The sequence below is a fragment of the Zeus faber genome (genome assembly GCF_960531495.2).
Source record: "Zeus faber genome assembly, chromosome: 4".
In the NCBI taxonomy this organism is placed as follows: Eukaryota; Metazoa; Chordata; class Actinopteri; order Zeiformes; family Zeidae; genus Zeus; species Zeus faber.
In genome coordinates, this window is record NC_137191.1 from 36,930,817 (window position 1) to 37,002,776 (window position 71,960).

The following is a 71,960-nucleotide window of genomic DNA, read 5'->3' on the forward strand; positions in this document are numbered from 1 at the left end:
GTGCATGAGTACATGGTAGTATATGAGTCCATGAGTACATGAGTACATGAGTACTTGGTAGTACAACACTTTAGAGTATTTAGTAACAGCTGGAGCTGCTTCACTATTATCATTAGATATTTTATTATATTTATTATATTTATTACAATTAATTATATTTATTATATTTATTATATTTTATTATATTTATTATATTTCCACATTTAAAAATCTTTTAACGTTGAACGTTGTGTTTGTCTCCAAGTGGCCACAAGAAGGCAGAACATAATAGAATAGAATAGAACAGAATACAATAGAACAGTAAAACATAATAGAAAAGATTATAATAGAATAGAATAGACTAGAATATAATAGAACAGAGCAGAACAGAATACAATAGAATAGATGACCCCTAGAAGAAGACAACCTGACCAGTGGCCCCACGGTCATTTGAATGTGAGACCCTTGCCTAGAAGGACCCTCATCTTATTGCACGTCAGGGGTCATTCAATGCCGGTTGAAGTTTATCGGCAGGAAGAGAAACTCTCCTTATGTCAGGTGTAGCGCCTGCCAGAGGGCAACTGGTCAAACATCCTGGTGTCCAGGATGTGAAGGGTCCTTTAATGTGTTTTTGTCTCTGCCGAGGGAGCGGGAGGTGGAGTCGTTTTCCGGGGAGGGAGTTTTGATGACCCTCTGAAGAGCTCTCCTCTCTGCTGCTGTCCACACTGAGGTGTGACGCGCCAGTGTACCCTCGATGGAGGATGCTAGAAGGCCACCGGCAGCTGTTCTCTCAGCCTGGTTTTCCTGAGCTCCCTACGGCAGTGTAGTCGCTTCTGTGCCTTCTCAACAACCTGGTGTTTGCAGACCAGGAGAGGTTCCCGGAGATGTGGGTTCCCAAAAAGTTGGAGGTGGGAACCCTTTCCACATGGTCCTCGTTGATGTAAAATGGGGCAGGGTCTCCTCTGTGCTTCCTGAAGTCCATGATGGGTCCCTTTGTTTTGTGGTGTTCAGCGTCAGGTTGTTTACTCAGCGCCACACTGTCAATTCCTGCACCTCATCCCTGTTGGACGAGTCATCTTTTCCTGAGATAGGTCTGACAACGGTGGTGTCATCCGCAAAACTGATGATGGCGCTGTATAGAGCATAGAGTATTGGACTCACACAGCCTTGTGGAGAGCCGGTGCTGAGTGTGAGGGTGGAGGAGAAGTGGGGGCCAAGTTTAAAAATTTGTGGACGGTTAGTGAAGAAGTCCTTTATCCAGGTGCAGGTGGGAAGGGGGCGGTCTGTCTGAAAAGTCCAGCATGTCTGAAATTACTGTATTGAAGGCTGAGCAAAAGTCCATGAAGAGCATCCTTGCATAGCTCCCCCGGTGCTGTAGGTGTCTCAGTGCGGTGTGAAGAGCGACAGCTATAGCGTCTTCCATCGACCAATTTGCTCTGTGATTTGGGTCGAAGGTGGGAGGGATGTTCTGGCTTTGATGTGCAGTGAGCCCAGTCTCTGACAAGACACATGACCACTGATGTGAGTGCGATTGACATTTCACTGCATATATGTATGAAAGTATGTATATATATGTGACGAATAAACCTCTTGAATCTTGAATCTTGGTCCCAGGATCAGAGTGGCTGCGTACCTGTTGCTCGTTGGTGGGTCTAACGAGCAACGGGTAGAACCCCCATCCCCACACACACTGAGCCCTTATAGTTTTTGATGTGCTGTATTCCCTGCCACACCTGCCGCAGGTATTGTCTGTGAGATGGTCCTCGGCTTTTTCTCTTCTAGGCCTCCTCGGCATCTTTGATGCGTCTCTTCAGGTGGGCCCTAGCAGTGCTGTACTGCGCCCTATCACCTGACCTGAAGGCAGTGTGGCGGTCTCTGAGGAGTGTCTGGAGGCCCCTTGTCTTCCAGGGTTTCTGGTTGAGAAAGACCCGGATACATTTGTCAACAGTGACGTTCTTGGTGTGGAACAGTATAGTTTCAATGAGTTGTGTTAGCATTATGGGGCAGATCACCCTACCACAACCTGAAGAAACAAACACAACACACCACACTACAACACATGCTTGCACACACACACGCACATGCTTTGGATGGTGGCCGGTGAAATGGTTCCTCTGCATTTAACCATCCTGGCCTGTCCTTCCTCCGGGGCCACAGCCAGGAGCAGTGGGCAGCGTACGTGGATGCACCCGGGGACCAGGTGATAAATGTCCATCACTGGTCAGACCATGATGGGTGCATGTTTTTACTGACGTGAGGTGGAGGAAACCCCATGTGAGCACGGGGAGAACATGCAAACTCCACACAGAAAGGCTCCTGTTTGGGAGATAACCCACCGGAGCACAGTGCCAACAGCGCCCCAGGCGGGAATCGAACCCAGGACCTTCTTGCTGTGTGGCAGCAGTGCAATGCACTGCGCCACCGTGAACCGACCTATTCAACCACACACACCTCAGCCACACACACACACACACACACACACACACACACACACACACACACACACACACACACACACACACACACACACACACACACACACACACACACACACACACACACACACACACACACACACACAGTCACAGCGTTCTAATCAACACAATTGGATGCACACATTCAGGTTAGGGAAAAACTTGCATTACTTGAAATAATATATAATCCAGCCACACACCGTTATTTCATTTTAAACACTTTATTATGCAGTAGACAGGGCATTTTCATTTCATTACTTTTTTTGGTCGATCTTTTGGTTTGTAAACAGCTTACAGCAGCTGGCGCTTGCAGGTTGGGGAAAGGACCCAGAGGCAACATAGGCTGTCCTCTCACATGCCTGGGTGAGGGTGGGTGTGCACAGAGCCCATCCCGTTCCAAACCCTGTTAGTTTGTATGTTTCATGTTTTCTTTTGTATAATATAGGTTACTGTATCTATACTTTAATGATTGTATAGTATAATGTATAAAGGTAATGCCTCTCCCTCATTACAGGGACCCAACAAATGAACCTGTTTAATTGGGTGACTTGACATGGGGGGCCTATCCAATATAAGTTTGAGGTTGGCTTTCATTCGGGGTTGTGATTTAGAGACGGCCACATGTGTGTGCAGAGCAACAAAAACCAAGAGCGAGAATCCTCCTTGTACAGTATATACAGTAGATTGTAAACGGTGGGAATAGTTCGGGGGTCACCTGGTAATAAATTGACTCAATTTAAGTTGGTTACATTTTGGCCAATTTTCGTGCGTGCCTTCCGGAAACCTACCCTCACCGGAGGCAGAGGGGGACACATTAGCATGTTGCAGAGCAATGCGAGGGAGCTTGAACCGGAGTGGTTATCGTAACAACTGACTGAGCAGTTTCTGTCCAGACTTCTTTGTCCATCGTTGTTCTTCTGCTCTTTCTCCAGACTCTGCTATGGCTGAAGGAAAGCGTATCCATGGTGATGGCCGGTCGACAGGGCAGGGCTTTGAGTGGTCTAGAGGAGTTTGGGAACCAATCTGAATGCGAGAGCAGTGATGATGTCACGGCAAAGAGCCCCGCCCACCGCCAGTCTGCACAGGTGGTCCTGAAGACCACCTCCCTCCTGTCCCGGGCTGTGGAGCTTGGCATGGACATCCTGGACACAGAGACCAACATGGTGGTCCAATGTGAGTTACGGGACTCCGAAGTGGACACTCTGAAGCAGCAACAGGACAAGCTGGAGGTCAGGAACTGTGTGGGAGCTGTGTCTGTCAGTAGTTCTGTCTGTTGCTGTCTGGACACTAATGTCTGTCTGTCTCTCAGCTGGACTGGGAGATGCTGCGAGAGCAGGTTGAAGAGCTGGAGGGACTGACTTCTGACCTCAAGTGTCCAGGTGGAGCAGTGCATGCTGGGATGCTTCTTCAGACGGGGGAGGACGTGAGGTGCAGCCTGACGGAGAACCGGACGTCGCTCCTCCACCTGGAGCAGATCCAGAACTTCCTGAGGGAATACCAGGACATGATGTGAGTAGTGTAGTACTATGTTAGCAATATGTCAGTACTGTAGTACTACTGTTGGTTGCAGTACTGTTGGTACTGCTGGTAATTTTACATTTAGCAGACACTTTTATCCAAAGCAACTTATAATTGTTCAAACACCGACGGACGCAGCCATCAGGAGCAATGAGGGGTTAAGTGTCTTGCTCAAGGACACTACAGCATGCTAGCAGGAGGAGCCTGGGATCCAACCAGCAACCTTTAGATTACTAGACCACCAGCTCTACCTCCTGAGCTACCATACCCACACATGTTGTACTGTTGGTACTGTTGGTGCTGTTGGTACTGTTGATACTGTTGTACTGTTGGTACTGTTGGTGCTGTTGATACTGTTGTACTGTTGGTACTGTTGGTGCTGTTGGTACTGTTGGTACTGTTGGTACTGTGTCTTCCAGATCCTGGGCTGAAGAGACTCGTGTCTCCATGTTCTCTGAGGTGAACGTCTCAGATCTGGTCCAGAATGTTCAGAAGAAGCAGAAAGATCTGGAAGAACTGGAGGAAGAAGGAGGAAGACTCTTCAGAGGAAGACCTCACTTAGCACTGACTGTGAGTAGGATGGAGAGAGGGATGGAGAGATGGATGGAGGAAGGGAGGGATGGTTGGATGGATGGATGGATGGATGGAGGAAGGGAGGGATGGTTGGATGGATGGATGGATGGATGGAAGGAGGAATGGAGGGAGGGAGAGATGGATGATGGAGGGATGGAATGATAGATGGATGGATGGTGGGATGGATGGATGGATCTATCGCTCCAGTATCTTTCAACATATTTCTTCTCTAGATAAAGGAGTGGACAGAGGAGCTGCAGTGCATTATGGGATGGATGGTGTTCCAGGCTCAGACCGAGGTGGGAAACACACAGAAACATGGAACGAGGAAGAAGCACATCAACCATACATGTTCTGCTGCTTTGTAGAACCAGAACCAGAACCAGGAGGAGAACCAGGTCCAGGAGGAGAACCAGGATCAGCAGGAGAACCAGGACCAGGAGCAGAACCGGGCCACTGCATCTTCGCTGGGAGGAAACATCAGTCTGGTTGTGACCTTTGACCCTGAGTCGCCTGGAGGGTTAGCAAAGAAACTTGTGACCTCAGAGCAGAAACACCGGGTCGGTACCAACCCAACACCACTGAGAGTACTCTCCCGGGCAACCAGCAACCGTGATTGCCAGGTTCTGATTAGACGTGTTTCTCCCACTAAGCACCTTCTCTTGACTCCTCCAGGTGAGCCGGTGTCTCCAGGTCACAGAGGCAGGTGGAGCGAGTCCTGACCCCGACCCGGGGGCTGGTCCGCCTGCAGACATGCCCCCGATCGCCTCCTCCACCACCACCTTCCTCCCCAAAGTCAGCACCATCATCATCCCTGCAGCGTCCCCTGCTGCCTCTGTCTCCACCCTGAAGGTGAAGCCCAGCAGCCGGAGGAGGAGGAGCGTCCACCGCCGCACGGTGACATCCAACCCTCGCAGAGCCACCACCTGGCGGGCGGAGGACCCAACGGGTGCTCCAACAGGTGGTCCAACTGGTGGTCCAACTGGTGGTCCAATTGGTGGTCCAACTGGTGGTCCAACAGGTGGTCCAATGGGTGGTCCAACTGGCAGTCCGACGGGTGGTCCAACAAGTGGTCCAACAGGGGACCCAACGGGTGGTCCAACAGGTGGTCCAATGGGGAGTCCAACTGGTGGTCCAACAGGTGGTCCAATGGGTGGTCCAACTGGGGGTCCAACTGGCAGTCCGACGGGTGGTCCAACAGGAGGTCCAACAGGGGACCCAATGGGTGGTCCAACAGGAGGTCCAAAAGGAGGTTCAACGGGTGGTCCAACAGGGGACCCAACTGGAGGTCCAACAGGAGGTCAAACAGGCGGTCCAACGGGAGGTCTAACAGGAGGTCCAACAGGGGACCCAATGGGAGGTCCGACAGGAGGTCCAACAGGGGACCCAACGGGAGGTCCAATGGGAGGTCCAACGGGAGGTCCAACGGGAGGTCCGACAGGTGGTCCAACAAGAGGTCCAACAGGGAACCCAACGGGTGGTTCAACAGAAGACCCAACGCATGGTCCAACAGGAGGTCCAACAGGATACCCAATGGGTGGTCCAACAGGAGGTCCAACAGGGGACCCAACAGAAGGTCCAAAAGGAGGTTCAACGGGTGGTCCAACAGGGGACCCAACTGGAGGTCCAACAGAAGGTCAAACAGGCGCTCCATCGGGAGGTCGAACAGGGGACCCAACGGGAGGTCCAACAGCAGGTCCAACAGGGGACCCAACGGGAGGTCCTATGAGAGGCCCAACGGGAGGTCCAACGGGAGGTCCAACGGGAGGTCCAATAGGGGACCCAGTGGGTGCTCCAACAGGAGATCCAACAGGAGGTCCAATGGGAGGTCCAACAGGAGGTCACAGATCCGATGAGAAGACACGAAACGTCAACCTGCAGCTTTACGTTCAAGATAACTCAGATGGAAAAAAGACGCGGTGCAGTGTCTCGTTGGTTCCTCAGGGGGCAACGCTGAGCTTGGACCTGCGGAGCCCCTGGGGCGACGCCCTCCAGAGGAAGCGGCTCCGCTCAACAGGAAGTCTCCCAGCAGAGCGGAAGCAGAGCGCCGGCCGTCCAAACCTGAAGCGAATGCATCCAGAGTCTGAGGGTTCGAAGCCCCAGGTGGTTTCAGAGTCAGCTCTGTGTCGCCCCCTGCTGGAGGAGCACAACACTGCTGCTGTGAGGGGGCGGAGTCCAGGTACATTCAACAGCACAGGACAGGAGAGTCCTCCTACACCCGAAAACACCAATCCTACAGCTCAAGTCGCTAATACTACACCCGTAAACACTTATACTACACCTGAAAATATTACACCTGAAAATACTACATCTGAATACAATACCACACCTGAAAAAAACAATACTACAGTGAAAAACAGTACTACTACTACATGCAAAAACACCAATAGGACACCCGAAAACACTAATACTGCACGTGAAATGATTGATACTACTACACCCGAAATCACCAAGACTACAACCAAAATCACCACCAAGACTACACCTGAACACCCTAAAACTACATCCGAAAACCCTAATGCTAAACCTGAGAAGACTATGACTATACCTGAACACACCAATACTACACCTGGAGTCACTAATACTCCACCCAAACACACCAATACTACACCTGGAGTCACTAATACTCCACCCAAACACATCAATACTACACCTGGAGTCACTAATTCTACACCTGAAAACGTTGATACAACTACACCCAAAATCACCAAGACTACACCCGAAATCACCCCCAAGACTACACCTGAACTCACTAATACTACACCTGAAAACACCAATACTACACCAGGAACCACTATTACTACACCTGGAATCACGAATACTCCACCCGAACACACTATTACTACACCCTTACAACATGCCAACAAGCAGCATGATTGTCCGAGTGTTCACACCAGGATCTGTGACCTGAAGGATCATGTGTTTGACCAAACCCTGCCCACTACCACCACCCTAACCCCTGACCCCAGGTCAGACTCCCGGTCAGACCCCAGGTCAGACTCCCGGTCAGACCCCAGGTCAGACTGCCGGTCAGGCCGGGTGTTCATCTGTCCGGAGGGGGGGCGCAGCTCGTGCTGCTTCTGTTCTGGGACCGGCGGCACCCAGAGGCAGGAAACTGGAGGAGCATCAGAGGAACCCAGACGCCTTCACCTGGAGCGCTGGTACTTTGAGGAGGTGGAGGTTGAGCTGGAGGACATCTGGAGCTCGCTGACCCGGCAGAGAGCCCCCTGACCAAGAAGAGAGCCGGGCCTTTTGTGTACCTGTGCTGTCAGCAGGCGGTGTGGGGCAGGGCGGGGTGGGGTGTGGCGGGACAGGGCAGGGCAGTGCGGGGCGGGGTGTGGCGGGGCAGGGCGGGGCGGGGCAGGGCAGGGCGGGGTGTGGGCAGGGCGTGGTTGTGGCCATGGCGGGTGGGGCGTGGGTGGGGCAGGGCGCACTGCATCCAACACAGAGTGGATCTGCTAGTAGAGTTCAAACTGTCATCCTGCAAAGCCGAAGTTGATGAAACAGCAAGAAGCGCTTCCAACAGCGCCTCCTGTGGACGAGCTGATCAATGACAACATCCCCCTTTGCAGCCCGATCTGATCACGTTGGGATCAATAAACAACTGATCATCAATACTTCTCCAAGAGGGAGAATCACCACCTGACAACATGAAGTCGGAATCATAAATGTCAGAAACCTCTTCAACGAGAATCCAACCTGTGTCCAAGAGGATAAAGTCATGGAAGGTCTTTAAAACATGCTCCTCTTCCACCTCCAGGCAGCAGCAGCTTCCAGGTCATTTCTTCTGGGTGTTTTCTTGTACTTCCTGCTTCCGTCCACCAGGGGTCAGCACAGCCGCTCTCTGGATGCTCTCTTTGTGTCGCTGATTCAACCAATAATCGAATTTAATGTTCAAAACGAAAAACCAAACTGAAAGTTACCTTTTTAAATTCTCACATATTGACTGTACAAATGATGATGATGATGATGATGCTGATGATGATGATGTTGATGTTGATGATGATGATGTTGATGATGATGATGATGATGACGATGATGATGATGTTGATGATGATGATGTTGATGTTGATGATGATGATGATGATGATGATGATGATGATGATGATGATGACGTTGATGATGATGACGTTGATGTTGATGATGATGATGTTGATGATGATGATGATGATGCTGCTGATGATGATGATGATGATGATGATGATGATGATGTTGATGTTGATGATGATGCTCATGTTGATGATGATGTTGATGATGTTGATGATGATGTTGATGATGATGATGAAGATGATGATGATGACGTTGATGTTGATGATGATGATGATGATGATGACGTTGATGATGATGACGTTGATGATGATGATGATGATGATGATGATGATGATGACGTTGATGATGATGACGTTGATGTTGATGATGATGATGTTGATGATGATGATGATGATGCTGCTGATGATGATGATGATGATGATGTTGATGATGATGATGTTGATGTTGATGATGATGCTGATGTTGATGATGATGTTGATGATGTTGATGATGATGTTGATGATGATGTTGATGATGATGATGTTGATGATGCTGATGTTGATGATGATGATGATGATGCTGCTGATGTTGATGATGATGATGATGATGATGATGATGATGATGTTGATGATGATGATGATGTTGATGTTGATGATGATGATGATGCTGCTGATGAGGATGATGATGATGATGATGATGATGAGCAGCGTGAAGGCCGTGGGGGGCGGTGCAGGGCCGCAGCTGCCGCTTGGGGGCGGTGCTTCCTCATATTTTCTTCGCTGAATCTGATTCTTTTTCTGCTTTTTTAATAAACGTGTTTTGTCGTTTATTTTGAGGCTTTTTGTCTTTTATTTGTGTTTTATCCAAGCTGACAAAACATATAGAATTGTATTTTTTATTCAACATATCTAGTTTTTACATCTACACGATATTCATTGAAGTGACAGACAATAGATGATTTTAACGTTTGATGCGACAAGGAATCTTAAAGACGTTAAAATAAAAGAGAGAAACGATCCAACAGCGTCAATAGAAACGGATTCACCGAAACGGAACGAAGGAGTCATTTTGAACGGGAACGGAACCGCACCGAACCTGCGGTTCCGTTTCCGCTTCGGCCGAACCCCAAAGCCCCGGAGCTGTTCCCGTCCTCCCCCTTTCCCACTATTTACCTCCTGCTTTCAATTGTATTTTCATTGTTCATTGATGCTACATTCACCATTTGAAGTGGAATCCATGGCATTAGAAACTCTTTCCAAATAAAATTGCATGAATTATGATTTATGATTTATGATTTATGAATTATGATTCACCTTCTAAAAACATAATAATAAATGTAGTAAATTAAACTGCACCAAGTCGAGCGTCCATAGCGGAACGCTGAAAGCAAACAGGAACATGTCAAATAAACAGTCAAGCTCAGTGTGTGTGTGAACAGATATGAAGTAAATCTACGTGTTTGTATATAAATGTATGATTATGAGCATGATGCAGCTTTTCTTCTGCGGACCGTCTGTAATCCCTTCGTCGGCCTCAGTTCGGGACCGCGCACCCCGGCTTGGGAAGCCCCGCTCTCTCGCACGGTACCGTTCAAAAGGAACGAGTCCGCGAAACGCGTCGAAGCGCCCCGCCCCCGTCCGGCGGCAGGGGGCGGGGCCTCCGGAGGGAGCCTTCCGCTCCGAACTGAACCGGGACACAACTGGTCCGGAGCCGGGGCCGAGCAGCGGGACGCTCCGGGGCCGAGCAGCGGGAGCCTCTGGCGGTGAGACGCGAGGTGAGACGCGAGGTGAGACGGGAGCGAACGGATCCCAACTTTAAACTCTGTTCTTCTTCTCCTCTCGGTTCCGTTTTAAAGACCGAAAAAACAGTTGAAAGGATCCGAGAAGTTCAGTCAGCGAACGAACAGCGGAAGCGGTTCCGTTCAACTGGAAAGTTCTGTTGTGGTTCTGTTGTTGTTGTTCTGTTGTTCTGTTGTGGTTCTGTTGTTGTTGTTCTGTTGTTCTGTTGTGGTTCTGTTGTTGTTGTTCTGTTGTTCTGTTGTGGTTCTGTTGTTGTTGTTCTGTTGTTCTGTTGTGGTTCTGTTGTTGTTGTTCTGTTGTTCTGTTGTGGTTCTGTTGTTGTTGTTCTGTTGTTCTGTTGTGGTTCTGTTGTTGTTGTTCTGTTGTTCTGTTGTGGTTCTGTTGTTGTTGTTGTTGTTGTTGTTATTCTGTTGTTGTTCAGTTGTTGTGGTTTTGTTTTGTTCTCTTGTTATGGTTCTGATGTCAGTTCTGACACTAGAACCACATGGTGTGGTGGTACACTGTTCATACTCCTAGCAAACTGGGGTAGTCAGAGTGTTTAGAAGTATTAATGGTAATAGAAGTACTAGAAGTAGTAGTAGTAGTAGTTATTCACGGTTGTTACATCATCACATCATTGATTCTACCATGTTTCCATCTGAATTTAATGTTAGAGCAGAATGTGAATCGGGAAGTAAGTATGTTTATTAAAGACTATTACACATTTTTGAAGTAGTGTGGTAGTAGCAGTGTGGAAGTGGTGGTAGTAGTAGTGTGAATGGGGTAGTAGTAGTGTGGTAGTAGTAGTAGTGTTGAAGTGGTAGTAGTAGTGTGAGTGTGGTAGTAGTAGTGTGGTAGTGGTTGAAGTGGTGGTAGTAGTAGTGTGGTAGTGGTATAAGTGATAGTGCTAGTAGAGGTGTGGAAGTGGAAGTAGTAGTGTGGTTGTGGTAGTGGTATAAGTGGTAGTGCTAGTAGTAGTGTGGTAGTAGTGTGGAAGTGGAAGTAGTAGTGTGGTTGTGGTAGTGGTATAAGTGGTAGTGCTAGTAGTAGTGTGGAAGTGGTAGTAGTAGTAGTGTGGTAGTGATATATTGTGTTCAGTCTAGAACATATTGTATTGACACATTGCATTGACATTTCACTGCATATGCAGTATGTATCAAAGTATGTATATGTATGGAAGTATGTATATGTATGAAAATATGGAATTGTATGGAAGTATGTATATGTATGTGACGAATAAACCTCTTGAATCTTGAATAGGTGGTAGTGCTAGTAGTAGTGTGGTAGTAGTGTGGAAGTGGTGGTAGTAGTAGTAGTAGTGGTAGTGTGGTGGTAGTAGTAGTGTGGAAGTGGTAGTAGTATTGTGGAAGTGGTACTGTAGTGGTGGTAGTAGTGTGATAGTGGTTAGTAGTAATGTGGAAGTGGTGGTAGTAGTGGTGCTAGTAGTGGTAGTAGTAGTGTGGTAGTTACTTGCACTGAATCACAAGGAATTTACTATTTATATCTACTGTATATATACACATGTCTATATGTGTCTATATGTACAGTATGTGTGTATAATCTATATATGTACAGTATATAAGTGTGTGTGTGTGTGTGTGTGTGTGTGTGTATATATATATATATATATATATATATATATATATATATATATATATATATATATAAAAGTATTATCTGATTTTGAGTTCTTTGCCGTCGCTTCTTGCTTCGGGTTAAACACAGTTTTAATTACTTTCATAAGAGCTGGAAACATTAAACTGTATTTGTTTGAAATGTGCTGTTGACAAAAAAACAAAAAAATGGTTAAAAAATGCAAAACATCCCGTGAACGACCTTTAAATCTTTTAGGTTTTTACATAAAAAGCTGGAAAAGTGCATTTAAAGGTCAGATCGTTGAGAGGTTTTAACCTTTAGAGCACCAGCATGAAATGTTATCTTACTATTCATTCTCAGAAGAAGAAAAATAATGTTGTTTCTTCGAGGTGTGGTTCGTTTCAGGTGAAGTGTCTACCAGATGTAGTTTTTACCAGGTGTAGTGTCTTCCATGTGAAGTGTCTTCCATGTGAAGTGTCTTCCATGTGTAGTTTCTACCAGGTGTAGTGTCTTCCAGGTGTAGTGTCTTCCATGTGAAGTGTCTTCCAGGTGTAGTTTCTACCAGGTGTAGTGTCTTCCAGGTGTAGTTTCTTCAATGTGTAGTTAGGGTCGCTGGTTCAATTCCCCCAGCTCCTCCTGGTAGCTTGGTGAAGTGTCCTTGAGCAAGGCACTCCACCACGGATGTGGAACTCCATCTGAGCCCTGATCTATTTGACAAACACTGTGTGGGATGAGTGATTCTCTGTGAGTGACATCACTTCCTGTCCAACATCTTTCTACCCGTGTCGGACGGTCTGCAGCTCCGGGTCCTCGCTGGTTTTGGCCTCTTTCCGTGGCCATCAGGCGCATTTTCTCAAACCTTGAGTTTTGTGCTTTTTTTGTTGTTTTGTAAAATTGTGGGAATTGGCACAAAACATACAAAGAAAGTCCTGGATGAACGGTGTTTGAAGGGTCATGGATCCAGAGCAGATGCTCTTCAGACTGACCCTCGATAAACATCCCAAAAAAAACAGTAGAATTACAAATCTGCTAAATCTTTTGCTCTTCTGCTTTTTTGGGAGTGGTTTGTTGTGGTTCAGTTGGTGTAAAGTGTGGTGAGCGATGAAGGACAAAAAGAGTTTGGAACGGAGTTCTCCCAACAATCACTGAATCAGTCAAAATGCTCCATGGTGGTGAAACGCAGTGTCAATCAGTCACATTCAATCACAACTAACTGGAAGGATTGACTAACTACAACAAACTAGAAGGATTCACTAACTACAACAACAAACTAGAAGGATTCACTAACTACAACAACAAACTAGTAGGATTCACTAACTACAACAACAAACTAGAAGGATTCACTAACTACAACAAACTAGAAGGGTTCACTAACTACAACAACAAACTGGAAGGATTCACTAACTACAACAAACTAGAAGGATTCACTAACTACAACAACAAACTAGAAGGATTCACTAACTACAACAACAAACTAGTAGGATTCACTAACTACAACAACAAACTAGAAGGATTCACTAACTACAACAAACTAGAAGGGTTCACTAACTACAACAACAAACTGGAAGGATTCACTAACTACAACAACAAACTGGAAGGATTCACTAACTACAACAAACTAGAAGGATTCACTAACTACAACAAACTAGAAGGATTCACTAACTACAACAAACTAGAAGGATTCACTAACTACAACAACAAACTGGAAGGATTCACTAACTACAACAAACTGGAAGGATTCACTAACTACAACAAACTAGAAGGATTCACTAACTACAACAACAAACTACTAGGATTCACTAACTACAACAACAAACTAGAAGGATTCACTAACTACAACAAACTAGAAGGATTCACTAACTACAACAACAAACTGGAAGGATTCACTAACTACAACAAACTAGAAGGATTCACTAACTACAACAAACTAGAAGGATTCACTAACTACAACAACAAACTGGAAGGATTCACTAACTACAACAAACTAGAAGGATTCACTAACTACAACAACAAACTAGAAGGATTCACTAACTACAACAACAAACTAGTAGGATTCACTAACTACAACAACAAACTAGAAGGATTCACTAACTACAACAAACTGGAAGGATTCACTAACTACAACAACAAACTGGAAGGATTCACTAACTACAACAAACTAGAAGGATTCACTAACTACAACAAACTAGAAGGATTCACTAACTACAACAACAAACTGGAAGGATTCACTAACTACAACAAACTGGAAGGATTCACTAACTACAACAAACTAGAAGGATTCACTAACTACAACAACAAACTAGTAGGATTCACTAACTACAACAACAAACTGGAAGGATTCACTAACTACAACAACAAACTAGTAGGATTCACTAACTACAACAACAAACTAGAAGGGTTCACTAACTACAACAACAAACTGGAAGGATTCACTAACTACAACAAACTAGAAGGATTCACTAACTACAACAAACTAGAAGGATTCACTAACTACAACAACAAACTGGAAGGATTCACTAACTACAACAAACTAGAAGGATTCACTAACTACAACAAACTAGAAGGATTCACTAACTACAACAACAAACTGGAAGGATTCACTAACTACAACAAACTGGAAGGATTCACTAACTACAACAAACTAGAAGGATTCACTAACTACAACAACAAACTAGTAGGATTCACTAACTACAACAACAAACTAGAAGGATTCACTAACTACAACAAACTAGAAGGGTTCACTAACTACAACAACAAACTGGAAGGATTCACTAACTACAACAAACTAGAAGGATTCACTAACTACAACAAACTAGAAGGATTCACTAACTACAACAAACTAGAAGGATTCACTAACTACAACAACAAACTGGAAGGATTCACTAACTACAACAAACTGGAAGGATTCACTAACTACAACAAACTAGAAGGATTCACTAACTACAACAACAAACTAGTAGGATTCACTAACTACAACAACAAACTGGAAGGATTCACTAACTACAACAACAAACTAGTAGGATTCACAAACTACAACAACAAACTAGAAGGATTCACTAACTACAACAAACTAGAAGGGTTCACTAACTACAACAACAAACTGGAAGGATTCACTAACTACAACAAACTAGAAGGATTCACTAACTACAACAAACTAGAAGGATTCACTAACTACAACAAACTAGAAGGATTCACTAACTACAACAACAAACTGGAAGGATTCACTAACTACAACAAACTAGAAGGGTTCACTAACTACAACAACAAACTGGAAGGATTCACTAACTACAACAAACTAGAAGGATTCACTAACTACAACAAACTAGAAGGATTCACTAACTACAACAAACTAGAAGGATTCACTAACTACAACAACAAACTGGAAGGATTCACTAACTACAACAAACTAGAAGGATTCACTAACTACAACAAACTAGAAGGATTCACTAACTACAACAACAAACTGGAAGGATTCACTAACTACAACAAACTGGAAGGATTCACTAACTACAACAAACTAGAAGGATTCACTAACTACAACAACAAACTAGTAGGATTCACTAACTACAACAACAAACTAGAAGGATTCACTAACTACAACAACAAACTAGAAGGATTCACTAACTACAACAAACTAGAAGGATTCACTAACTACAACAACAAACTGGAAGGATTCACTAACTACAACAAACTAGAAGGATTCACTAACTACAACAAACTAGAAGGATTCACTAACTACAACAAACTAGAAGGATTCACTAACTACAACAACAAACTGGAAGGATTCACTAACTACAACAAACTGGAAGGATTCACTAACTACAACAAACTAGAAGGATTCACTAACTACAACAACAAACTAGTAGGATTCACTAACTACAACAACAAACTAGAAGGATTCACTAACTACAACAAACTAGAAGGGTTCACTAACTACAACAACAAACTGGAAGGATTCACTAACTACAACAAACTAGAAGGATTCACTAACTACAACAAACTAGAAGGATTCACTAACTACAACAACAAACTGGAAGGATTCACTAACTACAACAAACTGGAAGGATTCACTAACTACAACAAACTAGAAGGATTCACTAACTACAACAACAAACTAGTAGGATTCACTAACTACAACAACAAACTGGAAGGATTCACTAACTACAACAACAAACTGGAAGGCTTCACTAACTACAACAACAAACTGGAAGGCTTCACTAGCTACAACAAACTAGAAGGATTCACTAACTACAACAAACTAGAAGGATTCACTAACTACAACAACAAACTGGAAGGATTCACTAACTACAACAAACTGGAAGGATTCACTAACTACAACAAACTAGAAGGATTCACTAACTACAACAACAAACTAGTAGGATTCACTAACTACAACAACAAACTAGAAGGATTCACTAACTACAACAAACTAGAAGGATTCACTAACTACAACAACAAACTTGAAGGATTCACTAACTACAACAAACTAGAAGGATTCACTAACTACAACAAACTAGAAGGATTCACTAACTACAACAAACTAGAAGGATTCACTAACTACAACAAACTAGAAGGATTCACTAACTACAACAAACTAGAAGGATTCACTAACTACAACAACAAACTGGAAGGATTCACTAACTACAACAAACTGGAAGGATTCACTAACTACAACAACAAACTGGAAGGATTCACTAACTACAACAACAAACTGGAAGGATTCACTAACTACAACAAACTGGAAGGATTCACTAACTACAACAACAAACTGGAAGGATTCACTAACTACAACAACAAACTGGAAGGCTTCACTAACTACAACAACAAACTGGAAGGCTTCACTAGCTACAACAAACTAGAAGGATTGACTAACTACAACAACAAACTCGAAGGATTGACTAACTACAACAAACTAACTAGAAGGATTGACTAACTACAACAAACTAACTAGAAGGATTGACTAACTACAACAACAAACTTGAAGTATTTACTAACTACAACAAACTAGAAGGATTGACTAACTACAACAAACTATGACCTCCTCCGTAGGATTGACTCCAGACTCCCCACTCATTTAAAAGATTTATTCATTGCACTGAACGGTATCAAACTGAGTGATTCAGGTCATATCGTCCCATCATCATTAATTTAAACTGTAAAACTCTCTGCTTGTGTATTTTTATTCATATTTCATGACTCACTGGATGGATTGTAGTCAGTTATATTTTACTGAAGAATATATTTCTCCAAATCACAAAAATTGAAAATGCTTAATTTTGTAAAATCAGTTGATTGTGTGTGTGTGTGTGTGTGTGTGTGTGTGTGTGTGTGTGTGTGTGTGTGTGTGTGTGTGTGTGTGTGTGTGTGTGTGTGTGTGTGTGTCGCGCGCGCGCGATTTGGGTAAAATCTCGACATATTTCTGTGATTATTTCTTGCTGCCACTTCCTGTCACCACAGGAAGTGGCAGCGCGTGGGGTCACGTTGAGGTGGCTTCGCTGCAGAGCAGCGTCCATCTTTAATCTTTCATCTTTGATCTGCGACGCTGCGAGTGTCAACAGCGTCGTCCAGACAACATGGCCGCCATGCACAGTGAACGGAGGCTGGACCTGCCGCACTAACTTTTGGAACGGTTGCCAAGTTACAGAATATTATGATGATATATATTTATTATGTAATATTCATAATATCATATCATGTGATCATGACTTGATATTGATTACCACGTCTTTTTGTCTCGTCGTCAGGGAAGTAAAACATCTGGACTGGGGTTGGGTTTGTTGTGTTGTACTCTCCACATTTCCAAAGCTGCTGAGCTCAGTGCAGCTCCTCATGTGAGTGGCAACCACACACATCTGGTTGCCCGGTTGCTTAAGGGTTAAATGCCTTTTAATTCAGATCTCAACAGTGTCGCTGCCGCATCAGTACTACTACTACTGCTACTTCTACTTAATAATACTTTACACCGACTGTATTTGCTGCTGGCCCGGTCCGTCCACTGTAATATTGATACCTTAACTTTTTGATGAGTCGTGAGTATTTAATGTTCAATCTAATCTGGAGGTGTTTCTCAATCTGCGTTCTTGTGTGTACTTGTGTTCTTGTGTGTACTTGTGTTCTTGTGTGTACTTGTGTTCTTGTGTGTACTTGTGTTCTTGTCTGTACTTGTGTTCTTGTCTGTACTTGTGTACTTGTGTTCTTGTGTGTACTTGTGTTCTTGTCTGTACTTGTGTTCTTGTCTGTTCTTGTCTGTACTTGTGTTCTTGTGTGTACTTTTGTACTTGTGAAACGTCATCAGTCGCAGCCCAAGTACTGTTCCAATTCAAAGTACGTATCAAGCCAAGTCCAGTCCAAATGCCAGGATGTGGACTTGCTCCGCCCATTTGATGGAGGATGCATGGGTGGTGACTTGTGTGGACGTGGGACAGACAAGTATCCCACAATGCTTTTGGCACCAAGCGGTTGTCATGGTAATGGTCCCTGGAGTCTGTACTCCCCAGTCCAACTACCAAGTCCACAAGTCCGGACTTTGCGTACTTGGTATTGAGAAACTACCACTGTCTTCCTCAAAAAAAGATGGCCGCCGTGACTGGGACGGCTCCCTGTTGACACCAGCTGTCACTGGCTCTCTGACCTTTGACCCCGGGAACCATCTCCCTTTACACCAACAACAGCTTCTGTAATAACATCAAAGCTGTTTTTACAAGGACGTCGGGGGTTCAGTTCCCTGTGGAGCTCAGTGGCAGAGCAAGGCACCAGAGCTGCAGGGTTGGGGGTTCCACAGCACAGTGAGCGATGGTGGACATGCTTCTCAGCCGTTGAAGTGTTAGTTGTGGTGTTTGTGTGTGTACTTTGGAGGTTTGGGCGTGTTTTGGGTTGATTTGGGAGCCTCTGAGCTCTGGGTGTCGGACGATTACTCTGAACGCTCAGTTTGTTTTACTGTCTGTTGTTCTTGTGTAAAGGGCGTCTCGTCTCACCTCGTCTTTGCTACTGAATTACTGCAGAGACTCATGGTTGGTGACGTGCTACATGCTATGTGCTACATGCCACGTGCGACATGGTCGCGTAGCCGCTCCGCTTCCTTTCAGTGCGTTGTCATGACGACCCTGCAGAGAAACTTTTCCCGCCGTCTCTGTGAGCAGTGTTTGATGTGAGGGTATTTTACCAGACCTAGTACTTCATTCTGGTACTTCTTACATGCTGTTTGGTACGTACTATTATTTAGGACGTGCTAAGCACCAAGATGTGGTACTAAGTAGTAAGCTAGTGTCGTCCAAGCCCCTGAGCCCCTTCCACAAGTCTGAAAGAAGAGAGACCCCGTTGCCCCCCGCTGGTCTGGAGGCTCATTGTTGTGTTGACACTGTGAGACCATAGACATGGTAACGAGGACCAAGCACAAAGACACGCCCATCTGGTGGGAAAAGGAGAAGAGCTACTCCAGAGATACTACAGAGCTACTACAGAGCTACTCCAGAGCTACTACAGCTCTGTAGTAGCTCTGGAGTAGATAGTTGTTTGTTTGTCATTTCACTACATATATGTAGGATCATATGTATATGTATGTGACAAGTAAACATCTTGAATGTCAGCCTGTCTGTCTGTCTGTCTGTCTGTCTGTCTGTCTGCCTGCCTGCCTGCCTGCCTGCCTGCCTGCCTGTCTGTCTGTCTGTCTGTCTGTCTGTCTGTTAAAAGGGAATATGGGAAACATAAGTTTACTTTGCCAGAGCAAATGGAATGTATAAAGTGGAAGATAAACAACAAACTAATAGTAAATATAGATAAATTATATACTAACTACTAATTATATATATATATATATATATATATATATATATATATAAATAAAATCTCCCCCTCCCCCACCTCCCTCTGGTTGTTCAGCTGGGAGGGGCTTTGGCTGCTGTGGTGAAGGTGTTGTGTTATGTAAATTAGCACAGACACGCACACACACGCACACACATACACACAGACAGGCAGACAGGCAGGCAGACAGGGCAGATGGTGTAGGGTGGTGCAGAGGGCTACCTGCTGCTTTTAAACTTGTGTAAAGTGAAGCTGAACTGATTCGATGATGTTTGTATCTTGTAGTTTATTCTGCTTTGTGTGTTATTCTGCTTGTTGTTCGTTCCTAGTGTGTTTTTCTTGTTTTCCTTCGTTCCTGGTGTGCTTTTATTGTTTTCCTTCGTTCCTGATGTGTTTTTATTGTTTTTGTTTGTTCCTGGTGTGTTTTATTGTTTTTGATCGTTCCTGGTGTGTTTTATTGTTTTCCTTCGTTCCCGGTGTGTTTTTATTGTTTTCCTTCGTTCCTGATGTGTTTTTATTGTTTTTGTTTGTTCCTGGTGTGTTTTATTGTTTTTGATCGTTCCTGGTGTGTTTTTATTGTTTTCCTTCGTTCCTGGTGTGTTTTTATTGTTTGCCTTCATTCGAGGGTTCATCAGCAGGTTCCTGTATTTGCACATTTTCTTTTTCATGGCTTCTCTGAGCTTTACATTCAACTTTATTTTTTATTGTTTATCGCACATCCCATATTTTTCTATCCTCTAGAAGTAATCATTATATTTACTGTATCAAAATCAAAATCAAATAGAGGTAAAATAGAGGAGCAGGAGCAGCCAAAGAAGCAGAGGAAACCTTTGTAGAAGGAAAATGTTGCTTTGTGGTTTTTATATCTCTCAACATACTTTCAAAACCAAGCTTGATTTATAAATAGTATAAACATGTTAAACCGTGGAGTTAAATATTCCCGTTAGATGAGATGGGGAAACGCAGTTCACTTACCGAGAAAGAAATGGAAAGGTAAGTGACATTTATTTGTTATATAATATTAATATTATAATAATAAATAAAGGTAACATATCTTACATTTCTTGTGTAAAAAGCTTGAAGGAAGCTTTGCCCACAGGCTTCAATGAAAACAACGTTCAACACGTCCAATGTTGAGATAACATGTCCAAATACATCAAATATTCAGTAGTTAAAGTAAAGTGCAGCGGTTGTGCTCAGTTTAAAACGTCAGATGGGATCCGTCCCAGGCACCGGTCGGGTTCAGCATCATCACCTTGACAACAAACTCAAGGTCATCAACACGTGGCGGATGAAGTGAGTTGCAGTGTTTTGAAGAGGAGTGCATCTCTCAACGCACACTGTTTGTTTACCAGGGGATGTGGAGCCTTCCAACATGGCCGACGTGCAGACGCACAGCGCTGACCTACAGCAGCTCCTCCACCACCTGGTGGAGCAGCAGCGTCAACCATCACAGCAGCTTGTGCCTTCATGTTGTTTTCATCAACAGCCACAGAACAACTGTTTACTGCCATGCTTGAATCCACCACTAATTGACAGACAGTATGTTATACACTGTCTGTCTGTCTGTCTGTCTGTCTGTCTGTCTGTTAGATTATTTGTGCAATGTTTACGCGTTTCCCTCTCTCTCCATCTTGTCATGCATCAGAAGCTTTTGTACAAATCAAGACACAATAATTAGATATCATTAGTAGAAAATCCATCCATCCCTCCATCCATCCATCCCTCCCTCCAACCATCCTCCCTCCCTCCCTCCCTCCCTCCCTCCATCCATCCATCCATCCCTCCAAATCTCCATGATCTTCTCCATCCCTCCATTCATTTATTAATTCATCACTCCCTCTCTCCATCCGTTCATCCAACCCTCCATCCCTCCAACCAACCCCTCCCCCCATCTCTCTCTCTTTCTCTCTCTCTCATTCTTTCCAGATGAACTGATCTCAGGTCAGGCTGTTAGTCTTTGTGTGTGTGTGTGTGTGTGTGTGTGTGTGTGTGTGTGTGTGTGTGTGTGTGTGTGTGTGTGTGTGTGTGTGTGTGTGTGTGTGTGTGTGTGTGTGTGTGTTGACCCCGTTAGCAGCTTGATCACATTTGTTTTTTCCTCTTTTTATGATCGTGAATCTGTTTCATTACATCATAAACATCAGTGTGTGTGTGTGTGTGTGTTTCTGTGTGTGTTTGTGTTTGTATGTGTGTGTGTTTTGTTTTCACACTCGAACCAGCTGTTGCAGAGTAAACAAAAAGCCATCGGTTCGATTCCCAGAGCAACACCAAGGCCTTGTGTAAGCGTTAGATAAACAGACTCTGAACCAGGAAGCTTCAGGACCACTGGCCATACCCACACTGCAAAGCCACGCCCACACCAGTGGGCAGTGATGATGATCCTGTAGAATTATAATGATCGGTATTTCAATATTCTCACTTGTTTCACCATTATTGAGTAAATCAACGCTCCATGAAAACAAATCTCCTTTACTGCACTTATTATTGGATTTACATTTAAACACGGCAACCAGCCGCAGCACATGATTGCCAATGGCCCAAAACTGGTTGCCCTGGAAACCAGGCAACCGTTACTTTCTTGCCCTGTTTCCATCTCCACTACAACACAACTCAACAATCCCACAGCGAGTGTCTGTCTGTTTGTCTGCCTGTCTGCCTTCCTGACCGTCTGTCTGTCTGTCTGTCTGTCTGTCTGTCTGTCTGTCTGTAGTAAACACAAACAGCTGTTGCTCCAAATGTTTTTTAACCTGAGATAACAGCAACAAGTACCACACACACACACACACACACACACACACACACACACACACACACACATTCCTCTGCTGCCTGGAATAATAAATCTGAGGATCCCTCGTGTGTGTGTGTGTGTGTGTGTGTGTGTGTGTGTGTGTGTGTGTGTGTGTGTGTGTGTGTGTGTGTGTGTGTGTGTGTGTGTGTGTAAACTGAAAGAGACAAATCATTATCTGAATTTATTAAACATGTTTCGACGCGCTGTGCCGGCCTCTGGCTTAAAAAGATGCTAGACAGGTTGTGAAATACTACTGAGTACAGCATTATGCAGAGGATCAGTATTTAGCAGAGGATCGGTATTCAGCAGAGGATCGGTATTGAGCAGAGGATCGGTATTGAGCAGAGGATCGGTATTGAGCAGAGGATCGGTATTGAGCAGAGGATCGGTATTGAGCAGAGGATCGGTATTGAGCAGAGGATCGGTATTGAGCAGAGGATCGGTATTGAGCACCGGATCGGTATTGAGCAGAGGATCGGTTTTCAGCAGAGGATCGGTATTTGGCAGCAGGGTCAGGGATCAAGCTGGAGACCTGTTGACTCTTCACCAGGTCTTCTTTTGGTTCTGGTTATAACTCTCTGAACTTCTCAGACAAGCTTCATGTCCCTGACTGAAATGGATGGATGCATGGATGGATGAATATTCTCACAACACTCTCATATCTGAGGACAGAGTTTCATCTGGTTCATATTGTATATTCACTCTGCTGCTGCCAGATAGTGAAACCATGCAGGGAGGCTCCTGGGGATATAACCCCCAAGCCTGCAGTGCTAGTGCCTTGCTCTTGGCTGCCAGTCATAGTTAAGCTGCTGTCAAACCTTCATCTACTACTCTCATCACTTTGGTTTTAGTCCTGTTTAACGTTGCCTCGCTGCCTTGCTGAAGGGCACAGCAGCGCCTGTTGCTAGCAGCTGTTGGCCGTTGGGTGACGTTGTACTGTTTAAAACCACGTCAACTTATATTAATTCATAGTGAAACATGGGGAACGTGCCATGAAAGCTAAACAACCGCAAGCGGACTCACGTCAGGAGAGTCTCTGAAAACAACATGAAATTAAATAAAAAAGAATAAAAAATTAACAAGTATATCTGTTTTAGGTTTTATTATTTGAGGATTTTAATGAACACTTCATGCATTTATTTTACACTTTAGATTTTTCTAAATACACCAAGTGTGTGGACACTGACTTTTACTTCATGTGGTGAAGTTGAACCCTTTAGCTGATCATCAACTGTCCCACAGCAGCAGACAGGTTCTACTGGGAACGTCCCAGTGTCCAACAGTTGTTTTACGGCACCTGCCAGCTCACAGCAACTGTAGAAATCATCACAAATGTTTTCTGTGATAAGTCACCAATCCTTATACATATCTATCTCGGCCATTATTCTTTATGAGGGTCAGTCCCAAATGAGTTGAAAAACATTGTCAAATTTTCCAAGTGATGATAGATGATGAATCTATCCATGTTAAAATGGTTTCTTCTTATATCTTTTCAGATCTGCATCCTCAGAAGCTTCGAGTGACTGAGCTGAGCTGATCGATCTCAGGTCTTTTTAGGCTCTGAACACCAAGAGGTCCGGCGGGAGATCTTCAGGCCCGGTTGGTTCCTTCTGGTACAACATGACGGAACGGAGTCCAGAGACACTGGACGTCGCAGCTTCCGGAGGAGTTCTCACTTGATGCAGTCGCAAAAACCTCTTCGACAAGGAGCTCCAAAGTCTTCAAAAGATGGGGCCGCCAACCCCCAACGTGCAGGGAGCTCCGGCCATGCCCAAGATGGGCATCCGGGCCAGGGTTTCTGACTGGCCGCTGCGCAAAGACGGCTGGGAGGCGAGGCCTCCTCCAAGGTTTGACAGCCTGCTGCCAACCCTCCATAAGCAGCTGCTCAGCCAAGGAACGGACGCCCTGCTCAAGGGTAAAGAACTGATTGCAGGCTCAGAGTTCCCAGGGACCAGGTACCCTCTCTGTGATCTTCTGAGCCATTCTCCAATGAGGAGCTTGGCCAGAATGAAGAGGAGCAACAGTGAGGTCACCCTCAGCGACATCGGGGCTGAGGACATGGACCATACCTCCATCAGTTCCAACACCGGAGCAACGCTGCGGCGTCAGTACGGAAGCACCTCGTCTCTGGAGCAGCAGAGTCTCTGTGCTGAAGACTTGGTGGAGACCCTGAGGATCAACCAGGCAGAGCGATTGGAGCAGCCCAGTGCGCCTCTGCCTCAGAACTTCCCACAACTCTTACCCTTGAACTCCTCCATCTCGCCAAGTCTCCAGACCGCCGCCCAGATTGCCCGTGGGGACATCAAGTGCTACGACTACGTGGACAGCTCTCTGTTCTACAGCAGGGAGCGAGAGCGCTGCCTCCTACAGAAGAACAAACCAGAGAAGGTAGAATCTTCCATCTTCCGGCGGTTAAAGAGCATGAAGAGCGAAGGTGACTCTGCGGAGTCTGAGGACAGACGCTCTGGAAAGAACTTGACCTTCCAGAAGTGTTTCTCCCATTATGACGTCCAGAGCGTCCTCTTCAACACCGGCGAGGCCGTCGCAGATCGCTCCAACCTAGGACGCAAGAAGAACATGACCACGGAAGCCTCTGCGGCCTCCCAGGGCCCAGCCTCAGAGCCAGGTCCCAAGACTTGCCCGGCTTCGGGGCCCAGGGATGCCTCCGACCCCACCCCGCTGTTCGATTCGCCGGCCGGCAGATGGGAGGACCCGGGACACCGAGTCGACACGGAAACGGACGATGGCGACGGGAAGAGCAACGACCTGGTGCTGAGCTGCCCCTTCTTCCGCAATGAGACCGGAGGGGAGAGCGAGAGGAGACTGGGCTCCAGGGATAATTACTCACTTGAACCGCCCCTGAGTGGCCGCAGCACCAACGCGGGGGTGTCGGTTCTGGAGGATCCGAGGGAGGGCCAGGCCTTCCCCCCGGAGGCCACCGGCCGCTACACCATGGAGCACGTGGACCAGGGGGCTTACTACTATCACAAGTACTTCTACAACAAAGGTAAGTACACTGCACAGGAAACGGGTTCTGATCTATACCTGTGAAATTGAGGCTGCAATATGGTGTCCAGCTCGTACCTGATGTGCAGGTCATGGTTTGAGATTTAATCTCTGTCGTTCCCTGAAGAGATGGGATATCAAATCAGCACAATCCATCCCATAACGTACCAATATGCAAATACAATCTGTATCGATTATTTTGATAAGAATAATTATAGAAGAGCTGCAGATGTGAAGGGAGGTGTGGCCCAGGAGCCTCAGGTTGAGAAACCTCATGGAGCTCTCAGCTATTAACTCTTTCCATCCCTTCCTTTTATTGATCCAGTGTTTTTGGTTTGATGTCTGTTGTTTGCGTCGTGTTTCCTCGGGGCTGAAGCCGCAGTAAATGTCAGGCTCTTTGAGGAGACGCCATGGATCCGTCTGATTTCCCAGCAGCCCCCGAGCTGTTCGTCGTGCTGAATGTCAGAGACACAGCGACCTCCGTCACCGTCACCAGAACAAGTCGTCAGTACGACTGTAGCCAGAGGAAACTGTTCAAACTGACCAGACCAACATAATAAATGATGATGAAGGTTTGATGGAATAATACAAGAATTAACAGGAAGGGATGGAATTCAAATCCAATACATAATACATACCATGGAAATCAGGTTTGTATCCAAACCCTGGTGGTGTTTTATGTATATAAAAGGTCTGTCTGTCTGCCTGTCTGTCCGTATGTTGTTGTGAAAAGAAAGGAACATGGATAGAGGCTGTTACAGGTCGTATAAAGTTATATCTATTCTCCCTCTTCTTCCTCTCCTCCTCCTCTTCTTCCCCCACATCCTTCTCCTCTTCCTCCTCCTCCTCCTCCTCCAGACCATCAGAACTTCTTCGGGACGGATGACTGTCTGGGCCCAGTGTCTCTGAGCGTCCGCAGGGAGAAGCTGGAGGAGAAGGAGGCGATGCAGTTCAACTACAGACTGATCTTCAGGACCAGTGAGGTGAGACCCAGAGCTGTCTGCCTGCCTGCCTGTCTGTCCCTCTGCCTGCCTGTCTGTCTGTCTGTCTGTCTGTGTCTCTGTGCACTGACCTCGTGCACGTCCCCCCTTAGCGGAGCGTCCTGCGGGGGTCTGTCCTGGAGGACTCCGTCCCCTCCGCCTCCAAGCACGGCTCCGCCCGCGGCCTCCCGCTCAGGGACGTCCTGGAGTTCTGCGTCCCGGAGCTGAGCGCTTCCTGCCTGCGCCTGGCCTCCGCCTCGCCCCGCGTCCCTGAGAGGCTGCTCCAGCTGGACCAGCAGGGGGTGAGGACCACAGCCTGACCCACCTCATGCCTCACATCCAGCAGCAGATGCTGTGACACCAGACAGTCAACAGCGTTAGATGCAGTCTGTGCTCCGCGGCGTTTGTTGTGTTGCCATGGTGATCGCTTGTCAAGAACTCACTTATTGTTATTTGGAAGAATTTATTAATGAAGGGAAATGTACTCACTATTCATGTAAATAACCATTTCTGCTGATGAATGATGGTTCATGCTCGAGGATGTGAGGTAATGAAAATAAGAACCTAGAAATGAACTCAAAGTGTTGATGAGCTCTGCCCCTCCCCAGCTGAGCTTCCAGCAGGAGGTGGGCGTCCTGCTCTGTCGTTCAGGCCAGAGCTCGGAGGAGGAGATGTACAACAACGAGGTCTCCACTTCGGCTCTGGATCGGTTCCTGGACCTTCTGGGTCAGAAGGTTCGGCTGCAGGGCTTCAGCCGGTACCGGGGCCAGCTGGACACTAAGGGTAAGGAGAGGTGCTGGTGGTCCTGCGAGGAGATGCTCTGCTGCCTCCTCACAGCTCTCTGTGACCATGTTTTCAACAGAACCAGATCCAGAACCAGAACCCTACTGGAATATAAAACACACACCGGACGATCTCTAAACTCGTCCTAAAACACTGTCTCGGTTATTACATCATTGTCGCGAGCAGGCAATGATGTAATAACTGTGACGGCGTTTTATTATTGTAATTTTTGTAAAATCATCAGATTTTACAATGGAAGGAGACTTTAAATCCAACATTTTCCGGTTGACCGTCAATTTTCCAATGAATGTGTGACAATTAATCTTCAACTAAAATGTCCTAACCCTGACACTGGACACGCCCATATTTACATATGGCATTTCTGTCTTAACATGAATGACAACTATATGAGATGAAGTATTAGTTGTAGCAGGTGGTAGGAGTGGTAAGTAGTAATTGAGTGGTTTTTCCCCAATAAGGTACAGACGATCATTACCTTTATTATCATATTGTTAATTATATTACTTTATTACTACATGGTAGTGTTGTCCTCCATATTTCACGTATATTACTTAGTTATTACTGTGTAATTGAAAGGCCCCTCAGTGTGTGTGTTGTGACATCACTTCCTGTCTCCCCCCAGTGGACTCCACCGGGACCCACTCCCTCTACACCACCTACAGGGACTATGAGCTGATGTTCCACGTCTCCACCCTGCTGCCCTACACCCCCAACAACAGCGAGCAGGTGAGAATAACCTATTACAGTGTAATACATAATAATAATAATAATAATAAGCTAGGTTATTACATTATTACATGTTATATTATGTAACAGGTTATTATATATGTAATTTGTTATTACATATGTAATATGCTGTTACGTATGTTATGTGTTATTACATATATAACAGGTTATTACATATGTAACAGGTTATTATGTATGTAATGTGTTATTACATATGTAACAGGTTATTACATATGTAACAGGTTATTATGTATGTAATGTGTTATTACATATGTAACAGGTTATTATGTATGTAATGTGTTATTACATGTGTAACAGGTTATTAAATATGTAACAGGTTATTATGTATGTAACAGGTTATTACAAATGTAACAGGTTATTATGTATGTAATGTGTTATTACATATGTAACAGGTTATTAAATATGTAACAGGTTATTATGTATGTAACAGGTTATTACAAATGTAACAGGTTATTATGTATGTAATGTGTTATTACATATGTAACAGGTTATCATGTATGTAATGTGTTATTACATATGTAACAGGTTATGTATGTAATGTGTTATTACATATGTAACAGGTTATTACATATGTAACAGGTTATTATGTATGTAATGTGTTATTACATATGGTTGGTGGTGGTGTCTGCTCATAGGTGGTGGCGGTGGTTGCTCATGGTGGCGGTGGTTGCTCATGGTTGCGGTGGTTGCCCATGGGTGGCGGTGGTTGCTCATGGGTGGCGGTGGTTGCTCATGGGTGGTGGTGGTTGCTCATGGTGGTGGTGGTGGTTGCTCATGGGTGGTGGTGGTTGCTCATGGGTGGTGGTGGTGGTTGCTCAAGGTGACCAGCAGGATTTCAGCGTCATCACTGAGTCCGTTGTCTTTGTAGATTGAAACGTGACTGACTTGAGTGTGAACATGATGAACCTGCTTTGGTCCTTCTCAACACAGTGTTCTCAGATCTGACGTAGCATCGGCGTGTTCCCTTAAACCTCCATTTGTTAATGACTCCTCCACCCGAACCGACGGAGTACGCTGCTTTTAAACTTTATTTATCATTAAAGGGAAAAAAAACCTCCCCTCTCTTTAGGGAATCAAATTAATTATCACCTTGCTGGGTTTTAGCGCTTCCAGACGCTGCTAATTGGAAAAGTTATTAGTGGAGCGGTTGCCATAGTAACGATTCTTTACACAGCCGCCAATTAGGACCAAGTGCGACCTGGTGATTAGAGAGCTGTCTGTCTGTCTGTCTGTCAGTCTGTCTGTCTGTGGTACTGATAATATATTGTAGGCTAGGGCTGACAACTGGTGGCCCATGGCCCAGATGTGGCCGCTGTATTACTGCTGTCAGTCAAGTTTTATTTTTTTGTGAAATATTGTAGAAGTCCTCGGCCCCTGAGGCCCCTGGCCCACAAAGCAGCGAAATGACCCTGCCGATACCACAGGATGTCCAGTAGTACTACAAGTAGTAGATAGGACCTCCTCCTCCACACCCAGAGGCTCAGCGCACACGCCCCACGTGCACCACTGACACAAGCTGCCGGGGGCTTTTATTTTGAAAAGTTGTATCAGCACCAGAACCGTGCTTGAGTCCAAATGAAGCCATGAGCCTGACACGGTGACTGTGTGGATCAGCTGAGCGTCTGGAAGGTTACCTGTCACAGATATGGCTCAGAGAGTTACCACGGTAACAGTGAGATCTGCTGCTACGGAAACCCGAGAATAAATGTGTTCCAACCCTAACCCTAGTTTAATGTGTTCTAAAACCTAGTTTAATGTGTTCTAAAACCTAGTTTAATGTGTTCTAAAACCTAGTTGAATGTGTTCTAAAATGTAGTTTAATGTGTTCTAACCCTAACCCTAGTTTAATGTGTTCTAAAACCTAGTTTAATGTGTTCTAAAACCTAGTTTAATGTGTTCTAAAACCTAGTTGAATGTGTTCTAAAATGTAGTTTAATGTGTTCTAACCCTAACCCTAGTTTAATGTGTTCTAAAACCTAGTTTAATGTGTTCTAAAACCTAGTTTAATGTGTTCTAAAACCTAGTTGAATGTGTTCTAAAATGTAGTTTAATGTGTTCTAACCCTAACCCTAGTTTAATGTGTTCTAAAACCTAGTTTAATGTGTTCTAAAATCTAGTTTAATGTGTTCTAAAACCTAGTTGAATGTGTTCTAAAATGTAGTTTAATGTGTTCTAACCCTAACCCTAGTTTAATGTGTTCTAAAACCTAGTTTAATGTGTTCTAAAACCTAGTTTAATGTGTTCTAAAACCTAGTTTAATGTGTTCTAAAACCTAGTTGAATGTGTTCTAAAATGTAGTTTAATGTGTTCTAACCCTAACCCTAGTTTAATGTGTTCTAAAACCTAGTTTAATGTGTTCTAAAACCTAGTTTAATGTGTTCTAAAACCTAGTTGAATGTGTTCTAAAATGTAGTTTAATGTGTTCTAACCCTAACCCTAGTTTAATGTGTTCTAAAACCTAGTTTAATGTGTTCTAAAATCTAGTTTAATGTGTTCTAAAACCTAGTTTAATGTGTTCTAAAATGTAGTTTAATGTGTTCTAACCCTAACCCTAGTTTAATGTGTTCTAAAACCTAGTTTAATGTGTTCTAAAATCTAGTTTAATGTGTTCTAAAACCTAGTTTAATGTGTTCTAAAATGTAGTTTAATGTGTTCTAACCCTAACCCTAGTTTAATGTGTTCTAAAACCTAGTTTAATGTGTTCTAAAATCTAGTTTAATGTGTTCTAACCCTAACCCTAGTTTAATGTGTTCTAAAACCTAGTTTAATGTCAAAATGTACATGTCCGCTCAAAGCTGTAATGGGGTGTGATGGAGCTATGAGAGCAGCTGCCTGTGGTGACCTGTGGAGGCACTGACGAGCCGCTTCTTCTCCTTCTTCTTCTTCTTCTTCTTCTTCTCCTCCTCGTCTCTAGCTGCTGCGGAGGCGGTACATCGGGAAGGACCTGGTGACGCTGATCTTCCAGGAGCCCGGCGCTCTGCCCTTCAGCCCCGGAACCTTCCGCTCCCGCTTCCAGCAAGTCTTCATCGTGGTCAGGGTCCACAGCCCGGGCTCCGACAGCACCTGCTACAGGTGAGCAGGGGTGGGGCCTCCTGTCCAACAGGAAGTCTACTTCAAATCCCGCCTCCCTGATGGAAGCGCTGGACATCATTTCTAAATGAATGAATGAGCAGTATTCACAGCTGCTGACCACAACATTCATACTCATGGCTCCGCTCCTGATTGGTCAGTAGCAGCAACCACACACAAAGCACCCTCATGCTAATGCTTACACCCACTAGTGACAGTACATAGGAACTACCATGGACGACCGTAACCCAGCGTCCCATAACTACTACATAACCACTACATTACTACATAACTACTACATAACCACTACATTACTACATAACTACAACATAACTACTACATAACTACTACATAGCCCTCTTGACAGACATTGATCTGCTTCCCGTCTGGAGCTTGTTTAGGGATGGGGAGCGTCTGGACGACGTCATCTCTCAGTTGTGTTTGAACAGGGTGTGGTCGCTTCCCTCCGTCCTCCGCAGCGTGGCGGTGTCCAGGTCCAGAGACGTCCCGTTCTCCGGTCCTCCCATCCCGGCCGGCGCGATGTTCCCGCACTCCCCGGCGTTCCGGGACTTCTTGCTGGCTAAGGTGGTCAATGCCGAGAACGCCGCGCACAAGGCGGAGAAGTTCCGGGCGACGGCGCAGCGTTCCCGCCGGGCGTTCCTCCAGGAGCTGACCCAGAGCTTCTCCTCCTCCACGCCGCTGGACGCCTCCTCCACCAAGTTCAGCTTCATCATGCTGGGTGCCAAGAAGAAGGAGCGCACCCGGCCGCGCCCCGCCGCCCACCTGCGGAGCGGCGGCGCCGTCTCCTGGCCGGTGGCGGCGGCGGAGTGGCGCTGCCTCCTGGCCGTGTCCCGGCAGCTGCTGGCGCTGGTCCAGGAAGCCTCCGGAGACGTCCTGTTCCACTGCTCCTGCCGCGACCTGCTGGGGTGGAGCGCCGCCGCCGGCACCGTCAGGATCTACCACGGGCGCGGCGAGCGTCTGGCGCTCAGCGCTGCGCCCGGCTGCTGGGACGACGTGCACGAGATCAGCGAGCGGCTGCAGGTCAGAGACTCCCAGCATGCGTCAGAGGAGGGGTTGACGGCAAACCAGAGATGAAACATTTCAACCCATTTGTGACCACATTGATATTCTGTAGAACATGGCTGCATGACGTCCACATTAGCACTTTGAACTCAATTCAGAAACTGAAACACGCCGACTGAATCGTATCAGGGTGTTGATCTTGTTTTTTTACCCTGCCCTACAGAGCAGCCATCTTTGATTTGTACAGGAACTCCTTCCAGCTCTAACGCACCAAATACAGAAGTTCAACTGAAGGAGGCGGAGTAGTGTCAACATCAACCAGCAGGGGGCCAGGCTGCGAGCTCCAATAAGAATAGTGTGTTTTTACTTGAGATGTGGTTCTTTTGCTCCGTTTCCTAAGTGAACGAATAAAAAAAAAAGCTTTGTGCGTCCCATGCTGCATCACCGTGGTAACTTCAACCCAGGAGGTGCAGGAAGGCAGAGCGGGTGAACTGTTCTCATCTGTTGTCGGGGGGAATGACACTCCAATTATTACTCCTTGAATAATAATACAGTGTTGGAATTCAAAATGGGCATCCTTCAACAGGTGTTTGTTGTAGGCCCTGCAGTTAAGAAGCAGGAAATTAGACGCCCCCTGCAGGTTAGTTGGTTCTAGTGCCGTTTGTAGGGGTTTGTCATCACCTAAGATATCTCAGTATGACGTGATATAAATGTCTCCCAAGGGCAGCATATAGATAGTAAATAACAAGGGTCCCATCACAGAGCCCCGGGGGACCCCACAGTTAATATTGCAATAGTCAGAGTTCAAAAAGCCCTGAATGTAGTACCGCAATGTGTAATACTGCGGTAACTCTGCGGTGTGTCCCCCTGCAGGCGGTGAGCCGCGGGTGCGAGGCCGTGCACACGGCCCTGAGGAGGAACGCTCTGGGCCAGCTGGGCTTCCACGTCAACGTGGAGGGCGTGGTGGCTGACGTGGAGCCCTCGGGCCTGGCTTGGCACGCCGGCCTGCGGCCCGGCTGCCGCCTGCTGGAGATCTGTGACGTCGCCGTGGCAACGCTGTCGCACGAGCAGATGATCGACCTGCTGCGCACCTCGGCCGCCATCAGCGTGACGCTCGTCCCGCCACACGAGGACGGAACGCCGCGCAGGTAGGGGGCGGAGCCGCTTCACTGGCTGCAGCCGCGTGGAGTTAATATGCAGATTAATAACATCTGATGGAAAAAGAAGCTGCGTGGGTGGAGTCCAGTCCTGATCCGAAATGACTTCGAAATAATAACCACTGGTTTGATCTGTTCTTAATGTGATTTTAGATGAAAATACAATTCAAACAATAAAACAATACAATTCAAACAATAAAACAATACAATTCAAACAATGACACAATACAATTCAATAATGACACAGTACAATTCAACAATAAAACAATACAATTCAACAATACAATTCAACAATGAAACAATACAATTCAAACAATGACACAATACAATTAAACAATGACACAATAGAATTCAACAATAAAACAATAGGATTCAACAATGAAACAATATACAATTCAACAATGAAACAATATACAATTCAACAATGAAACAATACAATTTGAACAATGAAACAATACAATTCAACAATAACACAATACAATTCAACAATAACACAATACAATTCAACAATGAAACAATACAATTCAACAATAAAACAAAACATTCCATTAAATAAAACAGTACAATTCAACAATAAAACAATACAATTTGAACAATGAAACAATACAATTCAACAATAAAACAATACAATTCAAACAATGACACAATACAATTCAAACAATAGAATTCAAACAATGAAACAATACAATTCAACAATGACACAATACAATTCAAACAATAGAATCCAAACAATAAAACAATGAAACAATACAATTCAACAATAAAACAAAACATTCCATAAAATAAAACAATACAATCAAACAATAAAACAATACAATTCAACAATGAAACAATACAATTCAACAATCAAACAATACAATTCAACAATGAAACAATACAATTCAAACAATAAAACAATACAATTCAACAATGAAACAATACAATTCAACAATCAAACAATACACTTCAACAATGAAACAATACAATTCAAACAATGACACAATAGAATTCAAACAATAGAATTCAAACAATAAAACAATACAATTCAACAATAAAACAAAACAATAAAACAAAACAATTCAACAATAAAACAATACAATGAAACATGTGCATGTGTTAGACCCTCATATTCATATCATATGTGTGATATTCATGTAACACTGTATGAAGGTAGTAGTAGTAGTAGTATTAGTGTCCTATTAGTGGTGTTCGTATTAGCTGTAGTAGTAGTAGTAGTGTTAGTGGTAGTAGTATTAGTGTCCTATTAGTGGTGGTAGTAGTAGTAGTAGTTGTAGTGGTATTAGTAGTGCTAGTAGTAGTAGTAGTATTAGTGGTGGTAGTAGTAGTAGTATTAGTAGTAGCAGTAGTAGTAGTGGCAGCAGCAGCAGTAAGAAAAGAAACAGTCTTTATTCATCACACAACACACTACACTACAACACATGCTTGCACACACACATGCACATGCACATGCACATGCTTTGATGGTGCTGGTGAAATGGCTCCTCTGCATTTAACCATCCTGGCTTGTCCTTCCTCCGGGGGCACAGCCAGGAGCAGTGGGCAGCGTACGTGGACGCGCCCGGGGACCAGGTGATAAGTGTCCATCGCTGGTCAGACCATGATGGGTGCATGTTTTTACTGACGTGAGGTGGAGGAAACCCCATGTGAGCACGGGGAGAACATGCAAACTCCACACAGAAAGGCTCCTATTTGGAGATAACCCACCGGAGCACAGTGCCAACAGCGCCCCAGGCGGGAATCAAACCCAGGACCTTCTTGCTGTGTGGCAGCAGTGCAATGCACTGCGCCACCGTGCCCCAGTAGTAGTATTAGTTGTAGTACTATTAGTGTCCTAGTGGTGGTAGTAGTAGTATTAGTGGTAGTAGTAGTAGTAGTAGTGTTAGTGGTAGCAGTAGTAGTATTAGTAGTGCTAGTATTATTAGTAGCAGTAGTATAAGTGGTAGTAGTAGTAGGAGTATAGGTAGTAGTAGTAGTGTTAATGGTAGTATTAGTAGTGCTAGTAGTAGTAGTATTAGTAGTGGTAGTAGTGTTAGTGGTAGTAGTAGTATTAATAGTATTAGTAGTAGCAGTAGTAGTCGTCGTGGTAGCAGTAGTAGTAGTAGTGGTAGCAGTAGTAGTAGCAGCAGCAGTAGCAGTAGCAGTAGTGGTAGCAGTAGCAGCAGTAGTAGCAGCAGTAGTAGTAGTAGTGGTGGTGGTAGCAGTAGCAGTAGTAGTAGCAGCAGTAGCAGTAGTAGTAGTGGTAGCAGTAGTAGTAGTAGTAGTAGTGGTAGCAGTAACAGCAGTAGTAGTAGTAGTAGTAGTGGTAGTAGTGGTAGCAGTAGTAGTAGTAGTGGTAGCAGTAGCAGCAGTAGTAGCAGTAGTGGTAGCAGTAGTAGTAGTAGCAGTAGCGGTAGCAGTAGTATTAGTGGTAGCAGTAGCAGCAGTAGTAGCAGCAGTAGTAGTAGCGGTAGCAGTAGTAGTAGCAGCAGTAGCAGTAGCAGTAGTAGTAGTGGTAGCAGTAGTAGTAGTAGTAGTGGTAGCAGTAGCAGTAGTGGTAGCGGTAGCAGTAGCAGCAGCAGCAGTAGCAGTAGTAGTAGTGGTAGCAGTAGCAGTAGTAGTGGTAGCAGTAGCAGCAGTAGTAGAAGTAGTAGTAGTAGTAGAAGTAGTCCGGGGCTGACACTATGGAGGGGCAGCAGGGTCCGCAGCCCCTCTCCCCTGGAGAAACAGACACGTCATGGTAAACATTACTCCATCTTTTTCAATCATGGCGGCTCCGCCCCTGATGGCTCCCTCTGTGCCGGCACCACGGTGACACCGGCAGGAAGTCATCCTGCTTCACAGGAAGTGATGCATGTTAGGTATTACAGAGATCGCTCAGACATTGGGAACTCTGCTGCAGGTACTACAAAAGGAGATCAACGTTGTCCAAAGGAATATAATATAATGTAGTACAAAGTACAATATGATTAAAATGTATGATATGATGTGTTTGCAGGGAATTGTGGGTAATGACCAGTCAATCTGTTTCTTGTTCTCCAGGAGCTTCTCGGAACAACACCGGGTCCCGGTGCTGGGCTTCAAGCTCCAGTCCGACGGTGGTCCGGGACCCTTTGTGGTGGCCCCCCAGGCCTGGCACTGCGTGGCCCCTGGAGCCCCGCCCCTGTCCAGGGTGTCACCCAATCAGGGCCCAAGCCCCGCCCAAAAGATGTTCTGCTACGACCGCGCCTCGCTGTCCCGGAGCACGTCCTTCGACCGGCAGGACGGAAGCAGGTGACCAGCTCCTTAACTAACCAGCTGGTCTATAAACAGGCTGCTTCATTACCAAGCTGGTTCATTTAACAGCTGCTTCATTACCAAGCTGGTTCATTTACCAGCTGCTTCATTACCAAGCTGGTTCATTTACCAGCTGCTTCATTACCAAGCTGGTTCTTTGACAAGCTGGTTCATGAACAAGCTGGTTCTTTAACAAGCTGGTTCTTTGACAAGCTGGTTCACGAACAAGCTGGTTCTTTAACAAGGTGGTTCATTTACCAGCTGCTTCATTACCAAGCTGGTTCTTTAACCAGCAGGTTCATGAACAAGCTGGTTCTTTGACAAGCTGGTCCTTTGACAAGCTGGTTCTTTGACAGGCTGGTTCCTGGTGTGTGGGGGTTGAGTTACAAAGGGAGGACAGGGCCTCAGATACAATGTTAAATATAGAACCATACAGGATAGATTCCTCAAACAGTGCTAATAGTACTAACATAGTACTCCAACAGTACTAAAGTAGTATTAACATAGTACTGCAGTACTCTAACAGTACTGAAACAGTACTTTAACAGTACTCCTACCGTCCTTCAACAGTACTCCAACAGTGATAATGTAGTACTAACATCAGGACGTTGACCGAAGCCTCTTGTCTTCCTGCTCAGTTTGACCTTTAGTGTTTATTTCCCAGAATGCACCAGGACTACGAGGTGTCGCCCTCTGGCTCCCGGGGTCAGATGTTCTGCAGCTCGCCCAGTAACCAGTCCACCTCCAGTGACCCCGGGCCAGTGGGGAGCTGGTCCCAGAGCAGCACCTACTGCGGGTGAGGAGGGGGGGAGGGGAGAGAGAGAGAGAGAGAGAGAGCGAGAGGGAGAGAGGGAGAGGGGGGGGTAGTGTACCTCCCCCTCAGAATGTGTCTGGGCTCAGACTCCAGTTTCAGGCTGGTTCTTGAAATAGAACTGGAACCTGAGACGCGGCACAATGGCCGACATTCCCACAATGTTGTTCTGTTGTTATATTGTTATATTGTTCTCTTGTTCTGTTGTCTATTGTTCTGTTGTTCTATTGTTCTCTTGTTCTATTGTTCTGTTGTTATATTGTTCTGTTGTTCTGTTGTTCTATTGTTATATTGTTCTGTTGTTCTGTTGTTATATTGTTCTCTTGTTCTGTTGTCTATTGTTCTGTTGTTATATTGTTCTGTTGTTCTATTGCTCTGTTGTTATATTGTTCTCTTGTTCTGTTGTCTATTGTTCTGTTGTTCTATTGTTCTCTTGTTCTATTGTTCTGTTGTTCTGTTGTTCTGTTGTTCTATTGTTATATTGTTCTGTTGTTCTGTTGTTCTATTGTTCTGTTGTTATATTGTTCTGTTGTTCTATTGTTCTCTTGTTCTGTTGTTCTATTGTTCTCTTGTTTCTTGTTCTCCTGTTCTATTGTTCTGTTGTTCTGTTTTTCTGCGGTGGAGCTTTCTGTTGGGGTAGGGGGAGTCAGCACATCACACAGAGAACATTTCTAACAGTCTGTCTGTCTGTCTGTCTGTCTGTCTGTCTGTCTGTTTCCAGAAACCCGTCTCGTGCCACAGTCGACCTGATCGGTAGCGATGGAGGTCTTCAGTCCAAACTGGAGCAGAGTGGATCTGGACCTTCAGGTCTGGACCTTCATCAATATGTCTAGAAAGCTTAGTCATGTGTGATGCTCATGTGGGGTTGAACACAAGCTTCCTGTCTGCGTGGGCTCAAACCTCCACTTCCTGTCTGCGTGGGGCTCAAACCTCCACTTCCTGTCTGCGTGGGGCTCAAACCTCCACTCCCTGTGGAAAACAGCCACGTCAAACAAAATGTCTTCCTGTCTCCAGAGTCCAGGTGGCACCAGCCCTGCGCCCAGATACCGAGCCTGAGGGAGCGGGAACCGGCCCGGCCCGGGTCCAGGGGGTCCAGGGAGTCCAGGGGGTCCAGGGAGTCCAGGGGGTCCAGGGGGTCCAGGGTCAGTACTCCCAACTCTGAACTAAGGTCTCTGTCTGTGGTTAGTCCAGAATCAGCACCATCTCTGCTGTTCCATTTGAGTTAGCCGTAGCTTTAGCTTCTGTGGTGATGTCCAGCAGAAGGTCCTGAAGATCCTGACGTTCTCCTCCTCTCCTTCCCCCGGTCCTGCAGCGGGGCCCGGACAGCCTGTCCAGCAGCAACACGCTGTCCAGCAGCACGTCCGGCAGCAGCAGTGAGGACAAGCCGCCGGGCTGCAGAAACCCCGTGGACCCCGAGTCCCCGGGCCCCGCCCCCACCGAGGGGGCGTCCGCCGACGGCGTCCGGACGCCGCTCACCCCGGGGCTCCCCCTGCTGGCCGAGAGCCCCGCCCACCGGGGAGTCGCCGTGGCAACCTCTGCTGGCAACACCACGGACGCGAGTCTGGGAGACCTGAGCGAGACCTCCTCCTTGTCCAGGTGGGTCCGGTTCTGTTCTGGTTGGTGTAGTTCTGACGTTGCTTCAGGTGCAGTTTGAATTTTGAATGAAGTTTAATTTATTAAAGGCAATGAAAATTACTTTGAACAGGATGTCCAAACAGTGAAATGTACACACACACAGCATATGTGTGGCGGCGGCCATATTGTGTTAGCTCCCTGGAGCCAAACAACAAACTGCTAACATGCAGTGACACCACCAGCATCACACACACACACACACACACACACACACACACACACACACACAGATGTGTTTTTCTTGGTGCATTTGAATCTCAGCAGATGTTGGAGCTCAGAACCCTCTGAACGGTGCTTGTGCTCCATCACATGTCAATGTGAGCACATTGATCACCAGTGGAAACCAGGTGTGATTGTGTTTCCGGGGCTTGGTACCAAGGGAAGGAGCTGGAGTGAAGGGATCAGATGGAGAATCAGAGCAGTAAAAACCTCCAAAAAACACAAGGATTCAAACGCTACAAATCAACAAAAACAATAACTAAGAAACAGCTTTTGATGCTGATATGAAATGAAATGAAATGAATATTAAATTAATTGAGTATTATATTAAATTGAATTTTAGATTAAATTGAATTATATTTCAATCGAATATTACATCAGTTGAATCACGTCTCTTCTCAACTTGGATCACTGTGAATTGAAGTGTGACCTCAGTGATTAAAGGTTCATTCCGTGTGCGTCCAGCGGCTCTGGAAGTCTTGCTGAAGGAGGCGTGAAGCTGAGGACGTCCTCCAGCTCCTCCAAGGTCACCTCGCCAGGAAGCCCCGCCTCCGGGGCGGAGCCGGGCCACACCCAGCGGGGACCTCACGAGCCAATTGGCCGGAGCAAAGCAGGGGGCGGGGCCCTGACAGAGCGTCCGAACAGGTGAGCATCAGTGCGACTGTGAAGCTTCTATCTGTAAAATGATAGTGGTTTGGCGGCCATGTTGTCAGAGCTGGCAAGCAACCCTGGTAACATCCAAAACAAGGTTTATCGTTCCAGTGGAACCTCAGACAGATCACAGGGTTCTGGAAGGTTCTAGAACCACAGCATTAGAACCTTCTGGGTGGTTCTGGAATCTTCTAGAAGGTTGTACTGCTGTTTAAGACTTGTTTCATTCTAATTAAATCCTGGGAGCCCAGTTTGGAGCAGGATGTTCCTGCGGTTCCTCCTGGTTCTGGTGGAACGTGTGGTTCTGGTAAAAGATGCTGCATCAGGGGAAGCGTTCCACTGCATGTATTATTGATCTGATGGTTCCTGGTTTATTTGAACCAGTTATTCCTGCGCTGAGGGAAGGAGACACAGCAGATGAAACACCATCACATCCACCTTTTATTTAACACATCCACCTTTTATTCATCACATCCACCTTGACACCATCACACCCACCTTCTATTCATGAGGACTTACATTCAGGCTCCATCGCTTGTTGAATCAAACGATGGAGCTGAAGCCTCCCCGCCTCCTGGTGCTGGCCCTACGTCACACATCTGCCGCTGCCCTTGAGCAGGTCACTGCAGCTCTCCCCGGGTGCTTGAATTGTTTGAAGGGATTTTATGACAAATATAAAAACCACAAATGGAAACAGTTTCCAAAATGTTCTGCACTGTTTGCACCAGAGCCGTCACTTGAACTGTCACTTGACAAAGCACATCAGAGGATTTCACTGAAGCCACGTCCTGCTGCCTCCAGGCTGCCTCCAGGCTGCCTTCAGGCTGCCTCCTAAAGCACAAGTTCTTCCAGGTTCTTCCTCCTTCTAACCTTCTGCTTGTGGTTCCTCAGCGGAGCAGAAGCCGTTCTGTCCTTTCTGCTCCAGAGCCTCGTGCTGAGGTCCAGGTACCACCAACACCCAACCCCCTAACCCCAGCAGAACTCAGCTGCCTGCTAGTCCACTGGTCCAGAACCCAAACAGAACCTTCTATTCACTGGTCCAGAACCCAAACAGATCCTTCTATTCACTGGTCCAGAACCTTCTATTCACTGGTCCAGAACCCAAACAGAACCTTCTATTCACTGGTCCAGAACCCAAACAGAACCTTCTATTCACTGGTCCAGAACCTTCTATTCACTGGTCCAGAACCCAAACAGAACCTTCTATTCACTGGTCCAGAACCTTCTATTCACTGGTCCAGAACCCAAACAGATCATTCTATTCACTGGTCCAGAACCTTCTATTCACTGGTCCAGAACTCAAACAGAACCTTCTATTCACTGGTCCAGAACCTTCTATTCACTGGTCCAGAACCTTCTATTCACTGGTCCAGAACCTTCTATTCACTGGTCCAGAACCCAAACAGAACCTTCTATTCACTGGTCCAGAACCTTCTTGTTAGAATCCAGTTTGGACTGCCAGTGACTACCAGGAGGCAGGAAGTGAAGCTCATCACACTGATGTAGCCACGCCCCAAACCCCCCAAAACCCACTTTGATTCCCAATCACATTAAGCCCTGCACATGGCCCCGCCCCCAGCCCTTCACAGCTCCTCCCCCTGCCACACCCTGGTGCTGCAGCTAAAGCGGCTTCGATTGGTGGAGACTCTTCATCGTGTAAAACTCTTCATCGTGTAAAACTCTTCATAGTGTAAAACACTTTCATCATGTAAAACTCTTCATCATGTAAAACTCTTCATAGTGTAAAACTCTTCATCATGTAAAACTCTTCATCATGTAACTTTTACAGCTGAAAATCATTTCGTTGAAACTCTAATAAAGGCAGAGTGTGTTTGTCCAGCACCGCCCTCTAGGGGGCAGTGCAGCGAGCGTCGCTCTGGATTCAAAAGCTGTTTTATCTTTAAACTAAACTGAACTAAACCAGTTTAAGCTCCACCCAAGGCCTGGCCCCGCCCCATCCCCACTCTGGACTCCATTTTCTTTGCCCTCCTCCCTCCCTCCCTCCCTTCTCTCGTTGTTTTGCTCTTTGTCGCTTTACACCACTGCCCCTCCCTCCTCCTCCTTCCTCTCATGATCCCTCCCTCCCTCCCTCCCTCCCTCTTTCCCTCCAGCCTCCAGCTGCAGCTCCACCCCAGCCCGGCCAGGGAAGCCTTCCTGGGAATAATGCTCTCCGACGCCCCCTGTGGTCTGGAGGAGCCAGGCAAGGTGAGGCAGACTTTGAACTGACAGGAAGTGATGCTGCAGCATCGTAACCGTGAGACGCTCGCTTGATGGAATACTCCAATTTTTTGGGGCAAATTATCTTTTGGTGGTTCTTCTATTTTCTACTTTACCTCATGTAGCGCTTAAATGATTGAGCTTCTGAGATGCTGGAAGGTGTATTTCACTCATTTCACAGGAGCTAGGCTAGCTGATGCCATCCACAGCCAGGCATCAAGCTAACACAGTTAGCATGCAGAACTGGAGTATCATTAGACAGTAATGGCATCTGGATCAGTTCAGACCTCCACCAGTGACCATCTCTCCCCACCCCGGCAGCAAACCCTGAGCCAGCTAACCGGGTCCCAGGTCCCCAGGTCCAAGGTCCCCGGGTCCCTGGTTCCCGGGTCCCGGGTCCTGCCGGCGCCCCTCCGCCAGACCCTGCCGCGCACCCTGTCAGAGGACAGCCTGTGGAGTCGGTGCAGGAGCCTGTCCCTGCTGGGCTCCGGGTCCTCGCTGGATCAGGAGCCGCCGGGCAACGCCCCCTGGAGCCCGGTGGCACCCTACCACTCCACCCTGCCGCACCGCCCCAGCACCCACTGGAGCCCCCTGCACCGCAGTGAGTCCCACCGCTACTCCAACGATACCTTTACTCCACCACTACTCTACTTCTACTCTACCTTTCTACTATACTTCTGCTCTACCTCTAATCTACCTCTACTCTAGCACGACTATAACTACTCTACCACTGCTCTACTTCTACTACTTTAACTAATCTACCACTGCTCTACTTCTACTACTATAACTACTCTACCACTGCTCTACTTCTACTACTATAACTACTTTACCACCGCTCTACTTCTACTACTATAACTACTCTACTACTGCTCTACTTCTACTACTATAGCTACTCTACCACTGCTCTACTTCTACTACTATAACTACTCTACCACCGCTCTACTTCTACTAGTATAACTACTCTACCACTGCTCTACTTCTACTACTATAACTACTCTACCACCGCTCTACTTCTACTACTATAACTACTCTACCAGTGCTCTACTGCTACTACTATAACTACTCTACCCCAGCTCTACTTCTACTACTATAACTACTCTACCAGTGCTCTACTGCTACTACTATAACTACCCTACCACTGCTCTACTTCTACTACTATAACTACTCTACCTCTCCACTATACTTCTGCTCTACCTCTGCCTTTACAGCATTAACATGCGTGCGGGGGCTGGGGGCATAGAACGTGATGTGATGTTGCAAATGGAGTCTCCCCGTTCCAGAAGTGCAGGATTTATTATTTACAAGTCAAGTATTAACACAAGAACATCCATTTTTTACTCCATGAAGTCCCAAAGCAGCAGCAGAGCGCGGCCCCCACTGTCCTGAGCGTGGAGACGCACCTTTCTTTTGGAGCAGGGCCGTCCCTCAACTCAGTTGTTTCATCCATGGAGGAAACAAAGGACAATAAATAGATGTCAGATGAAAGGACAGGCAGGGCAGCCGGCGTGCAGCGCTGTCTGGAGGAGAAACAACAAAAACACTCCGTTTGCGTTCCAGTTCTCTGAGTTACATTTGACCTTTTTCATTTTCATGCAAGAAAGTCAGGAAACAGGAGAAAGGTGCAGGTCAAACGCATCCTGCTCCTCAGGGTCAGATCATTTCAGGTTTACAGTGCATGCGTGAAAGCAGCTTAACTCTGGACCACCACTATAACTACTCTAACTCTACTCTGTCTCTGCTCTGGTGGAACTGCTTCGCTCCGTTGTGTCCTGGAGGATGTTTCACATCAAGATGTGACGACCGTTCACATCCAGGTTTCCAACTCAGTCACAATCCGTCCAGATCAAAACAACACAGAAGCAGAAAAATGTTTACATTTTCAGGAACATTTCAGATTCTTCTTCCTGATCGTTCTGTCACACATTCAGAGCTTCCATCCCATAATCCCATCACCATGATGACCAGGAGTCTGTTTCCCTCTCAGCTAAAGCCCTGTTTGGCCTCATGCCCAGCCTCCCACATGTCAGGGTTTGCATCTGTCTCTACCCACAATGCCCTGCCCTGAGACCGACCCCTGACCCCTGACCCCTGAATCACTTCACCGGTCTGGTGAGAGTGGCTTCCTGTCAGGCGGCAGCCATGTTGTAACATGGCTGCCGCCTGTCGTCCGGCTGCACATCAGCGTTTTGGCTGGAATTTAAAATGACAGATGGAGTTTGTTTACACACAGTATTGAGTTACATGTATCACAGTGTTGAGTTACATGTATCACAGTGTTTAGTTACATGCATCACAGTGTTACGTTACATGTATCACAGTGTTTAGTTACATGTAACACAGTGTTGAGTTACATGTATCACAGTGTTTAGTTACATGTATCACAGTGTTTAGTTACATGTAACACAGTGTTGAGTTACATGTATCACAGTGTTTAGTTACATGTATCACAGTGTTTAGTTACATGTATCACAGTGTTGAGTTACATGTATCACAGTGTTAAGTTACATGTATCACAGTGTTTAGTTACATGTATCACAGTGTTTAGTTACATGTATCACAGTGTTTAGTTACATGCATCACAGTGTTTAGTTACATGTATCACAGTGTTGAGTTACATGTATCACAGTGTTGAGTTACATGTATCACAGTGTTGAGTTACATGTATCACAGTGTTGAGTTACATGTAACACAGTGTTGAGTTACATGCATCACAGTGTTTAGTTACATGCATCACAGTGTTTAGTTACATGTATCACAGTGTTTAGTTACATGTATCACAGTGTTTAGTTACATGCATCACAGTGTTTAGTTACATGTATCACAGTGTTGAGTTACATGTATCACAGTGTTGAGTTACATGTATCACAGTGTTGAGTTACATGTATCACAGTGTTGAGTTACATGTAACACAGTGTTGAGTTACATGCATCACAGTGTTTAGTTACATGCATCACAGTGTTTAGTTACATGTATCACAGTGTTTAGTTACATGTATCACAGTGTTTAGTTACATGCATCACAGTGTTTAGTTACATGTATCACAGTGTTGAGTTACATGTATCACAGTGTTGAGTTACATGTATCACAGTGTTGAGTTACATGTATCACAGTGTTGAGTTACATGTAACACAGTGTTGAGTTACATGCATCACAGTGTTTAGTTACATGCATCACAGTGTTTAGTTACATGTATCACAGTGTTTAGTTACATGTATCACAGTGTTTAGTTACATGCATCACAGTGTTTAGTTACATGTATCACAGTGTTGAGTTACATGTATCACAGTGTTGAGTTACATGTATCACAGTGTTGAGTTACATGTATCACAGTGTTGAGTTACATGTATCACAGTGTTGAGTTACATGCATCACAGTGTTGAGTTACATGCATCACAGTGTTTAGTTACATGCATCACAGTGTTGAGTTACATGTAACACAGTGTTGAGTTACATGTATCACAGTGTTTAGTTACATGCATCACAGTGTTTAGTTACATGTATCACAGTGTTTAGTTACTTCCATACTTCCAGACGTCCTGAGCTTCTCAGATAGCTCGCTGGCAGAACGATCCAAGATGGCCGACAGTGGACTGATCCCTCTTCACGGAGCCGCGTCACATCTGGACTGGAGCCAATTGATGCACCCTGCCGGATCCTTGGAAGGTACTACTACTACTACTACTACTACTACTACTAATACCAAGTACTAATACTACAAGTCAGTGCTTGGCAGCACAGGGAGGCTGGCGATGGGCGGGTAGGGGGGAGCTCAGGGAACGTATGCACGGATGCATCCGAAGCACAGACAACACCTCGGTGCCGGTGTGCTGAAACCCCACCAGCAGGACGTGGTGACGGTGCTTTGTGCAGTGCAGCCATGGAGAACATTGCTGCATCTTGTGACATGACATTGCAGCCTATGGAAGAGGATATAATCACAAGCAGAGCATGTGAACTCGCTTGACTGCTGCTTTGTAGTAACATGTACATGTCATGGCACTGAGCACTTCTGATGAGGAGCCAAACTCATTTCACCATCACAGCACAAACGCTGTGGGCTCCACTCATCCTGCGCTGCAGTCCCCCTTCATGGCTTCATCATCATCATACTCATCATCCTAGTCAATCATCAACACTACACAGTAGAGAATAGTAATAAAAAATGTCTGCTTACCTTACTATAATATAGATATGATAACAGTATAATATAATAACAGTATAGAATCATAACAGTATAATAACAGTACAGTATAATAACAGTGCAGTATAATAACAGTAGTATAATAACAGTGCAGTATAATAACAGTGTAGTATAATAACAGTGCAGTATAATAACAGTACAGTATAATAGTGCAGTATAATAACAGTACAGTATAATAACAGTGCAGTGTAATAACAGTGCAGTATAATAACAGTGCAGTATAATAACAGTGTGGTATAATAACAGTGTAGTATAATAACAGTGCAGTATAATAACAGTACAGTATAATAGTGCAGTATAATAACAGTACAGTATAATAACAGTGCAGTGTAATAACAGTGCAGTGTAATAACAGTGCAGTATAATAACAGTGTAGTATAATAACAGTGCAGTATAATAACAGTACAGTATAATAGTGCAGTATAATAACAGTACAGTATAATAACAGTGCAGTGTAATAACAGTGCAGTGTAATAACAGTGCAGTGTAATAACAGTGTAGTATAATAACAGTGTAGTATTATAACAGTGCAGTATAATAACAGTGCAGTATAATAACAGTACAGTATAATAACAGTGCAGTGTAATAACAGTGCAGTATAATAACAGTGTAGTATAATAACAGTGTAGTATAATAACAGTGTAGTATAATAACAGTGCAGTATAATAACAGTAGAGTAAATAGTGCAGCACACTGCTTCCAAGCCTCTGCGTAAGCTGCTGCTGCCTCTTGCAGTAGTTGTATTTTATGTTGAAACATCATTTACATTAAACACCTGAGTGTTAGCATGGAGGCTAACATCTGCTAATTACACTGTGTGTGTGTGTGTGTGTGTGTGTGTGTGTGTGTGTGTGTGTGTGTGTGTGTGTATGTGTGTGCAGCCATCGGCACCTAGAGAGCGTTGCATTGTGGGAAGAGGCTACACACACACACACTAACACACACACTAACACCCTCACACCCTTACACACACACACACACACTAACACCCTAACACACACACACTAACACCCTAACACACACACACACTAACACCCTAACACACACACACCCTAACACCCTAACACACACACACACACACCCTAACACCCTAACACACACACACACTAACACCCTAACACACACACACACTAACACCCTAACACACACACACCCTAACACCCTAACACACACACACACACCCTAACACCCTAACACACACACACACTAACACCCTAACACACACACAGTAACACCCTAACACCTTAACACCCTAACACACACACCCTCACACCCTAACCCTAACACACACACTAACACACACACTAACACCCTAAAACACACACCCTAACACACACGCCCCAACACACGCCCTAACACACGCCCTAACACACGCCCTAACACACACACACACCCTAACACACACACTAACACACACCAACACACACACTAACACACACACTAACACACACACTAACACACAGTCTGTCTGTCCCCCCTTTTCCCCCTGTCTCCCCCTCCCTCTCTCCCCCTCCCTCTCTCCCTGTCTCTCTCTCCCTGTCTCCCCCTCCCTGTCTCTCTCTCTCTCCCTCCCTGTCTCCCTGTCTCCCTGTCTCTCCCTCCCTCCCTCCCTCCCTGTCTCTCTCTCTGGTTGTTTCTCCTTCTGCTTCAGACATTTTAAAAACATCATTTTTCATTTTTACTGTGACAACAAATTCAACCTTGAAGGACCTTGATTCAGAGGTCAGAGGTCACAGCCTGCCCTCTCCCCCCAGGGCACCAGGTGTCCTTGGCCTCCTTGTCGGAGGTGGAGCAGCTCCAACGAGCTCTGGAGCTGAGCCCCACCCTGCTGCACAGGTGAGGAAGTGATGCGTGCTGCTCCCTCGTCACTTCCTGTTTCATGTGTCAATCAACATGATGCTCAACCTTCCTCCTCTCCTCCACCTCCTCTCCTCCACCTCCACCTCCTCCACCTCCTCTCCTCCTCTCCTCTACCTCCACCTCCTCCTCTCCTCCACCTCCACCTCCTCCACCTCCTCAGTGAGTCTCCTGCCTTGCTCACAGGTAAAGTCAGTCAGTTGGAGGAGATTCTCAAGCAGCTGCAGCTCGACCTCAGGAAGGTACGACGCCTCTTCTCCACCTCTTCTCCACCTCTTCTCCACCTCCACCTAGTTATCCAACCTCCTCCACCTCTTCTCCACCTCTAGGAGCAGGAGGACAAGGTGGTGCTGCAGCAGCAGGTTCAGTCTCTCCGTCAGGACAACCAGCGCCTCCACCTGGAGAGTCGTAGCGCTGCAGCGCAGCTTCGCAGGTTCACAGACTGGTTCCTGAGCTCCACCCACCACACCTGAGGACACCCACGCTCCACCCACACTGCACACTGTACACACACTACACACTGTACACACTACACACTGTACACACACTACACACTACACACTACACTCTACACACTGTACACACACTACACACTACACACTGTACACACTACACTCTACACACTGTACACACACTACACACTGTACACACACTACACACTGTACACACACTACACACTACACACTGTACACACACTACACACTGTACACACTACACACGCTACACACTGTACACACTACACACTGTACACACACTATACACACACTATACACACTATACACACTACACACTATACACACACTACACACACTACACACTGTACACACACTACACACTGTACACACACTACACACTACTCACACTACACACTGTACACACACTGTACACACACTTGACACACAGGACGCTGCCCCACCATCCCAGTGAACAGACGTGTACATAAAGACTCTCCCAACGTTGAGGAGCAGTGATGCTAACACACTAGCATGCTAACAGCCACACGCTGCTAGCATGCTAGCAGGCTAACCAGCAGGATGAGGAAGGGAACACCATGAAATGAAGTTTTCTCCCCAACACCAAGGTGACAGTTGGCTTGGTGAGGAGCCTTGTGTTCGTCTGCTTCCCGCTCCGCTCGTCCAGCGGTGACTCTGCCTTCAGAGTGGAGCTCCACCGGGTTGGCGTTACTGCCACGTTACTACCACATAAATACAAGTTGACTTTACTGCGATTTTACTATGAATTTCCTGCAAAGTTACTACAACTTTACTGCGGCGTTACTACGACATTACTATGACGTTACTATGACGTTACAACGACTTTACGGTGAAGTTACTGCAACGTTACAGCGACGTTACTGTGATGTTACTGTGACATTACTACCGGTTTACTGCGACGTTACTGCGACGTTACGACAACGTTACTACGACTTTACTGTAATTTTACTATAACGTTACTGCAACGTTACTGCGACATTACTATGACATTACTGTGGCGTTACTGTGACATTACTATGACGTTACTATGACAGTAATGGGACGTTACTGCAACGATACTACGCCATTACTGCGACATTACTATGACGTTACTACGCCATTACTGCGACATTGCTATGATGTTACTATGACATTACTGCGACATTACTATAACGTTGTTACGCCGTTACTGCAATGTTACTATGACATAACTATGACCTTACTCTGACGTAACTACGTTAATGTGATGTTACTGCGACGTTACTACGGCGCTACTACGACTTTACTGAGACGTTACTGGGACATTACTATGACTTTACTGAGATGTTACTGCAACATTACTACGACTTAACTGAGACATTACTGCGACATTACTATGACTTTACTGAGACGTTACTGCGACATTACTACGACTTTACTGAGACGTTACTGCGACATTACTTCGACTTTACTGAGACGTTACTGCGACATTACTACGACTTTACTGAGACGTTACTGGGACATTACTATGACTTTACTGAGACGTTACTGCAACATTACTACGACTAAACTGAGACGTTATTGCGACATTACTATGACTTTACTGAGACGTTACTGCGACATTACTACGACTTTACTGAGACGTTACTGCGACATTACTTCGACTTTACTGAGACGTTACTGTGACATTACTACTACATTACTGAGACGTTACTGTGACATTACTACGACTTTACTGAGACGTTACTGCGACTTTACTATGAATTTACTGCGATCTTCCAACGGCATTACTGCGACGTTACTACAACGTTACTGTGACCTTACTGCGATGTTACTATGACTTTACTGAGACGTTACTGCAACGTTATTATGACTTAACTGAGATGTTACTACGACTTTACTGTGACCTTACTGCGATATTACTATGACTTTACTGAGACGTTACTGGGACATTACTTCGACTTTACTGAGACATTACTACTACTTTACTGAGACGTTACTGTGACATTACTACGACTTTACTGAGACGTTACTGCGACATAACTATGACTTTACTGAGACGTTACTGCGACTTTACTATGAATTTACTGCGACGTTACTACAACGTTACTGTGACCTTACTGCGATGTTACTACGACTTTACCGAGACGTTACTGCAATATTATTACGACTTTAATGAGATGTTGCTACTACTTTACTGTCACATTACTGCGACATTACTATGACTTTACTGCAACGTTACTGCAACGTTACTACCACGTTACTATGACTTTACTACGACATTACTACGACTTTATTGAGATGTTACTGCGACGTCACTGACTTTACTGAGATGTTACTACGACTTTACTGAGATGTTGCTACTACTTTACTGTCACATTACTGCGACATTACTATGACTTTACTGCAACGTTACTGCGACGTTACTATGACTTTACTACGACATTACTACGACTTTATTGAGATGTTACTGCGACGTGACTGACTTTACTGAGATGTTACTACGACTTTACTGAGACGTAACTGCGACATTACTACGACGTTACTACGACTTTACTGAGACGTTACGGTGATGGTACAGCGATGTTTCTACGACGCTACTATGAATTTACTGCGATGGTACTGTGATGTTACTGCGATGATTCTATGATGTTACTACAGCGTTACTATGCAGCCCAGCGTGGATGCTCTTTTCTACTGTGATTGGTTTTGTTGGTGCACCGTCTCCTGTAGGAATACTAGCTGCATATTTATTTTCAGGAATGAACTTTTACAAATGGCCACCGCAGAGCCACAGGTCCTCAGACCTCCACCAACGTTTTGGGTGTGGTCCTGCAGGTGTAGGTTGTTCAGCAGGGTTGACTCCTCCATCAAGGCTTCTCATCCAAACCCTGTGGTGTTCTGCTCCGTCCTCCTGAGCTGCTGTCAACTCACCTGCAATGAAGCCTCCACCCGCCCACGAGCAAGGCACACCTGCCCATACGGACGTGTGGTTCAAACCTCTGACCTCTGACCTCCGACCTCTGAAGCCTTGATCCGTCTTCCTTTAACCCTGACCTCCACCCGTTAGTCGGACGTTCTCCTCCGTGCACCAGAAGATGCCGCTGTGACACGTGCTCTCGGTTGGAGGCTGTCGGTTGGAGGCTGTCGGTTGGTTCCTTCTCCTCCGTCAGTTGAAATGTTTGTGGCTGCTGAAGGCTACACCCCTTTTGAGTCTTTGAAATAAACAGGAAGTTTCAACGTGTTTGATGAGACGTCTTTGAATAAAACTGAAGCATCGACAGGAAGAGGTCGACTGGCTGGACAGACAGACAGACAGACAGACAGACAGACAGGCCGGCAGGCAGGCAGGGAGGCAGGGAGGCAGACAGACAGACAGACAGACAGACTCCACCCTCGCAGGACTTCTCATCCCTGGAGCCAGGACGGTGGCAAGAGGGTGCCCTGTGGCCTGTCTGTCTGCCTGTCTGCCTGACTGCCTGTCTGTCTGCCTGTCTGTCTGCCTTTCTGTCTGTCTGCCTGTCTGTCTGTCTGTCGGTCTGCCTATCTGTCTGTCTGTCTTTTTGTCTGTTATTACTAACAACTAGTACTAACACGACTAGTACTACCTCCACAACTACTAACTACTAGTACTGACTCTATTACTAACTACTAGTACTACCTACTAGTACTAACTCTACTAGTACTAAATACTAGTACTAACTAGTACTAACTCTACTACTACTACTACTTACAACTAGTACTACCTACTAGAACTAAGTCTACTAGCACTAACAGCTAGTACTACTAGTACAGGAAGTGAAGAGCTCCTGGTCTTCATCTGGACAGGAAGTGAAGACATCTGAGGGAGATGAAAGATTTCTTCATGGTTGATGTCAAAGGGAATCATGTCTGTTCTGTCAGAGCCCCGCCCACACAGCAGGAAGTGGAACACGGAGAGCCCCGCCCACACAGCAGGAAGTGGAACACGGAGAGCCCCGCCCACACAGCAGGAAGTGGAACACGGAGAGCCCCGCCCACACAGCAGGAAGTGGAACACAGAGAGCCCCGCCCACGCAGCAGGAAGTGGAACACAGAGAGCCCCGCCCACGCAGCAGGAAGTGGAACACGGAGAGCCCCGCCCACGCAGCAGGAAGTGGAACACAGAGAGCCCCGCCCACACAGCAGGAAGTGGAACACGGAGAGCCCCGCCCACGCAGCAGGAAGTGGAACACGGAGAGCCCCGCCCACGCAGCAGGAAGTGGAACACGGAGAGCCCCGCCCACGCAGCAGGAAGTGGAACACAGAGAGCCCCGCCCACACAGCAGGAAGTGGAACACAGAGAGCCCCGCCCACACAGCAGGAAGTGGAACACAGAGAGCCCCGCCCACACAGCAGGAAGTGGAACACAGAGCCCCGCCCACACAGCAGGAAGTGGAACACGGAGAGCCCCGCCCACGCAGCAGGAAGTGGAACACGGAGAGCCCCGCCCACGCAGCAGGAAGTGGAACACAGAGAGCCCCGCCCACACAGCAGGAAGTGGAACACGGAGAGCCCCGCCCACGCAGCAGGAAGTGGAACACAGAGAGCCCCGCCCACGCAGCAGGAAGTGGAACACAGAGAGCCCCGCCCACGCAGCAGGAAGTGGAACACAGAGAGCCCCGCCTACGCAGCAGGAAGTGGAACACAGAGCCCCGCCCACGCAGCAGGAAGTGGAACACGGAGAGCCCCGCCCACGCAGCAGGAAGTGGAACACGGAGAGCCCCGCCCACGCAGCAGGAAGTGGAACACGGAGAGCCCCGCCCACGCAGCAGGAAGTGGAACACAGAGAGCCCCGCCCACGCAGCAGGAAGTGGAACACAGAGAGCCCCGCCCACACAGCAGGAAGTGGAACACGGAGAGCCCCGCCCACGCAGCAGGAAGTGGAACATGGAGAGCCCCGCCCACGCAGCAGGAAGCAAAGTGCTGCTCTTCATGGTTGATTGTTGAATAATAGAAGATGAAGCTGCTGAGGAGGAGGAGGAAGCACAGAGTGAGTGGAGGAGGATGGAGCCTCCACCTGAAATACTGACCCGTGGTGGATGGAGGGATGGATGGAGGGATGGATGGATGGATGGTGCCAGGTTGGTTGGTGGCTGCAGCTAGAAGACTTGGTGTCTGGGCCCTTGATCAGTTCTTACTGCTGAAGACGTTCCCTCCTCCTTCTCCAGGGTTTAGGGTTTTGAGGATTTGGGGTTTTGAGGATTTGGGGTTTTGAGGTTTTGAGGTTTATTGTACAGCAGCTTTGAATAAATAATATTAGATATGTCATATTAATACTTTGCAGGTTGAGAACTTGAACACACTTCCAGAACAAGTCTGTCTTCAATGGTACAAATACCCTGCATTGTATAAGTACTGTGTTGTATGAATACTGTGTTGTATAAAAAATAAAATAAATATTAACACAGGAACCAGCCTGTACACACACACACACACACACACACACACTCTAAATTGAGCACAATTGAAGTTCTGATGCAAAGATGATGGTGAAGCATGAAACAAGCTTAGTGTGTAAGGTCACAGGAAGGTCAGTTCCAAGAAAGATATAATCTGTTCTAATGATTCTGATCTTTGTTATTATTATTTATTATTATTATTATTATTATTATTATTATTAATTTGTATTTTTTATTATTATTTATTTTTATTACTTATTTATTATTATTATTTATTTATTTATTATTATAATTATGTATTTATTATTATTGTTGTTGTTGTTGTTGTTATAGTTCAGGAAATAATTCTCTGGACTTTGAAGCCTGAAACCATGTGGAAACATAGTTGGGCACAAGGCAGAACAGGGTTGAGGTGTCGTTGAAACCGCTACGCCACAAGGATCTGCAGCTTGAACCTTCATCCAAATGGATCCACATACGGAGCAGATACGAGTGAAAAAGCAGCAACTTTCACCTGAAATATTCACTTGGTCTTGGTTCAACTGACACGTCACATGAGACCAGATTTACAAGACGCTTTATGACCTCATCGTCTTATTGACTAGAAATGAGATTGACGGTAAGACGCTTTATGATGTCATCATCTTATTGACTATAAAATGTGTTTACAGTAGGACGCTTTATGACATCATCTTATTGACTATAAATGATATTTACAGTAAGACGCTTTATGACATCATCTTATTTACTATAAATATTCAGGCTCTGGTTCAGACTGTCCCTCTGTATTGGTTTGATATTTCAAACGATACCTTTACGTGTATATTTATGTACTTTATTACCTGGTTGGTGTCTGTGGATCTGTCGGATCGATGTTTTATCTCTTTGGTCTCATCACTTGATCGGATTCATAAAAAAAACCCCACAAAAACAAAAAACTGTCACTGAGACTCATGTTCTGACACAAGGCGGTTTGGTTTAAAGTCAGAAATAAAAGCTTGTTTTTCAGAAGCTTCACGTAGAAAGTTTTCGCAGATTGAAATGAAAAGACAGAAAGTTCCTCCGTAATAATTCAAAATATGTATAAATATGAAAAGACGAGAGAAGAGAAGAGAACATCCACCCTCAACCACACTGATGGAGGCTGCTCGGTCTGCTTGTGTTTCAGGGTCAGGCTTAGGGGTCTGCTTGTATTTCAGGAGTTTGTGTCTCATATTCCCTTGTGTGCACAACGGACAATACAATACAAACCAATGGAGTCTGGACGGGCACCCCGCCCCAGGGATGATGTCGGCACTAAGTGGATAATGATGTCACAAAGCGTCCTGCTCCACAAACTCAGCCTACGCCAACATTCTGCTACTTCCAGTCAATTTGCAATGTTTTTTCACTAATACCTGCTCCAATTATAGATCGATGTGGATCAAACTCTAACCACAAAATGTCTGAAATGGCACGAACCTGACGACACCTCATTCATGTCCGTGGGTTCTGTGGTTGCTGTGCGCCAGACACTTTCAGCCGGAAAAATGCCAAGGAGCAAATAAATAATACAGATCTGAAAGAAACAATAGGTCCCAGCCCTGTGAGGTGGAACGCTTATAATAATAATAACAATAATAAAAATAACAATAACAATAATAACAACAACAATAATAACAATAATAATAGTAATAATAATAATAACAATAACTCAAGATTCAAGATTCAAGATTTTTTATTTGTCACATACATATACATACTTTCATACATATATGCAGTGAAATGTAACTGTAGTAATAATAATAACAACAATAATAATAATAATACTAACAATAACAACAATAATAACAACAACAATAATAATAACAATAACAACAATAATAATAACAATAATAATAATAACAATAACAACAATCATAATAATATTAATAACAACAACAATAATAATAATAATAATAATAATAATGATAATAATGGTACACTTCATGTGAACAGCTCTTTACGTGACAGTGATGGCACTGCTGCCTCACATCTAGACCCACAAGGCATGGGTCTAGATGTGGAGCCGGTCCCCAGGGGCCGCTAAATGGCAGCTGCTGCTCCTAGACGCTGAGATACCAGGATGTGAAGGCAGAGCACGAGTTTCCCCAGAGAATCAACAGAGAAAACGAAACAAAAATGAGACAAATTTCAAATGAAAATCACATGAAATTAAAGAGTTGAAGCCGGTGACGGTGCCACCGCCGCTCTGCAGCCTCCTGGGAACTTCCTGTCTCTCTGAGTCACCTCCCTCTGGCTGCTGGAGGGCATCACACCATCCATCCCAAAATAAACGGCACTCTGGCACTTTGTGGCCCACGGCGTCCAAGCGGCGGCGGCGGAAACTGATCTGATGTGAAATGAAGCGAAGACAGCGAGAAGGCACCGGGGTCAAAGGTCAAACAGCGCTTCCTGCTGAGACACCAGGCCTTCCTCAATGTGCGTTCTTGTCTGTACTTGTGTTCTTGTCTGTACTTGTGTTCTTCTCTGTACTTGTGTTCTTGTCTGTACTTGTGTTCTTGTCTGTACTTGTGTTCTTCTCTGTACTTGTGTTCTTGTCTGTACTTGTGTTCTTGTCTGTTCTTGTCTGTACTTGTGTTCTTGTCTGTACTGGTGTCCTTGTGTGTACTTGTGTACTTGTCTGTTCTTGTGTGTACTTGTGTTCTTGTCTGTACTTGTGTTCTTGTCTGTACTTGTGTCCTTGTGTGTACTTGTGTTCTTGTCTGTACTTGTGTTCTTGTCTGTACTTGTGTACTTGTGTACTTGTGTTCTTGTGTGTACTTGTGTTCTTGTCTGTACTTGTGTTCTTGTCTGTTCTTGTCTGTACTTGTGTTCTTGTCTGTTCTTGTCTGTACTTGTGTACTTGTGTTCTTGTGTGTACTTGTGTTCTTGTCTGTACTTGTGTTCTTGTCTGTTCTTGTCTGTACTTGTGTTCTTGTGTGTACTTTTGTACTTGTGAAACGTCATCAGTCGCAGCCCAAGTACTGTTCCAATTCAAAGTACGTATCAAGGCAAGTCCAGTCCAAATGCCAGGATGTGGACTTGCTCTGCCCATTTGATGGAGGATGCATGGGTGGTGACTTGTGTGGACGTGGGACAGACAAGTATCCCACAATGCATTTGGCACCAAGCGGTTGTCATGGTAATGGTCCCTGGAGTCTACTCCCCAGTCCAACTACCAAGTCCACAAGTCCGGACTTTGCGTACTTGGTATTGAGAAACGACCACCAAGATGCAGCGGCCAGAGTTCTACTGCTACTGCAACTGCTACCGCTACCGCTACTCGTACTGCTACTGGTACTACTACTGCTACTGGTACTACTACTACTACTACTGCTACTGCTACTGCTACTGGTGGTACTACTACTACTACTGCTACTACTACTACTACTGCTACTGGTACTACTACTGCTATTGCTACTACTACTACTGCTACTGCTATTACTACTGCTACTGGTACTGGTACTGCTACTGCTACTGCTACTGGAAGAGTAGGAGTAGAGGTAGAGTAGAGTAGTAACACTAACTGGATGTTAAATGTAGAGACAATTAAAATATGTATCAATTGAATTTTAAAGTGAGGAATGTTTGAAGATTTACTCCCTGTTACATGACGTCTGCTCCGTATGGAGGTCAGACGACACACTTCCTGCAGCTTCCTCATCCAGTCTACAGTCTGGACACACACCTGTCTGCCTGTCTCTCTGCCTGCCTGTCTGCCCGCCTCTCTGTCTGCCCGCCTGTCTGTCTGTCTGTCTGTCTGCCTGCCTGCCTGTCTGTGTCCAGCTTTTACAGAACACAGTTCACATCTTAACACTGTTCTGTTTAGTGTAATCAGCCTTTAACTGTCTGTCCCTCTGTCTCCACCAGGACAGACGGGTTGTAGTGGGCGGCTCTCTGTGTTCCCAGTACTACACTGGTTGTACAGTCACTTCTGACACGGTGCTTGAGGTTCCCATGGTAACAGTTATGTAACTGACCTGAGTGTCTCTCAGGTTACCATCGGCACCATCTGCCCGTCTGCCCAAGACTGAAGTATGGTTTGTGTTGGAGCGTCAGACAGACAGGGGGTGGAAAAGGACGCTAGTGGGGGGGGGGTGCAGATCTGACACTCCAACACAAACCATACTTCAGTGTTGCTTAAAAATATGGCAAGAATACATAATAAAAACACAACACAAGGAGCAGTTCCAAATAAATTTAGTATATGTATCCCAGTGGTTATCGACAAATAGAGAGTACGACTGGACAATAAAGAATATAAATATTAAATATTATAATATAAAGTGGAGATGTGCCGATGAATATGTACATTTAGGTAAAATACATTGAATGTACAAGTGCCCAGAACATGTGTTGGAGTCTTCATGTCATCAATATGATCAATATGATCAATAAGATTAGTTTTGCTGGTTCAGGAGTCTGATGACCTGGGGATAAAAACTGTTTGTGAGTGTGGTCGTCTGTGTCCGAATGCTCCCGTAGTGTCCGGCGGAGGCAGCAACGTGGACAGTCAGAGTCAGAGTAACTAGAAGCAGGAGGGGCCTGGTGGAACAAGCCGGGAGCAGATGGACACATATCATAACAAGGGCTCCTCTCCTGTGTGTTTGTGGGGATGGGGGTTTTACCTGTTGCTCGTTAGATCAATCAACTAGCAACAGGTGTCCAGCCACACTGTTCCTGGGCTCCAATTACCTACACCCAGGACAGGTGTGGCTGCTCAAACCACACCCTCCCACACCACAAATTAACAAAAAACTATGCGTTGAATGCTGAGCCATTGTCAGTGCAAAGTTCCTACGGCGCACCGGATAAATTAAATCTCATCTAAATCTCCTGCAGCTGCATCCACTGCTGAAATGGGAAAACTAACTAGGAGCCAAACTGGGAAGCAGCCTGGCTACTTACGTCTGTAAGAAGTGTCAACTAATGTCATTTCTTGGAAGCAACTTTATAAAACGAACTGAAATAGATAGTAGTGTCTCTTCTCTCCCTCCCTCTCTCTCTCCCACCTCTCTCGCTCTCTCTCCTGCTCCGCCCCCTCTCTAATCCAGTGAAAGGGAGATTAGCGCAGAGCAGGTGGGATTAGAGCTCGGAGGTGGAGGAGGTGCAGAGTGGCTCTTGATGGAGCAGATTTCCTGCAGTTTAACACAGCATGATGCTACACTAATCCACACTGAATTATGCTAGGCTATTGACCTTGAAGAGAAGGATTTGTGCCTCAACCCATAATGCTTTGCAGTTAAACACTTGGATCATTCACTTTCTGAACTAAATTAGTTTCTCAGGTCGTTTCCCCCCTGCAGTGTTTAGTTGTTAGAGTGGAACCTGGTGCTTGAACCTGGCGCTTGAACCTGGTGGTTGAACCTGGTGGTTGAACCTGGTGGTTGAACCTGGTGGTAGAACCTGGTGGTAGAACATGCCGCAGGAACCTGGTGGTAGAACCTGGGGATGAGGAACCTGGTGGTGGAACCTGGTCGTGGAAACTGGTCATGGAAAGATTTCAAACTGTGTTATGGCACAGTGGCACAGTGCATTGCACTGGTGCCTCACAGTAAGAAGGTCCTGGAAGGTTCAATTCCCGCCTGGGGCGTTGTTGGCACTGCGCTCCAGTAGGTTATCTTCCAATTAGGGGCCTTTCTGTGTGGAGTTTGCATGTTCTCCCCGTGCTCACATGGGCATTCCTCCATGTAACATCAGTAAGGACCCCACCCAAAACATGCACACATCATGGTCTGACCAGTGATGGACATATGGAACCAGGTCCCCGGTGTCATTGAATGCTGCCCCCTGGAGGAAGAGATGCAGAGAAACCAGCACCATTTCACCAAGAAAACTGTGCAACCAAAATCACCATCAAACACAGAACGTCAGAATTTTGCTGAAACCCTAAGAATACAAAAACAAAACATTACAATAAAAAAATTAAGTGAAGAGTCCATCGACCAAAACAAATTCTGGGAAAGATGGAACAACCTAAACAACAAAGAAACTCAACATTTTACTACAAAATGTTTTTGTTTGGAAAACACATTTTGAAGAGCTGTATGAAGAAATATGAGTGAACAGTCTGACCTCCAACCAGAAACAAATACAAGAGAAATGAAGAAACCTTGAAACAACATCAAGAACACTTGATTACCAAATAACAACAAAAGAATGAGAAGACAATGTTAAAAAGGTAAAATCAGGAAAACCCTGCGGTCCCGACAGTATCAGGGCGGAGCCTCCTGAGCCTCGAGGGTTCAACCTGCTCCTTCAAGCTGCTTCCCTGGGATCTGGGTGGAGACAAGGTGGAGCTGAAAACCTGGCGAGGATGTGTGTGAGCGGTGATGTGGGGAAGGTTTTCCTCCTCATGGAACACAAGGTCAAGAGGAAAGGACAAACTGTCTTCCTACCAAACCATCACCTACACACCCTCATTGATCAGCACATCCACCACAGAAAACAACAACAACATTTTTGAAGGATTCATTGATTTGAAGAAAGTGTTTGATTCAACCTGACAGGAGGGATGATGCTGTCAAAGCCTCAAAACCTCAAATCATCAAATCATCAAATCATCAAAGCCTCATCATCAAATCAATCTATGTCAAAAAAAGAACAGACTTCTTGACTCCAGGACAAGGTGTTGACCATGGATGTAGCTTATCTCCACCCTCTTTTATGTCTACATGGAGGAGCCAGGGATGTAGCTTATCTCCACCCTCTTTTATGTCTACATGGAGGAGCTAGCCCCTGGCCGCACCCTAAACAACCAGGAAGTCAAACGGTTGCTCTGTGCAGACGACCTGGTGCTGCTGTCACAGAGCAGCATCTGGACCTCACATGTTCACCCTAGGAAACACCACCTTCGACCACACCCTGTCCTATGATGACCTGGGGCTCCACCCTCAACCACACCCTGTCCTATGATGACCTGGGGCTCCACATCAGTGCCTCTGGAAACTATGGTCTGGCAGTGAATGCACCAACAGTGAAGGACTGTAGAGGCTTTTACACAGTTAGAAGAACATTTCACCAAATAAATAAACCAAAATATTCTATATATATAATGGAACCAGTATTCCTGTAATATATACTATAAGTAGTAAATATTTGATAGTACAATGGGACCAATATCCCTATAATATATACTATAAGTAGTAAATATTTGATAGTACAATGGTAGTAGTATCCCTATAATATACAGTATAAGTAGTAAATATTTGATAGTACAATGGTACCAGTATCCCTTTAATATATCATATAAGTAGTAAATATTTGATAGTACAATGGTAGCAGTATCTCTGTAATATATAGTATAAGTAGTAAATATTTGATAGTACAATGGTAGCAGTATCTCTGTAATATATAGTTTAAGTAGTAAATATTTGATAGTACAATGGTAGCAGTATCTCTGTAATATATATAGTATAAGTAGTAAATATTTGATAGTACAATGGTAGCAGTATCTCTGTAATATATATAGTATAAGTAGTAAATATCTGATCGTACAATGGTAGCAGTATCTCTGTAATATATAGTATAAGTAGTAAATATCTGATCGTACAATGGTAGCAGTATCTCTGTAATATATAGTATAAGTAGTAAATATCTGATCGTACAATGGTAGCAGTATCTCTGTAATATATAGTATAAGTAGTAAATATCTGATAGTACAATGGTAGCAGTATCTCTGTAATATATAGTATAAGTAGTAAATATCTGATAGTACAATGGTAGCAGTATCTCTGTAATATATAGTATAAGTAGTAAATATTTGATAGTACAATGGTAGCAGTATCTCTGTAATATATAGTATAAGTAGTAAACATGTGATAGTACAATGGTAGCAGTATCTCTGTAATATATAGTATAAGTAGTAAACATGTGATAGTACAATGGTAGCAGTATCTCTGTAATATATAGTATAAGTAGTAAACATGTGATAGTACAATGGTAGCAGTATCTCTGTAATATATAGTATAATTAGTAAATATTTGACAGTACAATGGTAGCAGTATCCCTGTATGTAGTGAAGTGTGGGCTCCACACTAGATGGACAAGCCTCCTATAGAGACCCTGCCTGACACATTGTGAACAAGTATATGAAGATAGAAAGAAAAACAGGCAGCCATGCAGGCACAATGATAAACAGGCAGCCATGCATGCAGGCACAATGATAAACAGGCAGCCATGCAGGCACAATGATAAACAGGCAGCCATGCAGGCACAATGATAAACAGGCAGCCATGCATGCACAATGATAAACAGGCAGCCATGCAGGCACAATGATAAACAGGCAGCCATGCAGGCACAATGATAAACAGGCAGCCATGCAGGCACAATGATCCATATCCTTGGTAACAAACATTGAGAAAAGAACAATCACACGGTGGAAGCATCTTAAAGTCCTCAACACACACTGCAGCTTGAAGTGAAGCCCAAACAGAATCCCCTCAGTCAGCTGCTCATGAGGCTGAGCATCACAACCAACACCAACATGGTTCCATGTCAGAGCAGCACTGCTTGACCATCACTCATCACAGAGTTGAAGGAACCAAGAAGGAACCAACTTCATTGGAATCTGAGCTAAGAAGAGAAAATCCATCCATCTCTGCAGAAGAAGCAGAGCTGAGCTCATCCACCACAAGCCAGGACAGTGTTGCTCCACCTGTCTGCTCATTGTGTCTTCTCCATCCCTCCATCTCTCCTTCCCTCCACCCTTCCACCAAATTTCCCTCCTTCCCTCCATCTCTCCACCCCACCATCCTACCATCCCTCCATCTCTCCTTCCCTCCACCCTTCCACCAAATTTCCCTCCTTCCCTCCATCTCTCCACCCCACCATCCTACCATCCCTCCATCTCTCCTTCCCTCCACCCTTCCACCAAATTTCCCTCCTTCCCTCCATCCCTCCATCTCTCCACCCCATCATCCTACCATCCCTCCATCTCTCCTTCCTTCCACCCTTCCACCCAATTTCCCTCCTTCCCTCCATCCCTCCACCCCTCCACCCAATTTACCTCCTTTCCTCCATCCCTCCATGCCTCCACCCTCCTCCCAGCTGGGATTGTGCTCATGGTTGTGGAACAGCAGCTCAGCGTCATTAATGTTGATGAACAGAACGAGTCAAAATGAATCAATGAAACGATCAAATCACATCAGATGAACGTGAAAGAAAGAAGTGATTCCCTCAGTAGAGTAGAAGCTGGAGTAGAGGTTTAGTAGATGTGTATCAGCGGTGTAGTAGATGTGTAGTTGAGGTAGAGTACAGGTCTAGTAGAGATGTAGTAGAGAGAGTAGATGTGTGGTAGAGGTCGAGTAGAGGTGTAGTAGGGTTCGAGTAGAGGTGTAGTAGAGGTCATGTAGAAGTGTAGTAGAGGTCTAGTAGAGGGTGAGTAGAGGTAGAGAATAGTTGTAGTAAAGGTAGAGTAGAGATGTAGTAGAGGTGTAGTAGAGGTAGAGTAGATGTGAAGTAGAGATGAGTAGAGGTGTAGTAGATGTGTATCAGCAGTGTAGTAGATGTGTAGTAGAGGTTGAGCAGAGGTAGAGGTGTAGTTGAGAGAGAGTAGAGGTGTAGTAGGGTTCGAGTAGAGGTGTAGTAGAGGGTGGGTAGAGGTAGAGAATAGTTGTAGTAAAGGTAGAGTAGAGGTGTAGTAGAGATGAGTAGAGGTAGAGTAGAGGTGTAGTTGAAAGAGTAGAGGTAGAGTAGCGGTGTAGTAGAGGTCACATAGAGGTGTAGGAGAGTTTGAGTAGAGGTAGAGGTGTAGTAGAGGTCGAGTAGATGTGTGGTAGGGTAGAGGTGTAGTTGAGGTAGAGTAGAGGTAGAGTAGATGTGTAGCAGAGATCGAGTAGAGGTGTAGTAGAGGTAGAGTAGAGGTGTAGTTGAAAGAGTAGAGGTGTAGTAGAGGTCAAGTAGAGATGTCGTAGAGGTGTAGTAAAGGTAGAGTAGAGGTTTAGTTGAGGTAGAGTAGAGGTAGAGAAGAGTTGAAGTAATTGTAGAGTAGAGGTGTAGTAGAGGTCGTGTAGAATTGTAGTAGAGGTCATGTAGAGGTAGAGGTAGACTAGGTGTGGTGTAGTAGAGGTAGAGTAGAGGTGTAATAGAGGTGTCGTAGAGGTAGAATAAAGGAGAGTATAGGTGTAGTAGAGGTGGAGTACAGGTGTCATAGAAGTACAGTAGAGGTGTAGTAAAGGTGTAGTAGAGGTAGAGTAGAGGTGTAGTAGAAGTGGAGTAGAGGTGTAATAGAGGTGGAGTGGAGCTATAGTAGAGTGGAGGTAGAGTAGAGGTGTATTAGAGGTGGAGTAGAGGTGTATTAGAGGTGGAGTAGAGGTGTAGTTGAGATAGAGTAGACTCTCTTCTTCCTTCTGTAGTTGATCCAGTTTGATGTTGGATGTGATGTCGTGGATTCAACACCAGGTCAGAGCTGATGGTCGTCATGGCAACATAGAGATATTAATAATAATCAACTGATGTTGAAGAATAACTTTTATTCCATCAGCGTTGCACCAGCAGCTCCTCGCTCCCCTTCAGCAGCTGCATGCACTGGAGTGGAAGCAGGACCCTGCAGCAAGGCACTAACCCTGCCGGGTTAGGGGTTCTATTCCCAGTGGGCTGGGGGAGGGTGGAGGCTCCTCCATCTTCTCTGCCCGTTGGAGCACGAGCCTCAGGGAGTCCTGACTCAACCTCAGAATATCTCCAAATGAGGATGGAGATTAAGACTTGCCTCATAGCACAGCTGAAAAAAAAAAAGAATTGGCCTCTACCTCTTCTCAGCCTCTACTACACCTCTACTCAGCCTCTACTACACCTCTACTCAGCCTCTACTACACCTCTTCTCAGCCTCTACTACACCTCTTCTCGGCCTCTACTACACCTCTACTCTGCCTCTACTACACCTCTATTCTATCTCTACTCAGCCTCTACTACACCTCTACTGTACGTGTAATACACCTCCACTCTACTCTACCTCTATTTTACCTCTACTACACCTCTACTCAACCACTACTCTACCTCTGGTTGTAGACTGCTTCTCTCAGTTCATGTTCAGCAGGGTTCATATTTCCAGATTTGCTGTCGGTCTGGAGACGTCCACATTGCGTTTGGTTGGAATTTCCCAAAATGCAACACTGGAAGAGCAGCGTCCTTCTGCTCCACTAACCTGCACCCCCTCATTAGCCACACTGCGCCCGGCACCACTCTGCCGCTCAACATGGCATCAACGGACCGACAGCATCTCGCCCGGGGCCCCGGCTGCATCATGGGAGTCGGCCTCACATCGACCCCGCTCCCTGTTCCAGCTCCCGGTGAAGTGAGGCCCCGCGCCGCCCACGGCCACCGTGCACATGGTGCTGATGTGGAAGGAAACGTCAAGACTCACAATGTGAAAGAAAGCAGCCTGACACCACACGGCCTGCCAAGGGCGACACCACGCAACAACACGCCACAACAACACGCAACAACAACACAAAGCAACACGCTGCAACAACACGCCACAACAACACAAAGCAACACGCCACAACAACACGCAACAACAACACAAAGCAACACGCCACAACAACACAAAGCAACAACAACACAAAGCAACAGGCAACAACAACACAAAGCAACACGCTGCAACAACACGCCACAACAACAGGCAACAACAACACAAAGCAACACGCCACAACAACACGCTACAACAACACAAAGCAACACGCAACAACAACACATAGCAACACGCAACAACAACACAAAGCAACACGCTGCAACAACACGCCACAACAACAGGCAACAACAACACAAAGCAACACGCCACAACAACACACTACAACAACACAAAGCAACACGCCACAACAACACGCAACAACAACACAAAGCAACACGCAACAACAACACAAAGCAACACACTGCAACAACACGCCACAACAACAGGCAACAACAACACAAAGCAACACGCAACAACAACACAAAGCAACACGCCACAACAACACGCAACAACAACACAAAGCAACAGGCAACAACAACACAAAGCAACACGCCACAACAACACGCTACAACAACACAAAGCAACACGCAACAACAAGACAAAGCAACACGCAACAACAACACAAAGCAACACGCAACAACAACACAAAGCAACACGCTGCAACAACACTCCACAACAACAGGCAACAACAACACAAAGCAACACGCCACAACAACACGCAACAACAACACAAAGCAACATGCAACAACAACACAAAGCAACACGCTGCAACAACACGCCACAACAACAGGCAACAACAACACAAAGCAACATGCCACAACAACACGCTACAACAACACAAAGCAACACGCTACAACAACACACAACAACAACACAAAGCAACACGCAACAACAACACAAAGCAACACGCTGCAACAACACGCCACAACAGGCAACAACAACACAAAGCAACACGCCACAACAACACGCTACAACAACACAAAGCAACACGCTGCAACAACACGCCACAACAGGCAACAACAACACAAAGCAACACGCCACAACAACACGCTACAACAACACAAAGCAACACGCAACAACAACACATAGCAACAGGCAACAACAACACAAAGCAACATGCTGCAACAACACGCTGCAACAACACGCCACAACAACACACTGCAACAACACAAAGCAACACGCCACAACAACACGCTACAACAACACAAAGCAGCACGCTGCAACAACACGCCACAACAACACGCCACAACAACACAAAGCAACACGCAACAACAACACGCCACAACACACTGCAACAAGCAACAACAACACAAAGCAACATGCTGCAACAACATGCTGCAACAACACACCACAACAACACAAAGCAACAACACAAAGCAACAAGCAACAACAACACAAAGCAACATGCTGCAACAACACGCTGCAACAACACGCCACAACAACACACTGCAACAACACAAAGCAACACGCCACAACAACACGCTACAACAACACAAAGCAGCACGCTGCAACAACACGCCACAACAACACGCCACAACAACACAAAGCAACACGCAACAACAACACGCCACAACACACTGCAACAACACAAAGCAACAAGCAACAACACAAAGCAACATGCTGCAACAACATGCTGCAACAACACACCACAACAACACAAAGCAACAACACAAAGCAACATGCAACAACAACACAAAGCAACATGCAACAACAACACAAAGCAACACGCCACAACAACACAAAGCAACACACTGCAACAACAACACACTACAACAACACAAAGCAACATGCAACAACAACACAAAGCAACATGCAACAACAACACAAAGCAACATGCAACAACAACACAAAGCAACATGCAACAACAACACAAAGCAACACGCCACAACAACACAAAGCAACACACTGCAACAACAACACACTACAACAACACAAAGCAACACGCTGCAACAACATGCAACAACAACACGCTGCAACAACACAAAGCAACACGCTGCAACAACATGCAACAACAACACGCTGCAACAACACAAAGCAACACGCTGCAACAACATGCTACAACAACATGCAGCAACCACACGCTACAACAATACGCTAAAACAACACACTACAACAGCGCAATGCAACACACTGCAACAGCAGGCTACAACAGCATGCAGCAACACGCTGCAACAAAAACAACAGCAACGCGAAGAAACACAGAGTTTGCGGTGAGGAGGCGGAGCCTGGGAGAGGGAGGAGGAGCCGAGCCAGCCACGCCCACCCCCTGCCCCAGCCTCCCCCACCGAGACACGGTGGTCCACGGAATCCAACGCTGCACCTACAGAACCTTCTCCTGCGTGGCCGTGCGTCAGGAGCCACGCCCCCCAAACACCACCCGACTGAAGGTGATGGAGGACATTGTGCTCATCTCAGGCGGTTGTTGCTGCTGCAACCGCAGCGAAAATGACATTTTACATCAAACAACTTTTATTCCCACGTGGCGCTGGGAGAGTCAGCCCTCCTCGCTTCCCAAACGCTGCTCATTAGCATAAACCACGCCCCCATCTTTCCATATAAGGAAGGAAAACATTTTTTGGGACTTGTGCTCGCGACGCGGCACCTACACGCAGCACGTTGCTCATGAACAAAGCCCAATGTGTTGATGAGTCATGTGACCGAAAGGTCATTACCCACAATGCCTTTCCCTTTCAGGCGCCCGTTCCCTGAAGTCACGACCGTGCCGTGGTTTCCCAGCATGCACTGCGGGGGGCCAGAACAGCTCGCTGGGGGGGGTGGGGGGTGTACGTGGTAGACGTGTGCAGTACCGTGCGGTTCCCTGTTTGAAAGGTCAGGTGACGCCTCGTCCAGGACGTCCGCAGCCCGACGCTTCGGGTCCGAGTCGGGGTTCGCGGTCCGGCCTCGGCCGTCGGGGGCTTGGGGTCGAGGTTGTACTTCCTGGACCGTGACCCCTGGATGTCAAGTCATTCCAACAGTTTGACTGGACAGGAAGTGGCTTGACCCGTAACCGTGACGCCTCGTCGCTGGCGGCGCGTTGGATTGTTTTTTTTGGAAACGTTTCTCATTTAATGTCATGAACGTGACGGAGCGTCGCCTCCAGGGACCGGGGCTGGTGCTCGACTCACCTGCTTCACCTGCTTCACCTGCTTCACCTGCAGCGCGTCAGATTCAAAACAGGAATTCCCCAAAATCCGTCGAGCTGCAGAGCTTCCTGTTGGATCTACTGCCTGGACAACAGTGACCTCTTGTGGTAGAATACTGTCAATACACACGGAGACGACTTTCTTCTTCTACTACTACTACTACTACTACTACTAATAATAATAATAATAATAATAATAATAATTATTATTATTTTTATTATTAATATTATGACTCAATTCCAAATAAACCAACCTCTCTCTCATTATAACAATATCTTTGTATAAGTTATTTTAATAATACATCACTCACATTATGTCTGACCCCAATGTCAAAGAAAATATATTTTTTTCACTTTGTCCAAATAAATATTAAATATTATTTATTAAAAACAGAACATCTGAACTGGTACATACGTATTTCTATATTTTGAAAAAAAGACAACACAGGACAATCCGACAACAATATGAATGATTGTGTGATGAAGTCCACTTGTGGAGCCTGATGACCTCAGTGCTTTGGTTTCATACGTTAGTTTCTGTTTTTCAAGCCTTGGAAGGAAAACAACATAAAAACGATTCTTACAAAGTGTTTCAGCTTCTTTTCTCTTTATTTTAATGGTTTCAGTCAAACTCTGCGGCTCAGGAACAGTGCTGCTCCAGCAGGGAACTGGGAACCTGGGAGTTTGGGACGACGAGCACCACCATGCGGCACGTCAGCATCTGGAGGAACGGAGCGGGCAGGGTGATGACATCATCATGACGTGATGGTGATGACATCATCATGAAATACAGCAGCACCATGCAGAGGCAGCAGAGGTGGGAGGTCCAGAAAAAAAACATGAAAGAAGTTGAGGAGTTTTATTTTGAAAAAGCCCCCCCCCCGCCTAAAAAACCATCCCAGAACGAGGAGATGTGTCATATGTTAAGAATGTGCAGAAGGTTTAGAAATGAGTTCAAATGACATCATTTGTCATCGGGGTGAAAATAATCCGCCCCACCTCCCCACCGCTTCCTCCTCCGTTCTACGTTGACTGGTCTCCTCCTTGACGTCCATGCAGTCGTTTCCACCGAGGAACGACGTGTTCGATGCTTTCAATCTGTGCCCCTGGTGGTCCGTACCTTGAGTTGAGCAGGGTCCTGGAAGTCACATGACGCCAGGTCCAGGTGGGGCCGGTTCCTGCAGACGGTCTGACCCATCTGGACCGTCATGGTGAACATGACCCGGGCCGGCGGGTAGATCTGTCGTCCCGGGAAAAACATTTGAGACCAGCTTCACTTGAAAGAGCTTCGGGCGTTTCAAGCCGTGAAGCATGACGGTGCTCACCTGCGGCGTGGCCTCCAGGATGCGGAGGAGCTTGTAGGCGAAGGGAGGGCGGTGCTGCTGGTTGTAGCTCTGTACGGCAAAGGTGGCGGCCTGGAGCTCCGCCCCCTGGTAGGCCCAGCTGGAGGCCTGCCGGGGCTGGACGGAGGCGGCGTGGAGGCAGCACAGCACCGCGCCGAGCAGAACCAGATGGAACATGGTGGCAGAGTCCAGATCCAGAGCGAAGCAGAACCTTTTATAAGCAGAAGGTCTTATCAGAAGCTCAAGGTCTTATCAGAACCTGCTGCGCTGCTGCTTTCTGAAACATTAAATATTAGCTGTGTTGATGGAGGAGGTGATAACACCTTCCTTCAATCTCTGATCTTCTGTTCAAAGCTGCAAACAAACACATTGTTTTTCACAAGATTTGCCACAATCAGCGCTTTCTGGCCCCCGGCTCCGCCCCTCTTCCAAAACTGAGTTCAACAGGAGTCTTTGTTCTCGCTGTGAGGTGAAAACACTTCTAACCTCCGACTCGCACCTGCTTTTATCAATATGTTGGTAAGATGTGATGAGTTTCATCTTCACATTGTGGGATCTGAGCCTGGATCCTCTGAGGTCGCGCTGATTTCAAGTCCAACCACAACTCAGGAAATAACGGGATCAGTGGTTTGAGTTAAGTCATCATAAAAGTTTTATTAATACATCATCATCCATCCACCCATCTGTGGTAGTTGAGCCTGCCACGCACCACCCATGTGGGGACCACTGTCACAGAGACACAGAAGACGGGGGGTTGTAAACACCAGTTTATTGTAGAGAGTGGGTCAGGTGGAACAAGTCAGGAGCAGGTGGAACACGTCATGACAGGGCTCCTCTCCTGAGTGAGGGTGGGGACAGAGGTTTTACCTGCTGCTCCTTAGCCAACCAATGAGCGACAGGCATGCGGCCACCCTGATCCCAATCACCTAGATCCAGGTCGGGTGTGGCTGCTCAAACCATCCCATCCACCAACCCATCCATTCATCATCCGTCCATCCACCCATCCATGCACCCATCCATCCATCCATCCACCCATCGACTCATCATCCATCATCCATCCATCCATCCCCCCTCCCTCTCTCTGTCCAGCCATCCAACCAACCCTTGATCCATCCATTATCCCTCCATCCATCATCCCCCCCTCCACCCCTTCCTCCCTCCCTCCCTCCCTTTGTTCATCCATCCATCCATCCAACCATCCCTCCATCCATCCATCCCTGTCTCCCTCCCACCCTCCCTACCTACCTCCATCCCTTGATCCATCCAACATCCCTCCCTACATCCATCCCTCCATCTTCTTTTCTTCTGATTCCGGTCCAGGTCCTAGAGCAGCATCTTCTCAGACCACCTGTTCCCAACAGCTTCCTCCATCTTTTCCTGGGTGATTCAGGGACGTTCCCATGGTAACAGAGATAGAATCCCTCCGGAGGCACCGGGTGAGAGCCTCCTCCCAGTTGGCCCAGAGCACCTCCACCGGGAGGCCAGCAGGGGGCGTCCTGACTGGATGAACCACCTCCTTCCCCTCACCCTATGGCCCCTCCCCCATCGAACGGCTCCTCCCCCATCTAAAGGCTCCTCCCCCTATCTCTTTGACGTCAGATTTCTGCAGAATGCAGCAAAATATTATAATAAATACCGGTAAGTACCAGTAGGTATCAGTAAAAGCCGGCAAATACCAGTACATACAACTTAATACGAGTATGTATGTGACAAATAAACCTCTTGAATCTTGAATCCAAAAGTACCAATGAATACTGAACCCAGTACCGAGTCAGTGACTGTAGTAAAAGTCAAAGTACCACATTTATACTAGTATTGGAAATGTAAATACATGACCTTATGTGAACTTTAAGTATTAAAGTAAAAGTACTATCCAGTGCCATGATAGAACATGAAATGAGCTGTAAAATACTGAAGGTGACTGAAAGCATCTGGAGCTGATCAATCGGTTAAACGGTAAAATAGT

At 45.8% G+C, this 71,960-nt stretch overlaps 2 protein-coding genes across 2 annotated transcripts in view; both read left to right on the forward strand.

The window, feature by feature from the left end:
• Window positions 1-7,819, forward strand: part of LOC307229592 (uncharacterized protein) — a gene marked incomplete at its 5' end in the record, with an annotated part of 22,692 nt that extends 14,873 nt beyond the window's left edge. The window contains 6 exons of the mRNA XM_079999592.1: window positions 3,386-3,682; window positions 3,763-3,962; window positions 4,391-4,541; window positions 4,778-4,843; window positions 4,913-5,104; window positions 5,220-7,819. Of these exons, the coding sequence (XP_079855718.1) occupies window positions 3,386-3,682; window positions 3,763-3,962; window positions 4,391-4,541; window positions 4,778-4,843; window positions 4,913-5,104; window positions 5,220-7,775 (3,462 nt within the window). The 3' untranslated portion in view covers window positions 7,776-7,819. The remainder of the gene's footprint in view (window positions 1-3,385; window positions 3,683-3,762; window positions 3,963-4,390; window positions 4,542-4,777; window positions 4,844-4,912; window positions 5,105-5,219) is intronic.
• A 16,447-nt stretch (window positions 7,820-24,266) lies between these two features.
• Window positions 24,267-52,000, forward strand: LOC307229593 (signal-induced proliferation-associated 1-like protein 2; the record flags this gene model as incomplete). The annotated part of the gene is made up of 21 exons (XM_079999593.1): window positions 24,267-25,545; window positions 26,403-26,527; window positions 26,638-26,826; window positions 27,133-27,307; window positions 27,951-28,054; window positions 30,990-31,147; window positions 31,624-32,185; window positions 33,041-33,315; window positions 36,343-36,573; window positions 37,241-37,372; window positions 38,109-38,194; window positions 38,402-38,529; window positions 38,700-38,983; window positions 39,707-39,886; window positions 42,004-42,097; window positions 42,431-42,710; window positions 45,641-45,772; window positions 48,065-48,146; window positions 48,331-48,409; window positions 48,497-48,600; window positions 51,458-52,000. 21 exons carry the CDS (start codon window positions 24,267-24,269, stop codon window positions 51,630-51,632), a joined length of 4,854 nt encoding a protein of 1,617 aa, XP_079855719.1. The 3' UTR covers window positions 51,633-52,000.
• Between the last annotated feature and the right edge of the window lie 19,960 nt (window positions 52,001-71,960).